Source organism: Neoarius graeffei, chromosome 9, assembly GCF_027579695.1.
Source record: "Neoarius graeffei isolate fNeoGra1 chromosome 9, fNeoGra1.pri, whole genome shotgun sequence".
In the NCBI taxonomy this organism is placed as follows: domain Eukaryota; kingdom Metazoa; phylum Chordata; class Actinopteri; order Siluriformes; family Ariidae; genus Neoarius; species Neoarius graeffei.
Window position 1 is genome coordinate 463,366 of NC_083577.1, and position 56,815 is coordinate 520,180.

General features: G+C 41.9%; 1 protein-coding gene, 7 non-coding genes and 1 pseudogene across 8 annotated transcripts; 3 read left to right on the top strand and 6 right to left on the bottom strand.

Annotated features, from left to right (window-relative positions):
* The first annotated feature begins 5,287 nt into the window (after positions 1–5,287).
* LOC132891407 (uncharacterized) lies at positions 5,288–11,747 on the top strand. Its single transcript, XM_060928916.1, has 7 exons — positions 5,288–5,373; positions 7,993–8,080; positions 8,306–8,464; positions 9,894–10,109; positions 10,306–10,474; positions 11,150–11,229; positions 11,445–11,747. Exons 1-7 carry the CDS (start codon positions 5,288–5,290, stop codon positions 11,745–11,747), a joined length of 1,101 nt encoding a protein of 366 aa, XP_060784899.1.
* On the bottom strand, positions 6,092–6,163 carry trnaq-cug (transfer RNA glutamine (anticodon CUG)). Its single transcript has one exon. It is a non-coding gene; the product is annotated as a tRNA-Gln (tRNA).
* Positions 11,748–21,076: 9,329 nt separating the features above from the next.
* On the bottom strand, positions 21,077–21,148 carry trnap-cgg (transfer RNA proline (anticodon CGG)). Its single transcript has one exon. It is a non-coding gene; the product is annotated as a tRNA-Pro (tRNA).
* Positions 21,149–21,246: 98 nt separating this feature from the next.
* Positions 21,247–21,357, bottom strand: LOC132892222 (U5 spliceosomal RNA). Its single transcript, XR_009655408.1, has one exon. It is a non-coding gene; the product is annotated as a U5 spliceosomal RNA (small nuclear RNA).
* A 9,135-nt stretch (positions 21,358–30,492) lies between these two features.
* Positions 30,493–30,565, top strand: trnaf-gaa (transfer RNA phenylalanine (anticodon GAA)). Its single transcript has one exon. It is a non-coding gene; the product is annotated as a tRNA-Phe (tRNA).
* Positions 30,566–37,340: 6,775 nt separating this feature from the next.
* On the bottom strand, positions 37,341–37,413 carry trnam-cau (transfer RNA methionine (anticodon CAU)). The gene has a single exon. It is a non-coding gene; the product is annotated as a tRNA-Met (tRNA).
* Positions 37,414–41,020: 3,607 nt separating this feature from the next.
* Positions 41,021–41,093, bottom strand: trnat-ugu (transfer RNA threonine (anticodon UGU)). The gene has a single exon. It is a non-coding gene; the product is annotated as a tRNA-Thr (tRNA).
* Positions 41,094–41,264: 171 nt separating this feature from the next.
* Positions 41,265–41,336, bottom strand: trnaq-uug (transfer RNA glutamine (anticodon UUG)). Its single transcript has one exon. It is a non-coding gene; the product is annotated as a tRNA-Gln (tRNA).
* A 13,954-nt stretch (positions 41,337–55,290) lies between these two features.
* Positions 55,291–56,815, top strand: part of LOC132891408 (rap guanine nucleotide exchange factor 2-like) — a 16,629-nt pseudogene continuing 15,104 nt past the window's right edge.

Here is a 56,815-nt window from a genome sequence, read left to right on the forward strand (position 1 = left end):
TGTGTTCCAGTGGGTGGTGAGAGTCGAAGAGTAGGTACTGGTCCATGTGTGTGGGTTTCCGGTAGACCTCAATGCTAAGGCTTCTGTCTTGTCTAATGTGTACATCACAATCCAAGAAGGCTAGATTATTCCCACTTATGTCCTCCCGAGTGAAATTGATGTTGATATCCACTGCATTGATGTGCTTAGAGAAGGCTTCCACTTCATGGGCTTTGATTTTAACCCAGGTGTCATCCACATATCTGAACCAGTGGCTGGGAGCAACTCCTGAAAAAGTGGTCAAAGCTTTATGTTCCACTTCCTCCATGTAAAGATTGGCCACAATAGGGGACACCGGTGAGCCCATGGCACATCCATGCTTCTGTCTGTAGAAACTTTCATTAAACTGGAAATAAGTGGAAGTCAGGCAGAGGTCAAGCAGGGTGCAAATCTGGTCCGTGGTGAGGTTCGTTCTATCCAGTAAGGTGTAATATATTCAATTCCTTAAGCTGAATGAGCATGAACTCTGTCTCCTCATTGCTCCAGAAGTGCACGTTTCTGCTTGCCTGTGGCAGTGGGGGCGTGGTCAAGCACCGGTCTGTGACAGGAGGGCGGAGCCAGGGAAGGTGAGTGGCAGAATCACTTCACCTGATGGTAATTAACCTGTGTTTGTGTGTCTTCCCAGTAACCGCGCCCTATTTAAGGAGGCAGAGGGAGAGCAGAGGGGAGAGCTCATCCCGGGACTAGAACACAGCGCGCACGTGTGTGTGTGTGTGTGTGTGTGTGTGTTTTTCTCTCAAGAATAAAAGTAGGCTGTTAAACTGAAAAGTCTGACAATAAAAAGCCTATTAGTACCAGAAGCTTTGTCCTGCCGTCCTCTGTGCTCCACCCACACTTCAGAGAGCTCTACATCGCCATTTTCTCTTCTTCGTTTGCTCCTCCTGACCTCTTCTGCTGCTCGCTACTACTGTTGTCACGCCGACCGAGGCTGTTGTGTTTCCCGCTTGTGGTCTCGTCACTCGTCACTTCCGGAAGTAGCTCGACAACTAGCTCGATAGGGTATACATGCACAAAGTAGCTCGGCAGAAATTGCATAAACTAGGTCGTGTAGCTCGATTCCGAGAAATCAAGTTCGGTTCAATTTCAGCCGAATTAAGGTGTATACATGGCATTTTGAACTTCGATTTCAGTCGAGCAACGGCAGAAATTCGATTCTCTCTATGTGCATGTAAACGTAGTGACTGAAAACAGCTGGGTTTTGGTGTGCATTCAGTTGTCTGGGAAGTGTGCCAAGGACTGCATTGTAGGTGACTGATAAATGATGTCTTAGACACCCACCTCTGTTCAGTGATGGCCGTTCCAGGTTGACAAAAATGGCTTCTTTAACTCCTCGCTCATACCAACGATCCTCTCTGGCTAAAATGCGTACGTTTCAATCCTGAAATGAGTGTCCTTTGTTGTTAAGAGGAAGGTAGACAGCAGAGTCCTGGCCTGAGGAACTCGGTCACCTATAACATTGCCAAACACCTGAAGAGTTTTTGACATCACATCAAAAACTCCCAAGATTTTGCTACTAAAGTTGCAGACCTCAAACTAGACTTAGATGAAACCATGGTTTCTTACGATGTCACTTCTCTTTTCACCTGCATTCCCACCACAGAAGCAGTTGAATCTGTTAGACAACGACTCCTTCAAGACAACACCTTACTGGATAGAACAAACCTCACCACGGACCAGATTTGCACCCTGCTTGACCTCTGCCTGACTACCACTTATTTCCAGTTTAATGAAAGTTTCTACAGACAGAAGCATGGATGTGCCATGGGCTCACCGGTGTCCCCTATTGTGGCCAATCTATACATGGAGGAAGTGGAACATAAAGCTTTGACCACTTTTTCAGGAGTTGCTCCCAGCCACTGGTTCAGATATGTGGATGACACCTGGGTGAAAATCAAAACCCATGAGGTGGAAGCCTTCTCTAAGCACATCAATGCAGTGGATATCAACATCAATTTCACTCGGGAGGACATAAGTGGGAATAATCTAGCCTTCTTGGATTGTGATGTACACATTAGACAAGACAGAAGCCTTAGCATCGAGGTCTACCGGAAACCCACACACACGGACCAGTACCTACTCTTCGACTCTCACCACCCACTGGAACACAAATTGGGGGTCATTAGGACCTTGCAACACAGGGCTCAGAACATCCCTACAACGGTAGAGGGAAAAGAGAAGGAGCAGAATCACATCAAGAAAGCACTTCAGAGCTGCGGGTATCCCAACTGGGCTTTCTTCAAGAGTAGAAAAAGGAACATAACGGACAAGGAGGATAACAGGAACAAACACAAGAACATTGTCATTCCCTACATTTCTGGTCTATCTGAGAAACTCAGGAGGATCTTCTACAAACACAACATTCCGGTACGTTTCAGACCCAGTAACACCCTGAAGCAGAAACTGGTCCACCCTAAGGACAGAATAGCCAGACACAAACAGGACAACGTAGTGTATGCAATTCAGTGCAGTGAGGAATGCACGGACTCGTATATTGGGGAAACTAAACAACCGCTTCACAGGCGTATGGCTCAATACAGGAGAGCCAGTTCCTCAGGCCAGGACTCTGCTGTCTACCTTCATCTTAACAACAAAGGACACTCATTTCAGGATTGAAACATACGTATTTTAGCCAGAGAGGATCATTGGTATGAGCGAGGAGTTAAAGAAGCCATTTTTGTCAACCTGGAATGGCCATCACTGAACAGAGGTGGGGGTCTAAGACATCATTTATCAGCCACCTACAATGCAGTCCTTGGCACACTTCCCAGACAACTGAATGCACACCAAAACCCAGCTGTTTTCAGTGACTCACAAGAGGACAGAGAGAATCAGCATTCCATTGATCACCTTAACGGGCAATCCATTGATCACCCAAATGACTCTCGAGGCCGTTCACATCCAGCCCCCAGTGACCCACACCAACAGGATGACTCAATGACACCTTAGATGAGCTTTTCATCCATGAGAGGATAAATACCTGATACTCCCTACCAGTCAGACAGAACTGAAGAAGCCTTTCGGATGAGAGGTGAAACGTCTTCAAGAATCTTCAAGCAAGTCCAGTTGCTCTCTTTTACCACCCACAGTTGAAAGTTCGTGGCATTTCCAACTTCGTCTGCTTTGCAAAGTGCAGCACATTTTAAACTTTATTTTTTTTTTTTAATTCTGCAACAAAACTAAAACCAAAGACCCAGAGCCGGCCCTGCGGTAAAGGAATCATCTTTAAGTCTTCTCATTTATTTCAGAACAATAATTAGAACAATTTTTACAATAGAACTGCATTCCTGGTTTTTTTTTGTTTGTTTGTTTGTTTGTTTGTTTGTTTGTTTGTTTGTTTGTTTGTAGTATTGGTATACTGCCCAATATAATGGTAGGGGATACACTGTGTTTTTTGCAAAAATGAGCCTTTTTTTGTTTTTGTTTTTAAATGGGCCGTATCTCAAATGAGGACATAATGGCAGACCATCAATTTGCTTGAGATGCGACATGAAATCAGATGCACGGGTCTTCATGGTCAGGACACGGTTACTTTGATATCCATAAAATTTGGTACGAGCATGTCTGTCGTCATTCTGGAAATTTTTAATATTGGGTTGAGTGATGTCACCCATTTTGGATTTTGTGTATTTTTCACATATTTTTTACAATCTTTTTTTGACCTCCTTCTCCAAAGTTAATCGGATTTCTTTGAAACTTGCTTGGAATAAACTTCACACATATGTAATGATAAATTGCAAAGGAATAGTGGATACCTCGAACAAAGACACAGTCATGGGAAATTGATTTCCATGAGATGCCAATCCAAAAGAGGAAGCAGACATTACTTGGTGATGCTTGGTTTGATCAGCCTCAAATTGTGAGAATGGCACTGTATTTTCACATGGAGCATGTAGCAGTGTTCAAATGTATCATGTTTCAGATTTACTATTTTATATTTTGCACTTTCATATGTGTTGTAAATAGATATTTTGCCTCCTAAATTCATTGGGACAGCAGTGCTGACAATGTTTTCCCGCCTTGAAATCCACTTTGTCGGCACTTTCGCTCCCTGTTAGCAACGTAGATTTGATGATGATTGAAAGACTGTTGTACCTGCTGGAGCAATATTCCCTCAGTGTTGGCCAAGTGGATTTAAATGTAGTGTAACCAGGGTTCCCACTGGCTCTCGTCACGCTTGTCACTGAACAACATAATCCACCAATGACGAAGAGAAAATTACTAGCAGTCATCACCATGACGAATGTATTTGTCATCATTATCATAATTCATCTTTTCTAGAACTCCCTCCACAAATCCCTCCATTTGCCAAAATCCAACCCCAGTGAAGAGACGGCAGGAAGCCAGAGTGTAAACAATGAGCACATGCTTGTGACCAATAAAAACTGACAACACATAATGCACAAATAAGCTCCAAGCTTTTGACCAATCGCAGTGTGTCTTAATCGGTCTGGTGTTTTGGTGGAATTATCTCTGCGTGAACCAAACAATGGCGTAGTCTAAGCTGATAAAGTTTTTTGGGTGGGCTTCATTAGGCACTGAAGATGATTTAAGGACTAAAACAGCCATGAGGGAGGCACACTCAGAGCGCCTACTGTCCCCTAGCACATCAGACAGTGTCAGTAATAGAGGAGTCAGTTAAAAAAATGCCAAAGTAAAATTGCTGTCAGCTGCAGCAAGAGACTGGAAGGAGCTACATTTTGGGGTGGCACGGTGTGTTGACCTCATGCGTGGGCCATGCGCTTGGCTAACTATTGCAATACTCTGCATTAGCAGTGCTTTTACAAGCAACCTCTGCAAACATTTTATGACAGTGCTTTGACTCGACCTGCTAGCCGTCTGTGGGCGGCGCTGCTAAATAAAGCCAGTGTTGTAAAATGAACCCTAGAATGGACTGCAATGACCAGTTTTCACCCATCGTATGGCAAAGAGAATCTCAAACTTACTCGTAAGCATTCTAAATTACGTAGGGGAACATCAAGGCATCTGTTTCAGTAGCTTAAGATGCAAAACTGGAGTTCAGCATGGTATCAGCACACCATCCCAAACATCAGTAAGCAGGACTCAACAAACATCAGGATCAACATTGAAGAACGCATCTCCACTGGATACCACAAGCCGAACACTGCTCCTTAGTCTGCTCGGCCAGACCGACAGCCAGGCACCAAAGCGAGATGCATTGCTGACCATACGCAGGTCTTATGTTGACCACATGAGTTGGCAATGCACTTGGGTCACTGTTCAAATACCTATGTGCAGTGACCAAAAGAAGACCGCCACCCTGCTTATCCTCACCAAGAGCGACAGGCTAAACGCAAGCTTGACACTTACTGTGCGGTGAGCTCTTTGGGATGGCACGTCTGACTTTTGTTTCAGGATCGTAGGAACTGCTCCATGTACCAGACATCGCTCAAATCCTTCTATGTGAATCTGCCTCACAAATGTATCTTTTTCAAAATGTATGGAGCAGACACCAAACCGTCCTGTCGGCTTGAGGTTACCTCTCTTTGTTGGTACAAATCAAACTCATTCATTCTGCAAGTGTCCTGCCGACTTTTGGGCTACAGTGGATCAAAATTCTGCTTTTTTTTTAACGGCTACACTTGAACAGCCTTGAAGGACACACCCCTTAGGAGACATGCTTTGGTTTTAGTTTTGTTGTGGAATAAATTTAAAAAAAATTGTTAAAAACGTGCTACAATTTGCAAAACAGACGAAGCCAGAAATGCCAACAAACTTTTAAGCATTTTGCATATGATGTCACTTCTTTGAATGAACAGTAACTTAACAGGAACGTGTTGGTGTAATGGTGGACTCAAAGAGCCAAACTTTACCAACTAAACAGAACATGTTCCCGGTCTCCCATTAAAATACAATTTAGACAGTAAATGAATCATGTCTAGTTTTATCAGCTATAATTCCCAGGGGTAATGGAATTTTCAGAAGACTGGCACTTTAACGGAAACAAAGGGTTTGGGACGTGACAGCTTGCTTGACCAAAAGGAGCATGCAGTTGAAACAGTCTGCGTTCAGAAGCCATAAACAAAGGCTTCAGAGGTTCCACTGAGATTTGAACTCAGATCACTGGAGTCAGAGTCCAGGGTGCTAACCATTACACCATAGAACCAAGACACAGCTAAAAGCATTGCTTTCACTCTCAAACCTTCGAATGATATAATGAAATTCCAGCAGCACATGAACACATGATTTGAGGTTTTAATTTAAATCATCAACCTGTTGGAAAAAAAATTAAAGGAACCCTGGACTGCTGGCTACATGGTTAATCATTCGTTGTTGTTTGTATTAATTTCTAGTGTTGTAGTTTATCAATCAATGCCAACAGGCAATTGACATTGTAACCACATGATAATCCAGGTCAAACGTCGCATGTCGTTCCACAAACTAAAACTTTATATTTTTACATCTAAAAATATAAAATACCTACTGATACTGTAATATGTGGTAGATGTTCACAACAAACTGAAAAAATAAATAAATAAAAATTTATCTGAATAGAATTTTAAAATCTGAATATTTCAAGCATGCAATTTATTACAGGCTAAGAATTTAATTCTGATCTAATTTTATTTATTGTAGTAGGACTCCAAATACTCTCGAGGCATTCTATGCCACACATTTTTCAAGCTTATTTTTGCAAAGGCATGCTTGCTGAAGCTTCCATTTTCACTCATGTGCTGGCAAAACTCCCAACAAGCATTCAACAAACACAGACCATGAGCATGGAACCCATGGCTCATTAATAACCCGCGATAACAAATATTAGAAGTGGGATTCAAACCCACACCTCAAGAAAAGACTGCAACCAAAGCACAGCACCTTAAACCACTCAAAATCTAAATTACACTTAATACTGGATCAGGTTTGTAAACTGTACTGGAGGTGCAGAAAGCTGGTATAGGGTAAGGTGGCCTGGGCCAATCTCTTCCACCTTTACAGCTTTATTAGTCATTGCACACAGGCAGAGAAATGCCTGACCAACGAGTGTTTTTGATAGACAGAAAGAAGGGGGTGGGGTGTTGTGTGATCTGTCTAATGAGAAAGTAGGGGAAAGAATTACTGCAGACTAAAAGGCCTCTGCATGCTCTTGCGACAAGGCTTTCACAGATAGCTTTTCGCAGACAGTTGTAATTTATCGTTGAGCGGGGAGTAATAGGCGTGCGCGATGTTATTCACCGCCACAACGCAAGGGGGCGCGAAGTCGCGAAATCGCTAGGAGTAGTTGGTGGGTGTGGTTAGTGGAGTGTTTATCCTCGCTGTCCTTATAATGACTAGAACTGGAGTCGTATAGATGTACGTACTTCCTCACTTCCTCGATCAACCGCTCTTCGTGCTGCTCCATCTTCGCTCGTGTTTTTAAAAATGGTGGTCGTGAAAACAAACCAAACCGGGAAAGTAGGGAAGCGGAAGTGCGTGTACAGCGGATGTAGAGTGGACCAATCAGAGCCCTCTTGTCTGCGAGGCTGTCTGCGAGGCTTCTGCGGTGGTCACAATTTTTGGGAGGTGCGCGCAGAGCGTCTGCGAAGAGGGGGGGCTTTGCAGACGCCATCTGCGACGCCATCTGCGAGGACTGGGTTGTCAGCATAAACAGTCCAGTAGCTTGTTGAACATGGAGAAAACCAGGAAATGGGGAAAAGAAAGGCCCAGCAAAGAAAGAAAGAACTTTTTTCTTTACTTGATTTTTTAACAAGACAATTCCTATATCTATATCCTATTGTCAATACAAGGTTGTCTTAAAGTCAATATATTGATTTGTGTTATTTTGAAGTGTAATGCATGCAAGAAAAATCAACTGCACATGTAGAAATTATGCAAAATAATTCAGTACTAAGAAAAGTATATGTGTAGTATTAAAGTTCTATTGCAGAATTGGCTATGTGCATGTAGCAAACAAGTTTTGAAGTCACTTGTTTGTTTTATTCTCCCTCCAACTGGTAGGTATCCCTCAAATGACGAGTATGTCAGAGTTTCAAAGGCGCTGGTGACTAAATATCCTTTTTTAAAGGATCTTGAGGGGAATGGCTATGTAAGTATTTACAATTTTATATATGTGCTGACATTTTTTCATCAAATAATCCAGTGCAAAAAGTAGCCTACGGTGATGTGGGTTTTGAATAGCATACTTTGCACGTGTCATGTAGAAAAGCTCAAAACGAAATATTTTAAATGGAAGATCTTCCATATGCTATGACTTGTCTTAATCAAATATTTCAGTGCTAAAGTAACTCATGGCAATGTATGTTTTGAATAGCACACATGGCACATGTCCTTAAAGCGCAAGTTCAAGACGGAGCGTGCACCCCTTGTCCAATCAGAACAAGTAATGAATTTCAAAGCCAAATTCGGTCATCGCAAGGCGAGGTCAACCGAAGAAGCACCCCAGTCAAGTTGTACAAAAAGGAACAAACCGGTAAGTCCATAAATCACACATCATCTCAAACAAGCCGCAGCTTGGGCTTTTTGACAGAAACTGAAGCAAAATCTGTCTGAAACACATTGTACAAAAGACTACCTGATCTTGGCGAATGTGTGAAGCCTAAAGGGGTGACCTACTGTGCGTGGAGCTGCATCTACTTCACTTTGGGTTATCAGGCTTTATAGTAAGAATATTGAATGAATTTGTATTGTTCCTGTAACGCCTTATTCACACCAGACACCAGTTTTCCGGCGGCACGGAAGCGTTTTTCACCGGCGGCAGTGAAAATACATGGGAACAGATTAGTCCTTTCACACCAACAAAGCAGTGCACAGGCGGTAACTGAGCGGTGGACGGCTCAGTACCGCGCGCTGCAATTTTGAAATCCAACTCGAGCGGAATTTTGCCGGCGGTATGTGAGCGGTGCCCCATTGAAATGAATAGGAAAGCACAAATCGTAGGCAGTCTACGAATGTATATCGACCATGAAACTTCTCATTTCTTGTGTAGTAGGCAGTGCAAAGGCTCGCGGTTTGGTAGGCATGCTCAAATGAAGGAACACTAGCCTATTAAAATGACCTAAATACATTTTTGTCTATGACATTCCTCCCCCAAAGTATCAAGGCAGTGACTATTTGCTTTTAAATTGTCACTCTGCCTAGAGTTCACGTAACACCCCCCTCAATGTCGTTTACATTTAAATTTGAGCACAAAAGCGACTGATATTTCATTAATATTAAGCTATACACGCTCTTTTAAACATGGGCTGTGGACAGGGCCAGCGGTGAACATACCGCGCCCGCAGGCTGACTGGTGTGAAAGGCCGAGCAGAACGCACCACTCAAGAACCGGCGGAAAAACCGCCGGCTTACCACTTCCGCGCCATTGAGTTCTGGTGTGAATAAGGCGTAAGGAGATAGAAGCACCAGCCTTTGTATTTACATGCATATGCATTTATTTGAAGCGGGTTTGCCCATTAAATTGATTTTTGTTACTTTGAGAGCAAGATCCGGTGGTCAAAGGCCCAAAAGACTCAAGAAAAAGATACAGACGGAGACTGAGGCTCAGAATGTACACAATATGGAGACAGACAGTACTGAAAAAAGTAGTCAAAGGCTCCAGTAAAAAAAGATGCACACATTGTGTGTAGTACTGTCATTCTATTGCTTGTCTGTCATCATGACGACTCACTGTTTATTATGATGAAAAGTAATTTCAGTTGATGTGGAATGAGCCTTGGTAAGAGGTTATTTTGTTTTTGTGAAACTGACATCGCTGTAATTTGTTACAATGATGAAAGCAAGTAAAAAAAAAACTTTTTGATTTTTTTTTAATGTATTTGTATTTTTTTATTTTTTAGAAAAGTCCTGTTTTTCCCTCATTAGCACTGTAGTGCTAACACCTTCATGTGTTTGTGTTGCAGGACTATGAGTGTGAACTTCCTGTTGGTGAAGACTCTGTTTCCATTGATGCCCATGTTAAAGAATTGCACATGCAGTATGAACGGGCCCAACCTGATCGAGCCATTGTGGAGGACAAAATGAGGCGAACATTTCAGTGGAGGAGACGCGAGCTTCAGCAAGCAATGTCTGCTGTAGAGGCCATCAATAAATATCCATTCCTGAAAACACCATCTGGGGTATGTCTGAATTGGTTTTGTTCTGTTTGTACAGTTATGTAAGCAACTGTTTGTATTTCTCTCAATAACCAAAGAATATTTAATGTTATTTTACATATTACATAGTATCTCAGATTATTGAAATGAATATTGATTAGTATGTTGTAGAAGTTAAATTTGCTTTACTTTGTTACCCTTTTATCTATTTTGGTTGTAGCTCTTCCAGGAAATGGACCTGATCTGCAAAATGCCCGATGTAAACCAACAGTTTAGAGAATCGTTCCGAAGTCTAGTGCCTGCACTGCTCCAAGCAATCCATGGAAAGTCCTCGCTGGAAAAGCTGTACTTGGAAGCAAGAGCTGAATTGTCTTCAGAGGAAGTAAATGGTATCTAATGCATTACATTAACTTCAAAACTTAGCTTAATTTTAGACCAATAACAATGCTAATATTTATGAGTCTTCACCTCTCACCCTATCCAATTATATCTGAAATTGGAGGTGGCTTGTGTTTGGGTTGTGTTTTTAACAAAATAGATGTATCCCATCTTGCTAGGGTCAGTGTCAGGACAAAGCACACAAATGATGGTGAAAGTAGACAGACGCACACTGAAACTATTCATTAACAGAGCTTATATACCGTATTGGCCCGAATATAAGATGAACACCCCCCCCCCCCCCCCTTTAAAGACCTAGTTTTAGGGGGAAAAAAACCCTCGTCTTATATTCGTGTCAATACGGTAAATGACATTATTTAAAAGTCACACAGCTGAAGGTGTGAACTCTGGTGGGTTAAAACATTGCTCGTTTTTAATAAATCCTTTGATTGGAGTTTCTGTGTGTGGGTGTCTTTTTTTTTTTTTTGAGACATAAGTGCATGGAGATTGTTGAATTGGCATGGAATAATCCCATCTTCCCCTTTCTGTAGGCCGGTGGTGAACTAATTGTATTTGGAATTGTGCAACAGATTCTGAAGAATTAACAAAAGCTGTTAGTGATTGGGGAAAGAACTAATTTACCACTGCTAATATATTGTACTTTATCTTTTTTTTTCTTTTGGAAGACGTAGACTTCCGAGCTGCCCTGGTCCTGTTACCAATACTCTTCAAAGAGAAACTGGACAATTACATTTCGCTGACTGATGTAAGTGAATGCTTCTACCACAGTGATTTCATTGACGCAAGGAATTTATTTGGTGAGCAGTATTGTAGCCTGCTATTTTGTGTGTGTGTGTGACTTTATAGTGTAGTGTAAATTAGCTGGTAATGTGATGTAAAACATTGTAATGTGTAGTGTACCTTTTCTTTATTTCTGTATTTCTTTACCAATTTCGGTGTTGTCTTTTGCCTGTCTTTTAGGGAGAACCAGCGACGCCCTACCCCACCGTCCAAGTGGCTGGGTCATACACCTGGACTCAGGTTTTCACAGAGAAACGCGTTCCAGTGACCATAAAGGTGGATGGCTCCACTTTCTGCAGTGCCGTTGGTGTGGAGGATGGAGTTCTGTCAGCTTTCTGCATGTATTTTGTTTTCTCTCTTCAGTACCCTAGCCACAACAGAAACACACTCATATTTCTGCAACGACACATCTTGAAAGTAACCGACCCTGCTGATAAGGCCTTGCCAACAGCTGTTCTGAGGGCCATTAATTTACTGGCTTGAGTATGCCTCGCCCCTTTTCTTGTCCAAAGTGCTCCCGGAGAACCTTTACTTTAGTCAAACTGATTCATCAAGTCGGATTAATTCATTCGCATGAGGCTGATTTTTCTATTTGCTGCGGCCTTGATGATTGTCAATGTACATTTACAAAATATGAGTCTTACAGGAGGCACATATACAGAAAACATAAAAAGTGGGTTGTGGCCCCTCAAGAATTGACTGTGGAGGACGAGGAGGTTGAAGAAAACGCATATGAAAACAATTTGGTAGAGTTTGATGAGCCAAGCCATGCAGATATCAACACTCTTAAAGAAAGCATACAGAAAATGTTGATGACCCACTCCTTGAAATGGAGAGAGAAACATGTTCTTCCTCAGTTAGTTCAGCAAGACATTACTGATGACGTGGCTGTTATTTTGAGTAACTTCAAAGAACAGTATGACATTCTTATTACTCAACATTTGGAACAAAAAGGATTTAGTTTATCCGACTGTCCTGAGCTTGCAGAACTTTTTCAGTCTCCTGATCTGTTTAGTGAGGCTGCTAATGTGGTTCACTCTAAACATTTGTTTACAGAGTACTGTAAATCAAATCTGGACCTGACTGAATCTGTGCAGTATATTCTGAGAGATTCTCTTGGGTCAAAAGTTGGAACATGTTCATATGTCCCCATAATTGACGTTTTGAAAAAATACTGTAGTCATAATGTTAGGACTAGGACTGTTTTGGCCTCTAGAGGCCGCTGTTATTTCCTTTTCATGTCGTGTTTATTTTGGCCTCTAGAGGCCGCCACTGTTCCTGTGTTTTGTGTTTGTGTTAATTGCCTAATTATCTTCACCTGTGTCCTTAATTAGTTTGTCTATTTATACCCCTGAGTTCAGTCCTCTTGTCACGGAGTCTTTGTGCTGTTATGTTTATCTCCAGTTTCCTTTGTACTGTGTTTTTTGATCTTCTTAGCTTTTGAATTTTTGCACTTTGCTTTTCTTTTGGATTATACTCTTTGTTTTTTTTTGTCTTTTGTTTTGCCCTGTATATAGTGTATATAGTTTAAATAAACCTTTTGATTCTTTTTCTACTTCCGCCTCACGCCTCTGCATTTGAGTCATCCCCCTGGTGGCCTAGTGGGGGTTTGCTGGATTATCCCACCAACGAACCAGGTTCGAATCCCAGCAAAACCCTAACAGAAAGACTCCGTCATGACCGACTCAGCAGAGGCTGCTTCAACTGTCTACCCGGCCAACCTTCAGGGAATTATGGCAGCTTTGACACGCTTCGGAGCGACCATGGACGCTCATGGACGTACGCTCACCAGCCAACGTGAGGCCCTCGCTCGCCACGAGGAACTGCTTCAGCAAATTGGGAAAACCCTGGCACAGCTGACATCTCTGCCTGCATCTCCTGCTCCTGATCCAGTTCCTGCTCCTGATCCAGCTCCCACTCCTGCTCCAGTGCCTCCTGCAATGCTGCCTTCTTCACCTCGCGAACCCAGCCTTCCTGCACCACAGAGGTATGACGGCAAGCACAGTGAGTGCCGAGAGTTCCTTACCCAGTGTCAACTCACCTTTGAGCTTCAGCCTACCACCTACACTACGGATCGCCGCAAGATTGCCTTTGTGATCACCTTATTAGCTGGTAAGGCGCGAGCCTGGGCTACTGCTATCTGGCAAAGACAGGGACCTGAGTGCTTTGATTTCCAGCTGTTTTCTGAAGAGATGCTTCGGGTCTTCGATCAGGCAGACATCAGTACCGACGCAGCCCGAAAGCTCATGTCCATCCGGCAAGGAGGAAGCGTCGCAGATTACGCCATCTCGTTCCGAACACTCGCAGCAGTAAGTGGATGGAACGAGACTGCCCTGGTGTCAGCCTTCCACCATGGTCTGTCTGACCCCATCAAGGACGGTCTGGCCTCTATTGGATGCCCAAGTGACCTCGAAACCCTCATCTCACATGCTATTCGTCTGGACAACAGGATGAGAGAACGCCACCAAGCCTTGAGCCCCCCCAGCCTCCCTACCTCTACCTGGAGACCGTCTACCTCCTTCAGTGACTGTCCAGAACCCATGCAAGTGGGTCGTACTCGCCTCTCCGCATCTGAGAGGGAGCGCAGAAGGAGGGACAAGTGCTGCATCTACTGTGGCAAGCCTGGTCACTTCCGAGCATCATGTCCCGAACTCTTGGGAAAAGGACCGCCCCGTCCAGCCGAGGGAGGGTTGTGAGGGTTGTGCCTACCCTCTCTCCCGGACTCCCTGGCCAAGGAATCTACATCCCGGTCTCCATCTCCTGGGGTGAGTCTGTCCACTCTTGTCAAGCTTTGATAGACTCAGGGGCGGCTGGGAACTTTATGGATATTCACTTCGCCCAAAGCATCAATATTCCGACTGCACCTCTTGAAGTCCCACTGTCTGTGTCTGCCCTCGATGGCCAAGCGTTAGGTGATGGAAGAGTCACCCAAGTTACTTCTCCAGTTTTCCTCCAGTCTCAAGGTCACAAGGAAGAAATATCCCTGCACCTGATTCCTTCACCTGAGTTCCCAGTTATTCTAGGCCTTCCTTGGCTTACTCGCCACAACCCTCGCATAGACTGGGTAACAAGCCAGGTTGTGGAATGGGGCCCTGCATGCCATGCCTCTTGTCTGCTCTCTAGCTCTCCTGTGTCTCCTGCCGAGCCCCCTGATCTCACCGAGTTATCTCAAGTTCCCACAGAGTACTGGGATCTCAAGGAGGTATTCAGCAAGAGCAGGGCCGCCGTTCTTCCTCCGCACCGGGCCTACGACTGTGCCATCGACTTGCTCCCTGGGACTACCCCTCCTCGTGGCAGACTGTTTTCACTCTCTCAGCCAGAACGCAAGGCCATGGAGGAATACCTCAAAGATGCCCTGGTCTCTGGGTTTATTCGACCCTCCACTTCACCTGCTGGAGCCGGCTTCTTCTTTGTCGGCAAGAAGGATGGGGGGCTCCGACCATGTATTGATTACAGGGGCCTGAATAAGATCACTGTGCGCAACCGATATCCCCTTCCGCTGATGTCCACAGCTTTCGACCTGCTCCAAGGCGCCACCGTCTTCACCAAGTTGGACCTACGGAACGCATACCACCTCATCCGTATCCGACAGGGAGACGAGTGGAAGACTGCCTTTAACACCCCGTCTGGGCACTACGAATACCAGGTGATGCCCTTCGGACTCACCAACGCACCAGCTGTTTTTCAGGCCCTAATCAACGACGTCTTAAGGGACATGATTAACCTATACGTTTTTGTCTACCTCGACGACATCCTTATCTTTTCCAAGACCGTGCAGGAGCACCGCCACCATGTCCGCCAGGTTCTCCAGAGGCTGCTACAGAACAATCTGTTCGCCAAGGCCCAGAAATGCGAATTTCATGTTCCCGAGGTCTCCTTTCTGGGATTTATTGTACGGACAGGCCAACTCCAAATGGACCCTGCCAAGACCCTGGCCGTCCGGGATTGGCCTACTCCCAAGTCCGTTAAGGAGGTTCAGCGGTTCTTAGGATTCGCTAACTTCTACCGCAAGTTCATCAGGAACTTCAGTTCTGTGGCAGCACCCATGTCAGACCTCACCAAAGGGACAGGTGGATCTTATGGCTGGTCTCCTCAGGCAGAAAAGGCGTTCAAAGACCTCAAGGACCGCTTCTGCACGGCACCCATTCTGGTTCTCCCGGACACCTCCCAACCATTCATCGTGGAGGTGGACGCCTCGGACAGTGGTGTCGGCGCGGTGCTCTCTCAACGTTCGGAAGGAAAGCTGCACCCCTGCGCTTACTTCTCCCACCGCCTGAGTCCTGCTGAGTCCCGGTACGATGTGGGGGATCGAGAACTGCTAGCGGTCAAACTGGCCCTTGAGGAGTGGAGGCACTGGCTGGAGGGAGCACAACATCCATTCCTGGTTTGGACTGACCACAAGAACCTGGAGTACCTCCAGCAAGCCAAGAGACTGAACCCTCGACAGGCTAGGTGGGCCCTGTTTTTCAGTCGATTTGACTTCACCCTCTCATACCGCCCCGGCTCCAAGAACACCAAACCTGACGCACTGTCCAGACTGTTCTCTGCCACTAACAGGGAGAATGAAGTCGGGCCTATTATCCCTGTGTCCCGGATTGTGGCCCCTGTCCGCTGGGGTATTGAGGAGGCTGTCCGACGAGCCCAACGCCAGGACCCCGGTCCTAGGACGGGGCCACCGGGCCTCTTGTACATCCCACATCAAGCCCGGGCCAAGGTTCTCCAGTGGGGTCACTCTTCCCCTCTCACCGCCCACCCGGGAGCTCGGAGGACCCTGGACTTCCTGAAAAGACGCTTCTGGTGGCCTAACATGGAGCAGGAATTAAGGTCATTTGTCCTGTCCTGTGAGGTTTGCACCAGAACCAAGAACCCACGACAGCGTCCCCAGGGTCTCCTGCATCCTCTGACCATTCCCCGGCGTCCCTGGTCCCACGTGGCAGTCGACTTTATCACGGGTCTCCCTGAGTCACAAGGTAACACGGTCATTTTGGTCTTAGTTGACAGATTCTCCAAGGCCTGCCGCTTCATACCACTGTGCAAACTCCCCTCTGCTCTTGAAACTGCGAAACTTTTGTTTAATCATGTCTTCCGAGTCTTTGGTCTTCCACAGGACATCGTCTCAGACCGAGGGCCCCAGTTCTCCTCCCGAGTGTGGCACGGGTTCTGCAAGGTCATCGGAGCCACTGCCAGCCTCTCCTCTGGGTTTCACCCACAGTCCAATGGTCAGACGGAGAGGCTCAACCAGGACCTGGAAACCACCCTGCGAGGCCTGGCTATGGATAACCTGACATCGTGGAGCACCTGGCTGCCATGGGCGGAGTACGCCCACAACACCCTGCAGTCATCGGCCACCAAGCTGTCGCCATTCCAGTGCCAATTCGGGTTCCAGCCACCTCTGTTCCCGGACCAGGAGGAGGACGCGGGGGTGCCCTCGGTCAACCAATATGTGAGACGGTGTCGCAAGACCTGGAGCAAGGTCAGGAAGACCCTCATACAGACCTCCAGAACCAACCAGACTCAGGCCAACCGCCATAGAAGACCTGCACACGCTTTCCGCCCTGGGCAGCGTGTTTGGCTGTCCACTAAGGACCTTCCACTGCGGGTGGAGAACCGCAAGCTTGCTCCTCGCTACATTGGCCCCTTCAAGGTGGTGCGCAGGGTGAACCCTGTCTCCTACCGGCTCCAGTTGCCCCGGACTCTGAGGATCAACCCCACTTTCCATGTTTCCCTGTTACGGCCCGTACTGACGTCTACGTATGCCCCTGCCCCTAGGAACCCCCCACCCCCCCGCATCTTCCAGGGGCAGACTGTGTTCACTGTGAATCGCCTGCTTGACTCCCGCCGGGTCCGCGGCGGGTTGCAATATCTGGTGGACTGGGAGGGCTATGGTCCTGAGGAGCGCTGCTGGGTTCCTGCTCGGGATGTCCTTGATAAAGAACTATGTCGGGACTTCCATTCGGCCCATCCGGATCGCCCTGGGAACGTCAGGAGACGCTCCTAGAGGGGGGGGTCCTGTTAGGACTAGGACTGTTTTGGCCTCTAGAGGCCGCTGTTATTTCCTTTTCATGTCGTGTTTATTTTGGCCTCTAGAGGCCGCCACTGTTCCTGTGTTTTGTGTTTGTGTTAATTGCCTAATTATCTTCACCTGTGTCCTTAATTAGTTTGTCTATTTATACCCCTGAGTTCAGTCCTCTTGTCACGGAGTCTTTGTGCTGTTATGTTTATCTCCAGTTTCCTTTGTACTGTGTTTTTTGATCTTCTTAGCTTTTGAATTTTTGCACTTTGCTTTTCTTTTGGATTATACTCTTTGTTTTTTTTTGTCTTTTGTTTTGCCCTGTATATAGTGTATATAGTTTAAATAAACCTTTTGATTCTTTTTCTACTTCTGCCTCACGCCTCTGCATTTGAGTCATCCCCCTGGTGGCCTAGTGGGGGTTTGCTGGATTATCCCACCAACGAACCAGGTTCGAATCCCAGCAAAACCCTAACACATAATGATATTTGGGAACATATACAGTTTCAAAATAACCAGTTGGTGAATAAGGATGTCTTAACTGACTATAGAGATGGTTTACTATTTAAGGAGCACCCATTTTTCAAAATTCATTCCGATGCCCTACGCTTACACTTTTATCAGGATGCACAAACTTTCTGCTGTATATTACACCATTGGCAACCTTCATGGAAAATATCGCTCCCATGTCAAACATATACATCTTGCCATGTTATTTAAAGATTCTTTATGGAAAAGCGTTGATTTGGAGACCATTTTTAAACCACTTCTTAGGGATTTAACAACACTGTCGTCAGAAGGATTTACCATTCTTGTAAATGGTCAGGAGCACTTGATGCATGCTGCAGTAGCCACTATATCAGGAGACAACTTATCAGCACACATGGTTGGTGGTTTCCGTATGACTTTTAACTCTGGGCGCATCTGCAGGTATTGCATGGCCACGTCATCAAGTAAAAATGATTATTTTAGTGAAAAGGACTTTACTCTTCGAACTTCAGATGTTCACAAGTACCATCTTGAGTCTATTAAGGAAAACCCAAGTAACTGTGCACTGTATGGGGTGCAAAGAAGTTGTCCGTTTGACTCCCTAGATTACTTTGACGTCACAACTTGTTTACCACCTGACATCATGCACGATGTGCTAGAGGGTGTTATACCATTAGTATTACGTCTTGTCATTTGCCAGGCACATCAAGCAAAACACGTTACCATACATGAGTTTAATGATGCCCTGAAACACATGTCAATAGGCCAAAATGATCGTTCGAACAGACGAGTAGCAGTTTCAGAAAGGATCCTTGGTCATTCTGCAATTACTGGATCAGCGTCACAAAAATGGTGCCTATTTAGACTTTTGCCATTCATCATTGGGGACCGAATTCCAACCGATTCCAGATATTGGCATATGACGCGGTACGCGGTGGTCCGGATCACCGTATTTTCCATACAAAACGAGGGCATTAATTAATTATTTTTCCTGGATTGTGGTCCGGTTCACCGTATGCTGTATTATATTACAATATAAATAAAAACTTACCAAAATCATACTGTGTTTGTCATTTAATACGAGTTTTTTTACAAAGTCGTACATCATTTGTTATTTTTTCTCAAACCGGAAGAGAAATGCATGCGTAAAACACACGCGCAATAAAAGATACCAGTTCTAACGCATGTAAAAAAGCGGGAGCTGCCACGAGGGAAGTGAAAAATAATTTTACCAACTTCACAGTAAGACTTTTTATTTGTCTTCTGAACTTGGTGGTCCGGACCACACCTGAAAACGGCGTGGTCTGGACCACAACGGTAGTCCGGACCACCGCGTACCGCGTCATATATACCTTCTACTACGTCAAATAACTGATATTGTAATGTCATTCACTGTCAACAGAGAAGACCTTTTGGTCCTTGATTTGCTTGTTCAACAGTTTTTATCAGGATTAAGAGAGGAATTTGGAGATGTTTTGACACCAAAATGCCATTACCTGGTACACTATGCTAGATTAATGTCATTGTATGGGCCACTACGGTCCTTGTGGTGCATGAGATTCGAAAGCAATGTTGTTTTGGGAGATGTCTTATGCCTTTTTGCAAAATTGGAAGAGGAACTTGATCTTTCAGAACGACAACTACCCTAAGCACCCATCTAAATCAATAAAAGAATGGCTTCACCAGAATAGGATTGAGTGGGGTTTTGGAATGGCCCAGACAGAGTTCAGACCTAAATCCCATCAAACACCTGTCGGGTGATCTGAGGAGGACTGTGCACAGGAGATGCACTTGCAATCTGTCAGATTTGGAATGCTTTTGCAAAGAGGAGTGGACAATAGAAAAAAATAAGCTTGTTGAGACATGTGGGACCATCAGTTGTGATAGACAGCTGACATCACTGTTAGACAACAGCTAGAATTGATATTTTTTGTTAAGCACATAATTCTATATGTGTTCATACATAGTTTTGATGCCCTCCGTGGGAATCTACAATGTATTGTAAATAGCCGTGAAAATAAAATGAATGCATTTATTTAGAAGGTGTGATCAAACTTTGGGCCTGTACTGAAAGTGCTTCAACTTGTCTGAAGTTTTTTCATTAATATTTTTGTTTGATGCTGAAGCTTTTTACACACGTCTCATCTCATCTCATTATCTGTAGCCGCTTTATCCTGTTCTACAGGGTCGCAGGCAAGCTGGAGCCTATCCCAGCTGACTACGGGTGAAAGGCGGGGTTCACCCTGGACAAGTCGCCAGGTCATCACAGGGCTGACACATAGACACAGACAACCATTCACACTCACATTCACACCTACGCTCAATTTAGAGTCACCAGTTAACCTAACCTGCATGTCTTTGGACTGTGGGGGAAACCGGAGCACCCAGAGGAAACCCACGCGGACACGGGGAGAACATGCAAACTCCACACAGAAAGGCCCTCACCGGCCACGGGGCTCGAACCCAGAGCTTCTTGCTGTGAGGCGACAGTGCTAACCACTACACCACTGTGCCGCCTTACACACATGTAATTATTGTTTTTATTTTTTGGAAGAAAATGAAATTTGTTGTACAATTTCTATGAATATTAATGTGCAGTGTAAATGTCAAAGTTTTATTGTTTTTACATTTGAAAAAAAATAAACAAGATTTTTTAATTAAAAAATGTGTTAAGTTTGTATGTGCTGGCTTTTAAACATATTTATGTACATTGCTATGGGCAGATCATGTACCTTAAAGGTACAAATTAACTTGTCTCTGTGGTGGTACCATTGTGGTACAGATTTGTACCATTGTTAAAGGTACAGCATTTGTACCATCCACTAAAGGTACAAACTTGATCTTGAAGGTACAGATGAGGCACTTAAAGGTACAAAGCATGAAGGTACAAATATGTACCCCTTTTGAAAGGTACAGCTCTGTACCCTCTAAAGGTACTGCCACAGAGACAAGAGTTTGTACCTTTTAAGGTACGGATCTGTACCTTTTTTTCTGAGAGTGTAGGATAGAGTCCGGGTGGAAACAAAAGAAGGTTCTGGCGCAAATGACATCACGCGTGCAGCACCGCCGACCTGTAAATCTGCGATCTAATAATGGCGGACGAGCTTTTAGTGATTTTTGGAACAGAATTCAGACGCAAGAATCTTCTTTTTTTTAATTTATCCGCCAACTTTACAGTGTATTTCAGCACATCACACACACAAAACTGGGGATTTTCTGATGCAACTTTCATTAAACTCGCACTTTGAGAACAATGCAGCCAAGTGAAATCCATGTCACTGGCAGTTCAGATCGACCATTTAAAGTAAAACTTGGGCTCGTCCGGGAGTTGAACCCGGGATCTCTCGCACCCGAAGCGAGAATCATACCCCTAGACCAACGAGCCAAACAACCCACAAAAAGCTGCGTCCATGCAGCTGGAATTGCATTATATCCTTCAAAGGTTACTCTTCAAAAAAGACTTTTCCGCTTGAATTCTGTTCCAAAAATCACGAAAAGCTTACAAAAATATGTTGAACTCATTAACATGTCTCGCTCCGGAAATATTTAGTAAAAGGCGAAAGATTTATGCGGCAATGAAAAGAACCCTGAGCTGCACTTAACACTGGATCAGGTTAGTGACACTGGATTGGAGGTGCAGAAAGCTGGTATTGAGGATTTGCAGTCACGTGACCCGCACGTGTGTACTCCGCACACTCCGGCATATTGGACGGCTTCAGGATAGTTTACCTTGCGCGAGCGTAATAGATCCAGGGAGTAATCCCCAAGAAAATTCGGAAAATACCCCATCTACATCGCGCGATTACTTGTCAAAGTTTGTTCAGCATCTTGAAGGTGACGTGAGGCAGCGTCACGTGGAAAAGTGTTCCAGGTTGGGGATTGCAGATCCGTACAACTTGCCGCAATCCTTGTTCAGGAAAATTCGGAGCTGCGGTGCCGGCGATTTGCCCGATCTGGCCTACCACGACATTTACAATTTTCTCGTTAATCGTGAATCGTGTTACACTGGCAAAGCCCTCAAAGCTTACAAGAGCCTGGAAGCTTATAAATATTTTGTTGCGGGATGGGTATCCCAACTATACCTCAGGAAGTTCCCGAAGAAGAATGTCTACTTGATAACCTCACGGGTAAGTGGCATTAAGACATTTATCATAGAGACTATGCAGGACGTTTTATCTTAATAATGTTCAAAATTTAAACTCAGTTCCAGATAATGACAGGGTTGTAAATATGTATGTTTTTGTCTGAAAAACAGTAAATCTGCGCAGCTTCCGTGAAAACGTGGGCAGCTTTCTTCTCATACTTCCTATTTTTCATGGACTGTAAGGCATTTGCTTATGTAGTAATTTTAATACAGAATTTACTCTGATGAAATTATTCAGACACTCCAACGCCCCCCTAAAGAAAAAAATCAGATCTGCGCGTTTCAGCCGTGAACCGGCATCCGCCATCTGCATCCCTGTTTAAACTCATAGGTTAACCGACTTTAACCGGCTAATGAGGCTCGGTGGTCGGTCAAGATTTTTTTTAGTTTTGGCATCCCTACTATGGATTGGCCTTTCAAAGGCATAGATGAGCCAAAAAGATAAAACATTGTCATAGACTAGGCCAGGGTAGTAGGGCTCGGCATAGCCATTTTAAACGTTAGAGACTGTCTAGTTTCTAAGTATGCAGCTATCATTCAATCCGAAAATCAACTTAACAGATGTACTAGGAGTATTGAATTAGAAGATTACACCAAATGCTGAACAAGATATAACCATTCTCGAAAGATCTACTCCCACACACTTGATAATTAGAACAGGTTTGTCTAAGTTCTATGCGTGGCCTTGCTGTCCAAAATGGCGGATAACGAATATCACGTGACCTCGTGACATCACATGAAATGAGTCAATAGGGTATAGACAGGTCATGACAGGGGATAATCAGAAAAAATTTTGGGTCAGAATTTTTATTGTTGATTATAGTTCTGTAAACTATCCAGAATTTATTTAAATTTGGGGACAGTCAAAATTTTCAATATGGCCACCAAAATCCAAGATGGCCGATTTTCGCTAAAACTTCTCATTTTTTCAAACAATAATTTATATTTTGCCATATTTTAACAGGGTATGGGGGCCTTATGTGATTCCTGAACATTTTATAATATTGTATAATAATTATTAGGCCTATAGCAAAACTTAGTCATCCAATTTGTAATTGTGGAAATAGTTTCACTTTCACTTTAGGGTGAGCATGTGAGCATAGGGTGAGCAATGATAACAACATCTTTAATTAAGACCACAGTTTTGCAGTCTCTTTTAGGGTCTGAAAGCCAGTCTGCTGAATAGGTTTTACATCCTTTCCAGACAATTCACAGTTGCAGAGTAAGCATTTCTCCTCAGGAGACAGAGATAAAAATGGTCCAGATGATAACATTGTTTTGCTGAAACATGGAAAATGCACCCTCTCAAAAATGCAATATTGATAGGCCTACAAATCAGTATGTAATAAAAATGTTTACCTTATTAGATTAATATAATTTTAACTTCATACATATACACCTATGTGTACAAGCCTATTTATAGGCCTACAAAGAACTCTAGAGAACAGGCCTGAAAATGAAAATTTTCCAGACCAGGGTCCCCCAGGTGGCTAACCCCACCTAGATCTGGGCATATACAATGTTAATAATACTTTCTTACCTTTTAAATCACTATCGTGTGGTTGAGTAGTACATGCTTGCTATTGCATATCTTAGAGGAAAGTTTCGAATTCGCCCTCACTAGACAATATATAGCAAACTGTGCAACGTCTTTAAGTCCACTTCATGCCGTAATTGTCACAGGTAGGCTATCTAACATTATAGGGCCCAGACTGTCCATGTCATTGAACTTAATTAAAGATGTTGTTATCATTGCTCACCCTATGCTCACATGCTCACCCTAAAGTGAAAGTGAAACTATTTCCACAATTACAAATTTGATGACTAAGTTTTGCTATAGGCCTAATAATTATTATACAATATTATAAAATGTTCAGGAATCATATAAGGCCCCCATACCCTGTTAAAATATGGCAAAATATAAATTCTTGTTTGAAAAAATTAGAAGTTTTAGCGAAAATCGGCCATCTTGGATTTTGGCAGCCATATTGAAAATTTTGACTGTCCCCAAATTTAAATAAATTCTGGATTGTTTACAGAACTATAATCAACAATAAAAATTCTGACCCCAATTTTTTTCTGATTATCCCCTGTCATGACCTGTCTAGTAAGGTGGCCTGGGCCAATCTCTTACACCACAGCAGAACCTTGAAGCCCCTGTGGCAATCCTCAAAACAGCCCCCAGAAACTGCTGTAACATCACTCACAACTTTAGTTCCTAGCTGCAGTTAGCTTCTGTTTACTATTTGCCTCACAAAAAATGGACACGCATTTTAAATAATGCGGTGCGTCAATCGTAGAGTGGGCTGTGGGCTGTACATTCTGGCTACTTTCTCATCTGAGCTAACAAAAACACTGGACAGGCCAAGACCTCAAGAGACATGGTTAGAAGCACCATGAGTGACTTCACTGATCTTCAGGCTCTTCATGTGGGGCCATCCTCAGCAGCAGCCAGTGGTTTTCAGGTAATGAGAACTCTAACCGGGGTGGCACGGTGGTGTAGTGGTTAGCGCTGTTGCCTCACAGCAAGAAGGGCCTGGGTTCAAACCCCGGGTCCGGCGAGGGCCTTTCTGTGTGGAGTTTGCATGTTGTCCGCGTGGGTTTCCTCCGGGTGCTCTGGTTTCCCCCACAGTCCAAAGACATGCATGTTAGGTTAACTGGTGACTCTAAATTGAGCGTAGGTGTGAATGGTTGTCTGTGTCTATGTGTCAGCCCTGTGATGACCTGGCGACTTGTCCAGGGTGTACCCCGCCTTTCGCCCGTAGTCAGCGGGGATAGGCTCCAGCTTGCCTGCGACCCTGTAGAACAGGATAAAGCGGCTAGAGATAATGAGATGAGAACTCCAACCAAAAAAAGCTAACCAGTGTTTTTGGTTCTTAAAAAAAAAAAACAACTAATTTTCTAAACCTCGTGCTTTTTCCATGCATATCTCATAGACTTCTTCTCCCAAGTTTCCTAGCGCTACATAGTCCAAAATTATAATTGTGTCACCAGGAACTTATGAATATGTGCAGCATGATAAGAATCCTTTAGTTTTAGCTGCACTCTTTTTTTATATCAACTGTCTCACTGATTTGTTTTGAAGAAACAGTGAAAACTCACAAGAAATGAATGATACAGGTACCACTTGTCCTCAGTCCCAATATCTCAGATCAGAACTCTCTACCTTCAGAAGGTAGGTCAGAGGCCCCAGTGAGAATTGAAATCACCACCCCTGGTTTACAAGGCCAGTGCTCTAAACAAGCACCTATCTATTGTAGATTCAGCCCAAAGCAGAACCTTGAGGATCCTCTGCTGATCCTCAAATACCACTTGTCCACCAAGTCACCACTTTTCCATTGAGGGCTGGTTCCGAGCTGGTGTCTAATCTTGAGCCAGTTCTTGAAGTTTCCACAGCCAAAGAACCAGCTCTCAGCCAGGAAAACTGGTCCCAGAGTGCCACCAAATCTTTGCTGGTCCAGAACCAAGAACTGCTTATGTCAGTGGCTAGGACTTGTTTTGCTGGGAAACAATCTTGAAGTATTTTTTTTTTCATACAACATTTAAGGGTTTGTCTCTGAGAAACAACCAAAAACTCCACGAGATGACATGAGGAAGAAACCTTGAGAGCAAGCAGATTCAAAAGAGAACCCATCCTCATCTGGGTCACACCAGATAGTAAGATTATAAATAAGTTCCCTTCTATAAGTTTGTGGCACATTGCCAAAATTTGCAACAGACCCCTTGCACTGACGCCACACTTAGATTAGCAACTGTGACTGCCCTTGTCCTGGGGGACAAATGAACTTTGTTTACATACTGAAGGCAAGCGATACTGGAAATGTCAGACATCTGCAGTTCAAAAACAGCTACCACTAAAAAAAGCTATTCTTCCGGATTGCTTGGATGAGAGAAGCAACGGATAGATACATGCAGAAGTTAGAGCTTATTATCGTTATGGTCCGTGCAAAATTACCTGAAACGACTGGAGTGATGATGTCCATTTGTGGCCTAGGTTTACCTACATGGATGTTGGAATGTACCTTCTCACAGCATTTTCTCTGTTGTAATAAAAAAAAATATATATATATATCAAAACAAAACTTATTGTTGGCTGAAAGAGAAGGGCAGGGAAGATTTTGAATCCAGCAGCTGTGGTTTGTTTACACCCAATAACAATACTTGTAGCATCTTAGCAATCACTGCAAAGATGCCTACAAAAAGCAAGAATCGGAGACAGTTTCACTAACTCTTTACATGCCAGCAGCCAAATCAGTTTGCCTGACCACCACTTCATTCATCGGACATAAACTCGCAAGTAAGTTACGTGAATGAATACAACCTCTGCTCTATTCCAGGTTAAGCACTCGCAAAGAACGACTGAAAAATATCTAACTCCATGGATTGTTGGTTCATAAAATGGCAAGCTCATGGTCACAAACTGCGACTGTATGGCAGGCCTTAGAGAGAACTTTTCTCACGTGCCATTGCTGTTGTGGGCTATCGAAGCTGGAGTGAAACAAAGGGATTCACTGACAGTTACAGAAAAATACTTTCAGTGAAAAACATCTCCTACTCCCAGTTCAGAGATATTTCTTTCTGAAGAAATGCCCAAGTCAAGTTCCTAAGCCCCAATCAGACATTCAAGACAAAATTCCAGGGAGAGAGTAATACTTTTTATGTTTTCCTCTGTTTGAACGATCAGAACAACAAAAGCAGGGCAAAAATGAGCCATATTTAAGACCCATTAAGCATTGCACACAAGAAAGACAGGGTCTGGTTGTCCCACAGAAGAAATTATCACCTGACGCCACACACAAGGGGTCTATTGCTTTACCAAGTAGTCATGAGCATCTGTGTTATTTCCGAATTCATTATAGTCTTCATTTGAAGTCTTTTTTTTGTTTATGTTATGTTATGTTATTGTTTTTTGTCATATGTTTATGTGCATTGATGGAGACTTGGGTGCAAAGTGTTTTGCAGAAATTGCACATGAAAGACACCTTCAGGTCCTCAGTCTTCTCACTGATTTTCAAACTGTCCATCTGGGGCCATTTTCACCAGCAGAAAGTGGTCTTCACATGATGAGAAATCATGAGCAGCACTTGCTCATCTTCTGGTGTCAGTGTTCTCAATATGCCGTCTTTTGTCTGGATCACTTAGCCTAGTTGATTCACTGGATGTACAACCGTCTATGGGCAGCGCTGCTAAATAAAGCCAGTCTTGTAAAATGAAACCCTAGAATGGACTGCAATGACCAGTTTTCACCCATCATATGGCAAAGAGAATCTCAAACTTACTCGTAAGCATGCTGAATTGCATAGGGAAACATCAAGGCATCCGTTTCAGTACCTTAAGATGCAAAACTGGATTTCAGCATGGTATCAGTACACCATCCCGAACATTAGTAAGCAGGACTTAAGAGACCTCAGGATCAAGATAGAAGAATGCTTCTCCACTGGATACCGCTAGCCGAACACTGCTCCTAGTCCCCTCGGCCGGACACCAAAGCGAGACGCATCATTGACCACACCCAGGTCTTGAGCTGATCACGTGAGTTGGCAATGCACTTGGGTCAGAAAGTGATGGACAGGTCAAGTCAAAGCACTGTCTCGGGCGATGACGGAGGAGTCAATGGACTGCAATGACACTGAATCCGGCGTAGAACATGCTGAGGTCTCATGTTGCTCTCGCACATGGGCCATGCGCTTGGCTAACTATTGCAATACTCTGGGCAGTGCTTTTACAAGTTTGCAGAAAAGACGGACTTTTCTGCAAACGTTTTACGACAGTGCTTTGACTCGACCTGTCTGGGAGAGAAGCCCTTTCCGGTTAGGACAGATACCTCTTTTGCCAGACAAGCTCGGGTAAAAGCCACCACAAAACAAGGCTTCGGCTGCCTTTAGGCAAACCAAATTTCAGATGGAGTCAGCAGCACATTCAAAGCAGCGTGGGAGACGTTGAGTGGACGTCAAGGACATCGCTATAACCAGGTGGCCATGACTGCACACGGGGCCTCGTGACAGCGTGGACAAATGTCAGGAGATGCTTTGCTGCACTTCATTTCAAAACGCATACGCTTCAGGGAGGCAAAATCCTCAGGTTGGATGTGAACGAGTCTACGACCTAGCCTAGTTGATTCACTGGATGTACAACCGTCTAACGGCAGCACTGCTAAATAAAGCCAGCGCTGTAAAATGAAACCCTAGAATGGACTGCAATGACCAGTTTTCACCCATCGTATGGCAAAGAGAATCTCAAACTTACTCGTAAGCATGCTGAATTGCGTAGGGAATCATCAAGGCATCCGTTTCAGTACCTTAAGATGCAAAACTAGATTTCAGCATGGTATCAGTACACCATCCTGAACATTAGTAAGCAGGACTTAACAGACCTCAGGATCAAGATAGAAGAACGCTTCTCCACTGGATACCGCTAGCCGAACACTGCTCCGTAGTCCGCTTGGCCAGACGCCAAAGTGAGACGCATCGTTGACTGCACGCAGGTCTTGTGCTGACCACGTGAGTTGGTGATGCACTTGGGTCACTGCTCAAATACCTATGTGCAGTGATCAAAAGAAGACCGCCACCCTGCTTCACACCAAGAGCACAGGTGAAACCAATCCACCAGCAGCCAAACCAATACGGGTAGCACTCAACAGGCCTCAAACCGCACATAGCCAGCAGGATTCGAACCTTGTGCAGGGAAGCCACAAGAGATTTCAAGTGCCTTACCTTCACCATTCAGCCATGACTAATTGAGAGGCTACAGTGGGGCAAAAAAGTATTTAGTCAGTCACCAATTGTGCAAGTTCTCCCACTTAAAAAGACGAGAGAGGCCTGTAATTTTCATCATAGGTATACCTCAACTATGAGAGACAAAATGAGAAAAAAAATCCAGAAAATCACATTGTCTGATTTTTAAAGAATTTATTTGCAAATTCTGGTGGAAAATAAGTATTTGGTCAATAACAAAAGTTCATCTCAATACTTTGTTATATACCCTTTGTTGGCAGTGACAGAGGTCAAACATTTTCTGTAAGTCTTCACAAGGTTTTCACACACTGTTGCTGGTATTTTGGCCCATTCCTCCATGCAGATCTCCTCTAGAGCAGTGATGTTTTGGGGCTGTCGCTGAGCAACACGGACTTTCAACTCCCTCCAAAGATTTTCTATGGGGTTGAGATCTGGAGACTGGCTAGGCCACTCAAGGACCTTGAAATGCTTCTTACGAAGCCACTTCTTCGTTGCCCGGGTGGTGTGTTTGGGATCATTGTCATGCTGAAAGACCCAGCCACGTTTCATCTTCAATGCCATTGCTGATGGAAGGAGGTTTTCACTCAAAATCTCACGATACATGGCCCCATTCATTCTTTCCTTTACCTGGATCAGTCATCCTGGTCCCTTTGCAGAAAAACAGCCCCAAAGCATGATGTTTCCACCCCCATGCTTCACAGTAGGTATGGTGTTCTTTGGATGCAACTCAGCATTCTTTCTCCTCCAAACATGACAAGTTGAGTTTTTACCAAAAAGTTCTATTTTGGTTTCATCTGACCATATGACCTTCTCCCAATCCTCTTCTGGATCATCCAAATGCTCTCTAGTAAACTTCAGACAGGCCTGGACGTACTGGCTTAAGCAGGGGGACACGTCTGGCACTGCAGGATTTGAGTCCCTGGCGGCGTAGTGTGTTACTGATGGTAGCCTTTGTTACTTTGGTCCCAGCTCTCTGCAGGTCATTCACTAGGTCCCCCCATGTGGTTCTGGGATTTTTGCTCACTGTTCTTGTGATCATTTTGACCCCATGGGGTGAGATCTTGCGTGGAGCCCCAGATCGAGGGAGATTATCAGTGGTCTTGTATGTCTTCCATTTTCTAATAATTGCTCCCACAGTTGATTTCTTCACACCAAGCTGCTTACCTATTGCAGATTCAGTCTTCCCAGCCTGGTGCAGGTCTACAATTTTGTTTCTGGTGTCCTTTGACAGCTCTTTGGTCTTGGCCATAGTGGAGTTTGGAGTGTGACTGTTTGAGGTTGTGGACAGGTGTCTTTTATACTGATAACGAGTTCAAACAGATGCCATTAATACAGGTAACGAGTGGAGGACAGAGGAGCCTCTTAAAGAAGTTGTGACAGGTCTGTGAGAGCCAGAAATCTTGCTTGTTTGTAGGTGACCAAATACTTATTTTACCGAGGAATTTACCAATTAATTCATTAAAAATCCTACAAGGTGATTTCCTGGATTCTTTCCCCCATTCTGTCTCTCATAGTTGAAGTGTACCTATGATGAAAATTACAGGCCTCTCTCATCTTTTTAAGTGAGAGAACTTGCACAATTGGTGGCTGACTAAATACTTTTTTACCCCACTGTAAGAGTCATGTGCCACAAAAAAACCCATTTGCAGCACTTACTTTCGCAAAGCCACATCAGCCAAAGCCTCCGTTTTCACCCACGTTCACTGCTTGCGCCAAGCACGGGCCACGAGGCTCGTCGACAACCCGCTGTAACAAATGCAACCGTCGCAACAAATAAGGCCGCTGCTTACGCCACCCTGATGTGCCATGCCTAGCCCGAATTCGGCACAATGAGCTTCTAGCAGTGGGCTTGCTGAAATAGCTCAGTAGGGAGAGCGTTAGATTGAAGATCTAAAGGTCCTTGGTTCAATCCCGGGTTTCAGCATTGAGGAGTGTGGTTTATGTATATCAAAGACTGTGGGGTATTTTTTTGCCTAGGCAATGTCAGTAAATGCTGGTAATTTGGTGCTGAAAACAATCCTACAGCTATGTTTTGGTTCCATGGTGTAACGGTTAGCACTCTGAACTTTAACTCCAGTAATGTGAGTTCAACTGTCAGTGGAACTTCTGAAGGCTTTGTTTGCAGCATCTGAGCTAACATGCCCAGATTTTTTCAATTGCATGCTCCTTTTGGTCGATCACGAGTTCTACTCACGATCGGGTCATACCAAAGACCATCATAAAAATGGTACCTACTGCCGTCTGGCAAGGCACGTTGCAATACAGATGCGAGTGGGGAGACAAACTTTTGCGGTTCCCAGAGGACTAGCCCCCCACTGTAACCTGAGCTATGTAATAGGTGAGAGGCCGAGGGCTACAGAGATCGGTGCTGCCCTTTGCGCTGCATGGTCTGGGAAGGACTTTGATTTCCAGGTCAGCGGTGCTGCACAGGTGATGTCATTTGCACCAATGCCTTCTTTTGTGTCCACACGGACTCTATACTATTATCAGCATTGGTGTGTGTTCTTGATCCGCGTGAGTGGAGCCCCATAGACATAGAGTGTGGATGGATAAAGAAACTCATCAAGTTGTTTTCTGATGGTTTCGGTCCCGTGCGTGCCTGCCACCATACCAGTGTTATAGAAATTACCAGTCATACACACCGCCTAGTGGCCAGTGTTAGTAATTACCAGTCATACACACTGCCAAGTGGCCAGTGTTATAATAGTAATTACCAGTCATGCACGCCACCTTGTGGGCTGTTAGTCTGGAGGATAAAAATGGTATTATACCCCCCCACACACACATCTAGGGGTAAAAGCTGCCAACCATTTTTTTTTTTAGTTAAAATGGTTCCTAAGAGACAGAAATATGGTGGTTGGCATCTTTGGAAATGCCTCTGACTATCCCTTGGCAGCCATTTTGAAACTGACTATTGGACAATCTTGAATACCTAAATGTATGGACTCCTGGAGCAATCTACACCATAAAAGTTGTGGTTAAACCTAAGTTTTTTGTTCAATAGATGTTCTGGTATCTACCAACAAGGATTTTATCTGGTGGCCCTCTTGGAATTCAATATGGCTGCCAGAAATGTAATAAAAATATGTAATTTTACCTTCCAGGAAGATACAAACATGATCTTGGTGTCAAAAATTATATGTCTTTGATGGTTAGAAATAATGTGGTTATATTAAATAACATCCACACTTATCATTAATGAAGCCTTTCCAATATAAAATAATGCTAAATTCCAAATTTAAAAAAAAATATATATATCAGATTTGGTCCACCATTCACTTCAAGCATACTGAAATTAAAAAAAAAAAAATACAAATAGAATGTTTTAAAATATTTCAAAAGTCATGGAAAAGCAGAAAAATATAATAATTTAACATTTTTAAATAACCAAAATAACAAGTGTAAGCCATAGTTCATAACTGCCTACAGGTTGACCACCGAAGCATTATGGGTATCAAAGAAATTTCACTCCATTACCTGCAATATATATTGTTTTTTATGAGTGTGAAACATATGTTATGCTGTCCAATCAGAGACCTGCTTTTATTCACTTAAAAATATGATACTTCAAACATTTTGGTTTGATTTTTCTTGGAAGAACTGGAAAAAGCAGCCAATAAGGTCACTTGTTCCAGAGGCAGCAATCTAGAAGATCCTAGAAGGTGCAGCAGTGTACCTGAAAACAGAGAAAATCAGTGGCTTTATTCAACACGAAAGTAGTTTTCCTCTGCCAATTAAACACTGATGTGTTTTGTAACATGATGCATATTATTTATAAAATGGGAGACAAGGTGCAGATGTGATATTGTACAAGACAGTACAAGACAGCCTTACAAGACATTGTAAACTAGACAGATTGCCTGCTTGCCAGTTTTTAACACAGCCTGGATGAAGACACCTTGGAGCTGGAACAAAGACAAGAACACGTGAATTTGGTGAAGACATATATTTTATATAAAGTAGTCGGTCTCTATAGGAATGGAGCTAACGGATCCAAAGCTACATTAAGTATGAGTTTTTGCACTCATTTCTAAGTCTCACATTTTTAAAAACTGTACACTGAGACACTACTATTTGTGTTGTGGATCCCTTGTTTTTTAGTCAGTCATGGAACCCTTATTCAGCTCCAAGAAGAGAAAAAGAGGAAGGGATATTGACTTCCAGAAGTGCTTCATATGTCAACGAGACTGTGGAAGGAACAAGAATGACAAAACTTTACGTCAAGCAAGTGAATCAGGAATGATGACTTTAAAGACCAAAGCTGAAGAACGCATAAGATATAAAGATGAGGAACATTTTGAGTTTTTTGAATATTTACAAAAGCACATGAATCTGGACCCCAATAGCATCAAGTGGCATAAAACATGCTATTCTCAATTCACAAATGCAACAGAAATAACAAGACTGAAAAAGCAACAAGGTCAAAACCCATGGCGAATGTGAATGGTCTGCCAACTGCATAAACAATTGTGACCCTGAGGATGAGTAGGGTATCTAGCTAAGAACATGCTCTTGGGTCAGTGATAATTAAGTGTTAGCTGTACAAAATGTACATTACTGAAGCTGTTTAAAAGGATATATTAGTGTTATTAATCTTCAGCCCTGTTAATATTGAAGACATTGCTATGATGTTCACAATAAACATTTCATACTTTGCAGAAATAAATGTTCTTGTATGTTCCTTAATTCTTAATTGGTGTCAATACTGTTAATGTCACCGGTAAATTTATTAGCTGTTGAAACGTGTTTAAACAACAAAATTCTTTATCTCTTTAAAAAATTAATTTCATAATATCGTTCTTCAGCAGCCATATTGGAATACTAACATGGCTGACATTTCATGAAAATGTAAAAACTGTACAATTTTTTTCCTCTGTACAAGAAGGATTGTGCTTTGCAGCATATTAATTGTTCTTCATTGCTCCCAAGATCTTATTTTGTTAAAGGTCCCATGGCATGGTGGTTTGTTGATGCTTTAAACGGGCTCGTGGAGGTTTCCGGATGTTATATCCGCAGCCTTTCTCGAAATGAACCCCCGGCACGTAGATATAACCTCCTGGGAGAAAGCCCCATTTCAGCCCTTTTCCCAGTGCGTCGTTTTGCTAATGAGAAGCAGGAGGCGGGGACGGGTAGAGGGTGGGGGCGGGTCTTATCATTAATATTCATGACATGTAAACATGTTACCTCTGATTGGCTAACAGCACTGTGACGCTACCTCCAGTGGGTCAGAACAAGCGGATGTGGGTGTCTTACTATGGCGAGAGAGAAGGAACAAACCGCGAAGGGAAAAATACCGCGCGCTGACGTCATTAAGGTGCGACGCGAGGAAATAAAATAAATTCAACAAATGTTTGGGTTTTTACTGAACAAACAAACAAATAAAATGAACGAGTGACTTAAAAAAAAGAATGTGGGTGTCTTTGTAAAAACTGTTTTGATTGGCTATTATAACAGAGCATGCTGCATGCTTTTTGGTTTTGTAGCACAGAGTACCTGGCTAACTGCAGGAAGCGGTTAGCTGCACAGCTAATGTAGCCATTGCAAGGCTAACGTGGCACCGATTTTAAAACACGGCAAAACGACTTAACAGTTATACACTTACTTGTTCAGTGTTTGTGGCTGATGCGGCAGGGATGCTTGGTACGGACCCAGGCTTCAGTGACAGTTGATGTGCAAAACCTGCCCTGTACTGTCCCAAGTTGTGGAAACATTCCTCAGGAAAATGCTTCCGACAAACATACACCGTCTTAGGTAGACTTGACGGCGTATTATTGGAGTAAATAAAATTAAGCCACTGCGTCTTCAGGGGCTCTCCCGTCGGCAGTAAAAACAGACTCCTTTCTGTGTTGTCACATCCTTGTACAGCGCAATTTCCATGTTTCGCGCGCTTAGGTGATGCCATGTTGTTGTGTCCTCTATGGTCTCCTCACTACAACTGGGCGGGGCAATTCATACAGTGGGTGGGAATCCAGAGGGGGGGCGTGGGGATCATCTCCCTTGCTGACGTAGTAAAGGGAAGAGCTTATCAACGCGCCGTTTTGACGCGCCATTCTCAAATGTTGGGCATAGTTGGTTTACACATTATGAAATTTCTAGCCACTGGGGTGACTTAAGAAGGTCAGAGGAACTCATTTTAACATTAAAAAACCTCAGAAAGTGAAAATTTCATGCCATGGGACCTTTAAATATCTATGGCAGTTTCCAAAACGGCTGCCAAAGCAGGGTCATAGGCATTTTCAAAGATGCCAACCACCCTATTTCTACTTGTTAGGACCCCTTCTGACTAAAAAAAATGTTTGGCAGCTTTTACCCCTAGTTGTGCATGAAAGTGTTATGGAGCGCCCTATTGAGAAATAACCACCAGACTATGTGTTAGCGGAGCTCCGGCCCGCGTGAGCGGAGCCCCATAGGCATAGAGTGTGGATACATAAAGAAACCCATTGAGTTGTTTTCTGATGGTTTCGGTCCTGTGTGTTCCTGCCACCACAGGAAACCCAACAACTAGTGGAGTGAGTAGTGAAGTGTGAAGTAGAGTAGTAGTCAGGACAGTATAGTAGTGAGTAACTTGTCGCTGTTGTCGCCCGATGTCACTGTGTGTCGTGTACTCGCGTACCTGCCATCACAGGCGACCCAATGATGGCGGGAAAATCTCCATGCACGATGTGCGCATGTCATACCTGAATTTTTATTTTTAATTTTTTTTAATAATTCTCGATATAAAACAAAAGAGGCTGGCTATGACATAAGAAAATTCTACAACCCAGAAACAGATGGGAGCTCTGCTTTTAGGCAGCGCCTCAATCTATATATTAGTATTACCAAGACCAGCAGCTGTTTTTTCTCTCTCTTTCATTAAATACTCGAGAAAATGTCTGTTATAAAATAAACAACCAAAAATATTTTGAATTGACTGTCCAATTACATTGCAGACTTTCAGTTTGAAATTGTGTGTATTTAGAGGAGGGTTTCTCTTTCCATCTGCCCGACCCCCTCGCTCTCTCGCTACACATGCGACTCCTGAGATACCAGTGACCCCGTCTTGCCACCATCGCCTTCTGGCTTCATCCTTCAGGATAAATTCTATATATGTAACATTTATATCTGGGATTTATATATTTCTGTAAAGCTGCTTTGTGACAATGTCCATTGATAAAAGCATTTTACAGGTAAAATTTAATTTAATTGTATTTTATTGTCATTCTTCTTCCCAGCATCCATTTTTATCTGTGCAAAATGGGGCAAAGTGGTAGGGAGGAGTGAAAGAAAATAGATAGATAGATAGATAGATAGATAGATAGATAGATAGATAGATAGATAGATAGATAGATAGATAGATAGATAGATAGATAGATAATAACTTTGGTGGGTTAAAGTCTTTCTCCTTTCTACACAAAATGGCATAGTCCATTATCTTACTGTGGGCCAAGTACTAGGATCCTGCACCCCCCCCCCCGAGATATAGACTTCTGTCATTATATAAATAACACTTTACACAATTATACAGGCTCGATCTGTTCTTCAGTCATACATACATAGTACATTAATATTCACCGATCAGCCATAACATTAACACCACTGGCAGGTGAAGTGAATTACATTGATTATCTCGTTACAGTGGCACCTGTCAAGAAGTGGGAAATATTAGGCAACAAGTGAACAGTCAGTTCTCGAAGCATTATTGCCAACTTAGTGACTTTTTTAAATAAAAAAAAGTGACTAGCAACAAATCTTGTGAGTTTTTGGACAAATATTAGCTGTTTTCGGGAGACGATATCTTTGTCTCCAGAGGATTAAACGGTTTATTCACTCCAGGGCAGATGAGGCCGAATCATCCCTGACTGAAAGCGAAACATCCTTCTTGTGGTTGGTTTCCCAGGCAGACAGAGGCTGTGCACTGCGTGAGAGAAAACATAAGGAAAACACATTGTCTCTTCAAACTTTCTCTCTGAGTAATCGTTTTATATGGAAATATAGTAACTATCACTGCACGGTTGTTTTCTTTAAAATTATGTGCATGCTGATTTTGTCAGATGACACTGAGGTTATAAAACAGGAATTTTCTCGGTGCAGAGCAGCAGCGTGAAAATGGCTTGGATGTGATTGCTGGTGAACATGTTGTTTTAATAGGCCACGTTTTAGTCACTGTTTCATACTCGTTCCATTGCCTGATAACCGAAACAGAAAAAAATGTAAATGAGAACAGCTTTATGGGGAATTAGGCTGTATTAAAATCATGTCTGTCGCCAGCTATAAGGTCACTGAGGTCTGGACCTCAGGAATTTTTTTTAGAACTAAAAAAAAAAAATAAAAAAAGTTTAAACATAAAGACAACTGGATAAAAAGCAGACTTCTCTGATAAGGTGACTGCATGCTGTCCAAACACGTCTTCTCACCAGCCATCATCATGTGGTCCCACTTCAACTCATTTTTTGTTGATTTTATCAACTGTGCATTGATGGAGACTTGAGTGCAAAGTGTTTTGCGGAAATTGCACACCAAAGACACCTTCAGGTCCTCAGTCTCATCCACAGTGATCTCACTGATCTTCAAACTGTTCAAATGGGGCCATTCTCACCAGCAGAAAGTGGTCTTCAGGTGATGAAAAATCATGAGCAGCACTTGCTCACCTTCTGGGGTCAGTGTTCTCAATATCCCCTCTTTTGTCTGGATCATCTTTCTCCATTCAAAATGTCCCTTACAGGCCCCAATGAGGATTGAACTCACGACCTCTGGTTTATGAGACCAGCACTCTTACCACTGAGCTATGGAGCCCTGACTTTCACAGCAGCTAAAGATTGGGGCCACAGCAGAACCTTGAAGCCCCTGTGGCAATCCTCAAAACAGCCCACAGAAACTGCTGTAACGTCACTCACAACTTTAGTTCCTAGCTGCAGTTAGCTTCTGTTTACTATTTGCCTCACAAAAAATGGACACGCATTTTAAATAATGCAGTGCGTCAATCGTAGAGTGGGCTGTGGGCTGTACATTCTGGCTACTTTCTCATCTGAGCTAACAAAAACACTAGACAGGCCAAGACCTCAAGAGACAAACCATAAGCACCATGAGTGACTTCACTGATCTTCAGGCTCTTCATGTGGGGCCATCCTCAGCAGCAGCCAGTGGTTTTCAGGTGATGAGAACTCCAACCCAAAAAAGCTGACCAGTGTTTTTGGTTCTTTAAAAAAAAAAGCAATTTTCTCAACCTCATGCTTTTTCCATGCATATCTCACAGACTTCTTGTCCCAAGTTTCCTTGCGCTACATAGTCTAAATTTATAATTGTGTAACCAGGAACTTACAAATATGTGCAGCATGATAAGAATCCTTTAGAGTTTTAGCTGTAGTCTTTTTGTTGATATCAACTGGCTCACTGATAGAGAATTGAGCAGAACTGTTTTGAAGAAACAGTGAGAACTTATAAGCAAGGAATGATACAGACAACACTTTTCCTCAGTCCCAATATTTCAGATCAGAACTCTCTATCTTCAGAAGGTAGGTCAAAGGCCCCAGTAAGAATTGAAATCACCACCCCTAGTTTACAAGGCCAGTGCTCTAACCACTGAGCTATAAGCAAGCACCTAGCTATTGTAGGTTCAGCCCAAAGCAGAACCTTGAGGACCCTCTGCTGATCCTCAACTACCACTTGTCCACCAAGTCACCACTTTTCCACTGAGGGCTGGTTCCGAGCTGGTGCCTAATCTTGAGCCAGTTCTTGAAGTTTCCACAGCCAAAGAACCAGCTCTCAGCCAGGAAAACTGGTCCCAGAGTGCCACCGAATCTTTGCTGGTGTTGAACCAAGAACTGCTTACATCAGTGGCTAGGACTTGTTTTGCTGGGAAACAATCTTGAAGTTTTTTTTAAACAATATTTAAGGGTTCGTGTCTGAGAAACAACCAAAAACTCCATGAGATGACACGAGGAAGACACCTTGAGAGCAACCAAACTCAAAAGAGAACCCATCCTCATCTGGGTCACAGCAGATAGTGAAATTATAAATAAGTTCCCTTCTATAACTTTGTGCCACATTGCCAAAATTTGCAACAGACCCCTTGCACTGACGCCACACTTACATTAGCAACCATTACTGCCCTTGTCCTGGGGGACACGTGAACTTTCTTTACATACTGAAGGCAAGCGATATTGAAGATGTCAGACATCTGCAGTTCAAAGAAAGCTACCATGCAAAAAGCTTTATTACTGGATTGCTTGGATGAGAGAATCAAAGGATAGATACATGCATAAGTTAGAGTTTATTTATGGTTATGATCCATGCAAAATTACTGGAAATGATTGGAGTAATGTCCATTTGTGGTCTAGGTTTACCGACATGGATGTTGGAATGTACCTTCTCACAGCATTTTCTCTGTTATAATAAAAAAAATTAAAAACCAAAACTTATCATTTACTGAAAGAGAAGGGCAGGAAGGATTGAGAATCCAGCAGCTGTGGTTTGTTTACACCCAATACTAAAACCTGTAGCGTCCTAGCAATCACCGCAAAGACGCCTAGAAAAAGCAAGAATCGGAGACAGTTTCACTAATTCTTTTCATGCCAGCAGCCAAATCAGTTTGCCTGACCACCACTTCATTCACCGGAAGTAAACTCACAAGCAAGTTACATGAATGAATGCAACCTCTGTTCTATTCCAGGTTAAGCACTCGCAAAGAATGACTGAAAAACTTCTAACTCTGTGGATTGCCAGTGAATAAAATGGCAAGCTCATGGTCGCAAACTGCGACTGTATGGCAGGCCTTGGAGAGAACTTTTCTCACGTGCCATTGCTGTTGTGGGCTATCAAAACTGGAGTGAAACCAAGGGATTCACTGTCAGTTACAGATAAAAACTGTCAGTGAAAAACATCTCCTACTCCCAGTTCAGAGATATTTCCTTTCTGATGAAATGCCCAAGTCAAGTTAATAAGCCACAATCAGAAGTTCAAGACAAAGTTCCAGGGAGACAGTAATACTTTTTATTTTCCTCTGTTTGAACGATCGGAACAACCAAAAACAGGGCAAAAATGAACCATATTTCAGACCTATTAGTCAGTCCCCCCAGGATTTCGCAGGCCTTTTTTGTGATTGTTACGGGCTAAAACGTCTGATGTTGCGGGGGGTTTCCAAAAAATTGCGATGAAAGTTGCGGTGTTTTTTTAGGTTTTTGTTGCGATTACATTGCGGGAGGAAGTGAAAGTTGCAAGAAATTGTTGCGATTTTCTCTTTTTGTGATTAAAATTGAGTGATATGTTAAATATTAAGTTATTACTGAAAAACTATTGATTAAAAAAAAAGACACTGAGAAATGGTCCTATAAACAACTTTACCAATATAAAAGATTACCAGGACTACAAAAATGCAGAAAAATAGGCTTTACTTATCCAAATGCACCTGTTGGTTCAAAAGTTAAAGTGCAGAGAACCTCACAGCACAACATGAAGTTACCTTAAAATATAATATAAATGCCTCAGCTTTCATGTAAGAAAAAAAACAACTATTAATACTAGTACTGTGTGCAGGCAGTCTCTCCTGAAGACTAAATTAAACAATAATTATAAACTAATAAAATAAATGGCTCAGGCTTCATAGAAGAAAAAAAACAATTTGAACAGAATCTCACAGTATGATGCTGAAGCTGCCTAAACAATGGAAAATAAAACACCATTTTGGCAAAAATGTTGGCATCCATTAATTTCTTGTATTAAGTAAAAAATAATGTAAAGTGCGCACAGTCCTTCACTGTAAACATAACACTTTCAGTAACAGAATTTAAGCCTATATAAACACTGACTCGCACATGCTGCTTCTCTTGAACGTATACACGGAAGTAAGGCAGAAGGTAGTTTGTTGACATCACGTCAAGACGACGCCAACGATTGGTCAAATTTGCGGGAAAGTTGCGGTGATTGGATATAATTGCAACACCGCCCTGAATTTGCGGGGATTGGTTGAATTTGTGTTGATGTTGCAAATGGCAACATCGTGAAATCCTGGAGGGTCTGATTCAGCATTGCTCACAAGAAAGACAGGGTCTGGTTGTCCCCCAGAAGAAATTATCACCTGCCACCACACAGAAGGGGTCTATTGCTTTCCCAAGTACTCATGAGCATCTGAGTTATTTCTGAATTCATTATAGGCTTCATTTGAGGTCTTTTTTTGGTTGATGTTATCAACTGTGCAAAGTGTTTTGCAGAAATTGCACATGAAAGACACCTTCAGGTCCTCAGTCATCTCACTGATCTTCAAACTGTCCATATCATTCTCCAGAGCAGAAAGTGGTCTTCAGGTGATGAGAAATCATGAGCAGCACTTGTTCACCTTCTGTCAGTGTTCTCAATATCCCCTCTTTTGCCTGGATCACCTTTCTACATTCAAAATGTCCCTTACAGGCCCCAGTGAGGATTGAACTCACAACCTCTGGTTTACAAGACCAGCGCTTTTACCACTGAGCTATGGAGCCCTGACTTTCACACCAGCTGGTTTATAAGGTCAGTGCTCTCACCATTGAGCTAATTTTCAGAAGACTAGCTCCTTGATGGAAACAAAGGGTTTAGGACATGACAGCTTGCTTGACCAAGCAGTTGAGACAGTCTGTGCATGTTAGTTCAGAACCCTCAAACAAAGGCTTCAGTGGTTCCACTGAGAATTGAACTCAGACCACTGGAGTCAAAGTCCAGAGTGCTAGCCATTACACTATGTAACCAAAACACAGCTAGAGGATTGTTTCACCATGAAATCACTGCCATATACTGCCACCGCCCTGGCAAAAAAAATAAACATGCCCTTGGTCAGAGGCTTAGACAAACACAAACTACACTCCTCAATGCTGAAAGAAAGCAAAAGTAACATGAACCTGCTTTCCTCCACACATCTCATGCAACCATCCCAAACTTGGAGCAGGATCCTGCAGACATGAAACAGCCAAACCTCATCTCATTATCTGTAGCCGCTTTATCCTGTTCTACAGGGTCGCTGGATCCTATCCCAGCTGACTACGGGTGAAAGGCGGGGTTCACCCTGGACAAGTCGCCAGGTCATCACAGGGCTGACACATAGACACAGACAACCATTCACACTCACACCTACGCTCAATTTAGAGTCACCAGTTAACCTAACCTGCATGTCTTTGGACTGTGGGGGAAACCAGAGCACCCGGAGGAAACCCACGTGGACACGGGGAGAACATGCAAACTCCACACAGAAAGGCCCTCGCCGGCCACGGGGCTCGAACCCGGACCTTCTCGCTGTGAGGCGACAGCGCTAACCACTACACCACCGTGCCACCCCACAGCCAAACCTTTGAAGGATATAATGAAATTCCAGCAACACATGACGATTTAAGGTAAAACCTTAAATCAATCTGTAGGAAAAAAAAAATTAAAGGGCCCCTGGACTGCTGGCTACATGGTTAATCATTCATTGTTGTTTGTATTAATTTCTAGTTTTGTAGTTTTTCAATGTCAACAGGCAATTTATATTGTAACCACATGAAAATCCAGGTCAAAGGTCGCATGTCATTCCGCAAAATAAAACTTTATATTTTCCATCTAAAAATATAAAATATCTACTGATGTTGTAATATGTGGTAGATATTTACAACCAACTGAAAAGTAAATAAATAAATAAAATTTAATCTGAATGGAATAGAAAAATATGATTTTTTCAAGCCTGTAATTTTGTATATGCTAGGAATTTAATTCTGATCTAATTCTACTGTATTTATTGCAGTAGGATTCCAAATATTCTCTAAGCATTCCATTCCAAACAATTTTTCAAGCGCTTATTTTTGCAAAGGCATGCCAGCTGAAGCCTCTCAGGCTCCGATCTGAAAATATTGGGACCTGAGAGAAGTGGTGCATGTATTGTTGCTTGTGAGTTCTCACTGCTGCTGAGGAAGGTGCAGTTTCTTCAAAACATCTTGCACTCAAATCTCTCTCTTTGAGCCTTTGATACCATCAACAACACCGGATGAACAGGCAGACAGCCGGACGGATGGACAGAACCCGTTTCTATATCCCCCGCTAAACTTCGTTTGTTGCATCCCATTAATACACTTTACAATAGATTATTAGATTCTAATAGAATAGATGAGCCAAAATAATTGGGGATCTTTTTAATGGGCCTTGATTCGTTACAAGTATGAATAGACGGGCCTCAAAGCAGAAAAGGCTGAGAACCCCTGGCATACATCACATCAGGGGAGTGAAACTCAAGCACTGGAGAGCTTCAACCCTACAGGGATTTTTACAAACACACATTTCACCTGCAATTCCTAATTCCAAACAGGATTTGAGTTTAGGGTTTGTAAAATGGCACAATAGATTGTTTAACCAAAAACAAAAGTGTTTTTACGGGCAACTTTTGACAGTCAGTGCATATTTCAAAACATTGTTTAAGATCCTCTAGGGCAAGACTTGAGTGTCTCATGACGAAAACAAGTAGCAGAAATATTGTGACTATTTTCTCTTTGCATGTGCAAAAGTTCTGAAGATTCCTGACACAAGAAGGACGCTGTATAAAATACCGACGCGTATTGATGCCACACCAGAAAAAAAAAAAATCAGTATCACATTATACTGTGAAAAATTTATTGTTATAACAATATATTTTTCATGCTATAACAATATATTTTCACGTTACTGCATGAAACAATTTACGTTATGATGTGATAATTTATATTGTTAAAACGTGTAACTTTTCACATTATAATACGATAACTTTAAACTCATTTCTGAACCAAGGGTTTGATTGAGGTGTGTGGAGAATAAACTGGGTAATATGGCTCATTAACATGATTTAATCAAGTTCTATTTCATGCGTGGGTTGAACTGTGGTAAAGTTAGAAATATATTCACAGATTCAAACTTCCCGGACCAATAACTATGAAAGATGTAACCAGGAAACTGTTTCATAACTATACAGTAATGCTATAAAGTGAAAGCGCTGGTTCCCTGCTGTCCACCAGGCACCCAGCAGAGTCACACCATAATAATGTCATGGTGTTGTTTCTGGCGCATGGTATGCAGTGTCAAATAAAGGAATAAATACATATTCATAACTGTGATGTGTCTCTCTTTTTTGGTGTCAATGTGACAAGAAAATGCAGCAATTTATTGACATGAAATCCACTGCACTGCACAATTTGATGGTTCATATGCGATAACATTATTATTCTAGTCAGGCTGATTTTGTGTGCTTGTAAATATTTTGCTCATACACTCATCAGGAGCGCCACTTTTAGGCAGTGCCTAAATATCTATGTTATTCTATTTGGGAACACGATGATTTCTGCTTGCACCTGTGCAATCACAGTTTCATTTTTGTGTGACATAAATATGCTATATTAACCTTACTGAATAAAATCAGAGGAAATTATTATGTATTTGAGGAAAATCATTGAAATAACTTGGCACAATGCGTATACTCATTCATACATGTGGCGATTTGTATAAATGCAAACTGTTTGCAGCAAACTTGTGATTGGTTTGTAGCATACAAATTAGTTTTTTTTCTTCTACTCGTTTCCTTTTTGTGTTGTTGATATAATTGTGTTTATTTAATATTTTCTATAATAATAATAATAATGATTATTATTATTATTATAATCGATATGTGCAGTGATGTTGGTGATGCTACACTGTGTAAGAGTGAAGTTGTTGAATATCTTTGTCATAAATCTTTTCGGTGTTGCACTTTGTACACAGTCCCTGAGCACTCATCTCACAGCCAGCTAATTTACTGCAAACAGCAAACATTCTAGCAAACCTGCAGAAAAAAACAGAATTAGGGATCAATTGTTTACTGTAAGTTTTCCACAAAGTTAGCCACAAGTGCGCCAGAGGTTTGCCACAAAATTAATTTGCATGTGAAAATACGACCTTGGCACAGATTTGCGGCAACATTGCCAAAGGTGAACCTCAACTGTCTACCAGAAACCTGATTTTTTTTAAAATCCTGATGTAATTATTGAATAATTGATTTTAAAATTAAATTATTTGCACTACATAGTTGTGACTATTATCTGTTTCTGCTTCCAGTTTGCATTTGCTTACAATGTGCTAAAATCAGGTTCCATATGTGAGGCTGAATGTAAAGCCAGGATTATTCAGTAAGAATCATCAATCAGTCAATAACATTGGTGACACTGTCATGTGATGCTATGGGGCGGAGCTTCAGGAACCTTTATGATCTGAATATATCAGAGCACAGAAAGAATATTGTCATTCAGCTGAGACCATTCGTCATGTTCACTGTTATATTCATGTGTCTGTGGCTCTCACTCGGTGAGTTAACGTTTGTGACCCCTCACCGGATCCAGGGACGCATGTCGGCCGAAACGAATCCGAGAGATAATCGCAAAAGAAGCATTTTTTTTTCGAAATTTGTGATTTTTGTTTTTTTCCATCATGTGCAAGTTGAGATCTTGAAGAATGCAATCGGTATTTCAGATAATAGATTGTTTTGTTGGAAAAGCATACATTTTTTGTTGCAAATTGTCTCGTTTTTGTCAGGACTGTAGCCTGCTGGGGGGTGTGGGTAAATTACCATATGGGCCATTCACATGATGATTTCAGTCTTTTGGTGTGTTTTTTTTTTCTGCGAATCAGCTGTATGATCCGAGTTGAGCGCATGGCTACTTAACTGCATACAGGCGTGTGATTTCACTATGGAATGAGTTACTAAACAGAGCGCAGAGGAGCTGAAACACCGCGAAGCAAACAGACACACGGTATTTACATCGGAGATCACCATTTCTAGCAAAAAAAACGCAACCTCATTTTCCAGATTGAATGGAATACTTGAATGATCGGATGATACACGGACCGTTCTAGGATTACAGTGGTGCTTGAAAGTTTGTGAACCCTTTAGAATTTTCTATATTTCTGTATAAATATGACCTAAAACATCATCAGATTTTCACACAAGTCCTAAAAGTAGATAAAGAGAACCCAGTTAAACAAATGAGACAAAAATATTATACTTGGTCATTTATTTATTGTCACGACCACTTAGCTCAAAGCAGGCACAACATAAAAGGAGACCACACCGTTTGTTCAGGTTAACCCGTACTTTATTAATATATAAATTCTAGGGATAAATAAAAAAAAGAATAAAAGAAAGAAACCTGCTCCCGTCGGCCCGTGCAGGGCCTCCACGTAGCAGGACAACAAACACAACCAAACCCCAAAGCCAGCAGCCAGCTCTCGAATGCCAATTTTGGGCCCGTATTTGAACTTCCTGGCCTTGTCTAGCACAGGTGTTGCAGTACTAGACAGCTCCCCCTTCAGACTGGAGGGAGAGAAACGGCCAAGTTCAAGTTTACTACCGTAAATCCTCTAATATAGGCCGGGGCCTTTATTTCACTCAAGTGCATCTTGGTCCAGGCCATTATTGGAAGGAGGCCAGAATTAGAGGCAGGCCTCTATTTCTATTTGAGCAAAACAGACTACCAGTGGAATGAATAAAAACGAGATTTTGTGTCTATTTGAACCTATAAAATAGGTTCATTTATTGAAAAAGTACAGTTACCATAACGGTATACAGAACATTATCAACAAATACCGGTAATTCAGACATCCTTTCCAGCAGGGTTGAACTGTAAGGTCCGCACTAGCGGTGTAATCCCCCCCCCCCAAAAAAAAAAAAAAACGCTTGCGTGCTGCAGTTTCTATGAAGAGTCGATCTATAGGCTTATACACAAAACAACGATAGAACTTTAACTTGAAATTGAACAACAGCCTTCCATGAACACAGGCTGATATTTGAACAACATATGTGAACTACACACGACAATAAACAATAAACTCTTTATAGCCTCGATTAGAATCTAGTGAACTTGCTCAGCACTACCGCACGCACGACTCTGACACGCACTGTAGCGCAACGTGGGGTACATAGACTCGCTGAAAAACTCCTCGGGTATTTTTCTGAGTTTACCGAAAATCAGAGTAGAAGGAGCCACCCACCCTCTGTCTGGTTTGAAGCGGTTCTGTAGGACATTGAGCTTTACAGAGTCCGCTGCACATTTTAAGGCATCTGGTTGAAGTTTCCCTATGTCTGATAAATCTGATGTCAGTGATAGCGGGCTGACTCGTGGCTCATTAGTAAAGCTATCTGATGGCTCATTTGTCAGCAAGGTGGAGCAACCATCTACTTCTGATCGTAAGGGACATGGGGAGATGTAGGTGTTCTTATATGAAATTCACTGGATGTATGGCTAGTTTCAAACTCAGAGGTAGATGAAGGCAATTCTCTCAAAGGAACTGAGCTCGCATCCAGCTGCAGCGTACTGCTGCTAGGTTGCGGAGGAGTGGAAGCTGCCGGTGCCGTGTTACTAGCTGATACTGGAGAGGACTGGCAAGCAGATGACACCCCTGGATCACTGCTTTTGGACTTTTTCGTAAAAGTCTGAAACAAGCTCGTTTGTTTCAGGGTTCATTTATTCATTTTTGACTCGCTTCTCAATAAATTCTCGCACAAGCTCTGACTACTGACGATCGTCTGTCTCCGTTTCTCAAAACTGGAGAGAATCTCAGTGGTGCAAGAAAAGTATATCTGCATTGACCAATGAGCTTTCTTGGTCACGCACACCCCGCCCACTCCTGAAGCACACAAATGCGCCGGCACACACACGTCTCTCTCTCTCTCTCTCTCTCTCTCTCTTTCTCAAATTATGTTGCATTGCCAAAGCATTCAGGTAACAATTATAATAAAAAAAAATATCTCTCTCCCCAAGGTACGCCTAGTGCGTACGGCCATACGCCTGGCGGCGCCACTGATCACAATTGTCTTTCAGATCGGAACGATTGTGTAAGGCCACTATGATCTCAGAAACATCGTTGGTTATAGCCCCGGCCTGTATTAGAGTCCGGCCATTATTTACCTCCTCCGACAGCGAGACCGGCCAATATTAGAGTCCCGGCCAGTAATGGAATACAGGCCAGTATTAGAGGATTTACTGTATTCAAAAGGGGCAGTGCGCACCCCCAGCATGGCCACGCTGGGCGTGACATTATTGAGGAAAATGATCCAATATTACATATCTGTGAGTGGCAAAAGTATGTGAACCTCTAGGATTAGCAGTTAATTTGAAGGTGAAATTAGAGTCAGGTGTTTTCAATCAATGGGATGACAATCAGGTGTGAGTGGGCACCCTGTTTTATTTAAAGAACAGGGATCTATCAAAGTCTGATCTCCACAACACATGTTTGTGGAAGTGTATCATGGCACAAACAAAGGAGATTTCTGAGGACCTCAGAAAAAGCGTTGCTGATGCTCATCAGGCTGGAAAAGGTTACAAAACCATCTCTAAAGAGTTTGGACTCCACCAATCCACAGTCAGACAGATTGTGTACAAATGGAGGAAATTCAAGACCATTGTTACCCTCCCCAGGAGTGGTCAACCAACAAAGATCACTCCAAGAGCAAGCTGTGTAATAGTCGGCGAGGTCACAAAGGACCCCAGGGTAACTTCTAAGCAACTGAAGGCCTCTCTCACATTGGCTAATGTTAATGTTCATGAGTCCACCAGCAGGAGAACACTGAACAACAATGGTGTGCATGGCAGGGTTGCAAGGAGAAAGCCACTGCTCTCCAAAAAGAACATTGCTGCTCGTCTGCAGTTTGCTAAAGATCATGTGGACAAGCCAGAAGGCTATTGGAAAAATGTTTTGTGGACGGATGAGACCAAAATAGAACTTTTTGTTTTAAATGGGAAGCGTTATGTTTGGAGAAAGGAAAACACTGCATTCCAGCATAAGAAGCTTATCCCATCTGTGAAACATGGTGGTGGTAGTATCATGGTTTGGGCCCATCTTGCTGCATCTGGGCCAGGACGGCTTGCCATCATTGATGAAACAATGAATTCTGAATTATACCAGCGAATTCTAAAGGAAAATGTCAGGACATCTGTCCATGAACTGAATCTCAAGAGAAGGTGGGTCATGCAGCAAGACAACGACCCTAAGCACACAAGTCGTTCTACCAAAGAATGGTTAAAGAAGAATAAAGTGAATGTTTTGGAATGGCCAAGTCAAAGTCCTGACCTTAATCCAATGGAAATGTTGTGGAAGGACCTGAAGCGAGCAGTTCATGTGAGGAAACCCACCAACATCCCAGATGTGATTTTTGGCGTTTCCTAAATCGCTGCAGTTTTTTTTTTGTTCGTGGAGAAAGACGCGCGTTGGCCGTAAGTTTGTCTTGCAACCTGAAAAAAACGTAAGCGCCCGTAGAGTTTGTTTGACATGACAAAGAACCTCTGCGGCCGGTCTGCGGCTCGAAAATCAGCACATCACACGCGCGCTCTCGTGCGTTTCATGCGCACTCTCCGTGCGTTTCTTGCGTTTTTTGCGTGTAGACCGGCCGGAGGAGCGCGTACTGTACGGCCGGTTGTGACCGAGGCTTTACATGAAACTAGTGTTGTGTTAGTTGTGTCATCATCGTGCTCTCTTTCTTTCTTACGGTGTGAGTAATTTTTCAACCACAAAACGTTAAAGTATACTTTAGGACTTATTTTTGTACTTCATAATTGTGTTGGGCATACTTTGCATGGAAGGAAAATTAACGTGGTGATCTTTGTTTACATGAAAGTGGCATCGTGCTAGCTCGTAGGGGGTAGGGCTTTCCTTAATGTCATGCGAATGAGCAGCATTATGTGCCCGCCCTGCACCCAGAGTAGCTGAGATGGAAAACTTTGAGGGCGATTTTCTCCCTTTTCTGTTTTAAGAAGTATACACTTTCAAAAGGCCACACATTCTTCAAATATTGTCAGATCTCCACATGGAAGGCATCATTGGAAAGCTTAGAAACTGTACTTTCTGAATCTGTCAATAACTCAAAATGCCCCCGGGCCAACATGTGTCCCTGGATTCTGTTTTCTGACACATTTTTCTGTGACTTCAGAAATATTAAGTGTTGAATTAGTGATTAATTAGTCTGTGTGGTGTTAAAAACAGCAGAATGTGGGTCTGACTTGTGTAGTTCTGGCTTGATTATGTAAAGGTTAAAAACATTATATTCTGCTTTCTATGACCGGCGACTCCATGGCAGATTCAATAGAGTCACTTTTCACCCATGAAGTTGTTCATGAAGGTGGTGATGTCACTCTGTCCTGCAAATACGAAACAAGCTATACAGGAGCCACCCTGCACTGGTACAGACAAAATCCAAAATCTAAACCCGAGTTCCTTCTTTATGTTCTTCAAAGTGGAGGTCGAAGTCCCAACATTCCCCCAAAAATGTCTGCTGAAGTTGAAGGAAATAACCGAGTGGATCTGCTCATCTCCTCTGCTGCTGTATCCGACTCTGCACTATACTACTGCGCTCTGCGGCCCACAGTGACAGGAAATCCAACTGAATGAATGAATGAATGAATGAATGAATTTATTTATTTCGAACATGTATAAAAATGTATGTAACTATTTATACATACAAAAGAAAGAAAATGAAAAAAGTGACAAAAAAAGAATAAATAAAATAATATAAAGAGCTAATACATTATAATACACCGCACATTGTTCGAAAAAGGAGTGGGAAGAAGTACAATACTTTTTTTAATTTCCCACCCCTTTTTAACTACCCCGAAATCCAAACTACATTAATACACTTATAAAAATATATACCACATATACACTTCATGATTATCCATATAAATATATAATTACAAAAATAAATATATACTACATACCATATCCATATACATATATATACATATACACATAACTATCTATATAAATATATAATTACAAAAAAAAAAAAAAAAAAATATCTACTACATACTTATCCCTGTAAATATGAAGATATCTATCCCCATAAATAAATATATACCATATACTAAGCTAGTTCTAATATAACAATCAACCCTATTCTATTTATCCCTCATCATCCTCCATTAACATATTTCCTCTGCAATATACTTGTTTAAAAATATTTTTTTGTACCTTTTTTTAAACAGATTTATATTTGCACTTTGTTTTATTTCTGTCTCCAGTCTGTTCCATAAAGTCACCCCACAGCTCGATACGCACATGCTTTTCATATTTGTTCGAACCTTTGGTTTTTTAAAATTTAGGTCTCCCCTTAGATTATATCCCCCCTCTCTCTCACTAAACTTTCCTTGTATATTTTTTGGCAATAGATTATTTCTTGCTTTGTACATTATTTGTGCTGTTCTGAATTTGACCAGATCCATAAATTTCAACATGTGTGATTTTATGAATAGTGGGTTTGTGTGATCTCTGTATCCTGTTTTGTTTATTGTCCTTATTGCTCTTTTCTGTATTGTACATATCGGCTGCAGAGTGGTTTTGTAGGTGTTTCCCCAGACTTCGACACAATAAGTCAGATATGGCAAAAATAATGAGTAATATAGAGTATGCAAAGATTTACAATCAAGAATATATTTTGTTTTCCACAGAATTGCCGAGCACTTTGCCAGTTTTGCTCGTACGTATCCTACATGAGGTTTCCAGCAGACTTTAGGATCCAAAATCACACCAAGAAATTTAATTTCCTGTACCATTTCTATCTTAGTATTGTCTATTATCAATTCTACATTACAATCTATTTTATGTCTCCCAAACAACATAATCTTTGTTTTGCTTAGATTTAATGATAATTTATTTTTGTCAAACCATAGTTTTAGTTTATTTATTTCAGTTGTGATTATCTCTAAAGCCTGCTGCAAATTCTCACCGGAACAAAAAATATTGGTGTCATCTGCAAACAAAACAAATTTCAATTCTTGCGAAATTGTACATATGTCATTGATGTATATTATGAATAATTTCGGACCTAATATTGACCCCTGTGGTACCCCGCATGTAATGTTCATGAAATCAGATTTATGGTCACCTATCTGCACAAACTGTTGCCTGTTTCTTAGATAGCTCGACAGCCAGCTCCACCCAACTCCCCTAACACCACACTTTTCTAGTTTACGTAATAATATACTATGATCAATAGTATCGAATGCTTTTTTTAGGTCCACAAATACTCCAATTGCTATTTTTTTATTGTCTATACATTTTGTGATTTCCTCTATTAGTTCCATTAGTGCCATCGATGTTGATCTGTCCGTTCTGAATCCATATTGACTGTCTGTAAGGAGGTTGTGTTTTTCAATGAATTTGTCCAGTCTATCTGAAAAAAGTTTTTCGAGTATTTTGGAGAATTGGGGGAGTAAAGAAACAGGCCTGTAGTTTGTGAAATGGTGTCTATCTCCGGTTTTAAACAATGGTATCACTTTTGCAATTTTCATTTTGTCTGGAAATGTACCTGATTGAAAAGATAAATTGCAGATGTGGGTGAGTGGTTTCACAATTCCCTCAATAACTGTCTTTACTGTTAACATGTCTATATCATTCCAGGCTGCAGAAGTTTTGTTTTTACATTTTCTTACAATTTGGATAATTTCTTCCTCATCAGTTGCAGTTAGAAAAATTGTACTTGGATTTCTGTCCCCCATATCTTCTATGTCCCCACATTGTGTTGTTTCGGGTTCCTTTATTTTTGCCGCTAAATCTGGTCCCACATTTACAAAGAATTGATTAAAACCATTCACCACATCCTCCATATTATTTATGGTCTTATCATTTACAGTGTAGTACTCTGGGTAATTTGTAGTTTTGGATCCATTTCTCACAATACCATTCAATACAGTCCATATACCTTTAATATTGTTTTTATTTTTCTCCACTAATTTATTATAATAGTCTTTCTTACATATCCTCATAATATTAGTTAATTTATTTTTATATTTTTTATATTTTTCCTCTGCCTCTATAGTTCGATGCTTTAAGAATTGTCTGTATAATATATTTTTCTTTTTGCAGGCATTTTGTAGCCCCTTGGTGACCCACGGACTATTTGTATATTTATGTATATTACTGTATTTCTTTATAGGACAATTTTTATTATATAGTTCATTGAATATTATTAAAAATTCCTCATATGCTTTATCAACATCTTTTTCTTTATAAACTACATTCCAGTCCTGTATTATTAAGTCATTTTTTAGTGCAATCATGGTTTCTTCAGTTTTCATTCTTATATATTTATAATTTTTATTATCCTTTTTCTTGCTATAATTACAGTAATATACATTAAAAATAGGTAGGTGGTCACTGATGTCTGTTAATAGTAGACCGCTCTCTATATTATTTTCCAGGATATTAGTAAATATATTATCTATTAAAGTGGTGCTGTGAGAAGTGATCCTGCTTGGTCTGGTAATAGTTGGATACAGTCCCATACTTAACATTGAATTAATGAACTCTTCTGTCATTTTATGTTTCTTATGATTTAAGAGGTCGATGTTAAAATCACCACAGATGTACCTGACCTTCTGAGTTGATTTTATAAACATACTTTCCATCCAATCTATAAAAACTTCTATGCTTGATCCAGGAGATCTGTATATACAGCTCACCATTATATTTTTCATTTTTTCACAGCATATTTCTATTGTAATACACTCCATCCAATCATCAACAGCTACCGTCATTTTATTATTAATTTTATATTCCAAACTATTATCAACATATATTGCCACTCCCCCTCCTCTTTTGTTCTTTCTATTGATATAATTTAATTCATACCCGTTCAGCTCAAAATCTACTCCCATCTCATCGTTGATCCAAGTTTCTGATATGGCTATTATATTGAATGGAGTATTGAACTGACTGAGATATTCCTTCATTTTATGGAAATTGGCATACAGACTTCTGATATTGAAATGAATAATTGATATCTTATTTCCGTCTCTGATCTTTGCATTGTATTGATATTCAGTGTAATACCGGCAGCTGATATTGATGTTGCTGAAAAGATTATTTTCCGGATCAATATTATTTTCCATATCTTGTATTTTGTGCTCAGTATAATGGAAAGTGTCCAGTTCTTGTGTCCAGTGTCCAGTGTCCAGTCCTTGTGTCATGATTGTAAATTGCTTTATTTGGCTCCCTCAGAATTTGTCCAGTTCCCCAATATCTCGGATGACCAAGATCTTGGCCTCTTCTGGAGATCCCTTCAGCTTTATGAAAATCTTGCAGTTTTGTGTCCAAGTGTTTTGGATTTTCCCCTGTTTCCTTAGTAGTCTCGCCTTTTTTGCAATATCTGCATTTTTTTTTGTTAAGTGCTCATTTAAAAACACATCTGAGCCTTTCAGTTTCTTCCCTTGTTTTAACAATTGCATCTTATGCTTTCTGTTGGCAAATCTCATTATTACAGCTGGTTTGCCTGTGTTGCTTCTCCGTGGGAGAGGGTGACATGCTTCAATGTTATTGCTTTTTACCTCAATCCCCTTGGAGTGCAGGAATGCTAACACCTGTTTCTCCACAGAGTTAGCATCCTCCTCATTCAGTTCCTCTCCGTCTCTTCTCGCCACTGCTCCAGCATATGAGCGGGGTTGAATCTGCAGTCCGGTCACAATGATGTCATTTATCCGGGTGTACTGCTCCAGCTCCTCCACTCGGTTCTCGAGAATGGCGATCCTCTTTGCCTTCTCTGAATTCTGCAGCCTCAGAGCTTTGACCTCTTCTACCAGGTCCAGGATGGTCTTCTGCTGCACCCTGACAGCAGAGATTTCTTCCCCCAGAAAGTCGAGGGATTTTTTAATATCATCAATCTCCTCGACCGTAGGAGCTTTCTTCGGGGGCATTGCGTTTGTTATTACGCGGCCCGTTCCTGCGCAACCTCTCGGCCCGCTCTCGCGCAGCCTCGCTCCCGCGCGATGATGTTGTTTAAACAATGATCACGTTTCCTGCACTGCACTGTACAAAAACTTTCACACAGTTTTGTTATACTGTAGGCAGCTCTGCTGATGATTTTGAGAAATGTTTAGCAGGAATCTCTCTTTCTGTCTGAAGATTTATAAAGGGATTATATTGATGCCACATGTTACATTATTAGGAGACAGAATTCATTCTTTGGTAACCATTATACACTGGTCAGGGTCGTGGTGATTATGGAGCCTGTACTGGAATCTCCTGGGCATAATGTGGGAATAAACCGTGAATGGGATGTGAGTCCTTCACAGAGTGCCATGTACAAACCATTTCACACGCTCATTCACACCTCGGGGCATTTTATCCCAGCACATTTCCTACTGTCTTGTTTTCTTGGAGGTGGGAAGAAACTGAAGACCCCATGTGGGGTGAACATGTAAAACTGCACATGTGTCACAGTGCTGCCAGAAAAACAAAGAATCATCAAATTATCACATTTTTATAATTCTTCTGCTTAAAGTGTTTCCTTCTGGTGTGATGTTATGTCATTTGTATCATAAAGAAATCTTTGTGCCCTCATGGTACAATTCCATATTCCTCAATAGCCAGTGCACTAAAGACAAGGCTCGGCTCGATCCTCATCCCAGAATTCCACAATGCCTGTGGACCCATGAGTCTCTCTGTTCTGACTGGAGTAATTACACTGTTGGATTGTCCTGAGGAAGGGCATGTCATTATCTGAGTGTATTAAACCCACATATATAATACTGAAACTGTATATTGTGGGAATCAGAATATTTTGACTCTTTTCTACATTGTAGAACAATACTGAAGACATCAGAACTATGAAATAACACATGGCACATGATGATGCTTTGCACACTAATGGTATTATCTTAACCAGCTTCATGAGGGAGTCAGTTAACAGGTGTTGTCTCGTCAAAAGTTAATTAGTGGAATTCCTTGCCTTCTTAATGCGTTTGATATTAAACAGTAAATAGTAAATAATAAAAATACAGTAAGTAGCTCTCTTCGACACTGGTAGTAATCCATATTATGTCAGGAACCGCTCACCTAAGTAAAGAGAAACGACAGTCCATCATGACTTTATGACATGAAGTGTCTTTTCATGAATAAAAAAAACCCTTTGAATTAGGCGTGTCCAAAAATGTGACTTGCACTGTTAGGCCGCTGTCAGAACGCGCTATCGTTCAATCCCGTTCCGAGAATCGGGGCGCTACATTTCAAACACATCATGACATTAAAAACCTGCTATAGAGAATATACTCGCTTTCTCAGTAAAAAAGAAAAGGCTGATGGAAAAGAAGGGTATGTAAATGATGTCTATGTAAATCAATTAAGTTATCTGTTAGGGCTACTGAAAGATTCCAATCCAATATTCAAAAGATAGAAATGATGAGATTATTAAGATAATACAGGTAGGCACATATACCAGTATTTCTATTTCTAAAAAGAATATTGTTACTCAGGATGTGCCTGGTGCCTTTCTTTCTGACCAAAACCCATTCCCCCTCCCAAAGAAATAATTCACACTCCTTCACTTGGACTTACAAATTCATGCAGTTGACTTGAGTAGTTCAGTGTGTGGTCAATAATTTCATACATAGAAAAATTTATGAAGAACTGCATTTTGTATTGATTTTGTTTGCTTATTTTACAGAACAGTTCAGCAAAAAAGTTATACTGACTTCTGCAAAACAGTTATTGAAAGAAAAGTCATTGCTGGCCAGGAGATGATGAGAATGTCTAATGACAGTGATTTTGACATTTGAACACATACATATTCCAGCGGCTAGTTTACATGTAGATTGTTTGGTTTAAGATATTGTTATTCTCTCTTGTTTTCACTGTAAATTGTTATACTGTGTATATTTAAAATCTAATACCCGTTCCACCTCTCTTAATTTCAACATTTTTAAAAGCAATTTGGTCACTGTGCATATGAACTTAATACATTAAATTAACAAGTAGATGATATTGTGTTTCTGTGATAGGCCTATAATGATAGCAAACCATCTTTTTAAAGAAATTCTTAATTTGTAATTTTTGCATCCAGCCAGAGAAGTATATTATTTTGTTAAATATTGTGTGTCAGGCGTACTGTATACTGGTATTGCTAATATTGTACTATTCGAACTTTGGTTCTTGAGGCAAAATTAATTTGATAAAATCATTAAAGTTTTTATGTTTCATATTTGAAATCTTATGGCAAACTTTTTTTCATAGTTCTTTTTTTAGAATCTGATTTTAAAGTGTTTCTGGAAGAAATCTTATAGTCTGGACCATCAGTCCTACTGAAATGTGGAATGAGATTTAATTTCGGTTCACAAGTTATAACTACAATTAACCTTTATTCAATGAATACTTAATTTCAAATGCTAGTTATCTTTCTGAATTAACGGATTGACATTGGTTTCAAGAGATATTCAAAAAATTT

What these genes read in the sequence shown, in the direction of transcription:
- LOC132891407 (XM_060928916.1), top strand. Translation starts at nt 5,288, where the DNA reads ATGTGCAGTGACCAAAAGAAGACCGCCACCCTGCTTATCCTCACCAAG. An exon ending in AGCTTGACACTTACTGTGCG is followed by an intron (nt 5,374 to 7,992) that starts GTGAGCTCTTTG and finishes TCCAACTGGTAG; the next exon opens with GTATCCCTCAAATGACGAGT. An exon ending in ATCTTGAGGGGAATGGCTAT is followed by an intron (nt 8,081 to 8,305) that starts GTAAGTATTTAC and finishes TGTTTTGAATAG; the next exon opens with CACACATGGCACATGTCCTT.